Genomic DNA, 72,089 nt, shown 5'->3' with positions numbered 1-72,089 from the left:
TTATTACCTTTGTTTACCCTTTGCCTCATTTTTCACATATGTGTGTAAATATATACACTTATATAATCATATGTAGCACATAGAACAGTGTCAGGCACATCACAGACACTTAAAAAAGATTTGTTGAATAAGTTTATTTTCAAAATATATTGGGAAAAAATATTTCTGTGTCATGGAAGAACCACTTAGAAATTCAAAAATTTGAAGCATTTACCTCTGAAATGCTAAGTGTATATATAGAGGCCTTCAAATATCCAAAGAACTTTCCTATTGAATTCACTTGTAATGTTCTGGTTTGAACTTATTTTGAAAAAAATCACTACTCTTGAGAAGACACAGAGGATACAGCAACTCCTTTCACTGCTTCGAATGTAGTGATGCTGCATCTCTACGTCCTTATGTATACGACACCATCTTCCATCTAAATCTGGGCAATTCTGTCCTTTATTAGATGTTTGTTTCCTTGGATGAGAAGTTCACCCTTCTTGAGATAGGAGCACATCTCGATAATTCATCATAAGTTCCCCCCCCCACCACCTCTGGCAAAGACACTGCCTCTTCAAATTTGGTAAGGTCAATGACAGACATATTCTGTTTCAATCTGAGGGCAACTGCTGAAATAGAGAGACTTGGTTACAATCTGAGTAGCTCATTTTTTAAAATGTATTTAGCAGATTTAATTTTGAGTTGGTAAGAAATATGGTCTTGTTTAAAAATGTATCTGCTTGGGGAAAATTTTTTAACTTCATATATCCATTGCAAACTGTAAATACAGTGTAGCTTATTGTCAAGATTTCAATATGGTATATATGTTTTTCTACACATTTTTATTATACATCCAGGGCTTTCAATGAGACCATCTGGCAACACTCGCTTCCTCTTCCTTCTTTCCATCAGTGCTAAACTGTGCTGCCTCCCATTTCCTGGGCCATGAGCCCCCATAATGTGAGATCTAGGGGCTTGATGTGATGCTGCTGCTGGATTACATTGTGTTTGAACTGTTACCTTCAGTGCTACAACCTGGAAGATGAACTAGGTGAGGGAATTAGCAGCACAAAAATGATATCATGCAGGAAATTATTTTCTGGAGTCTCTCAAATCCACTGAGATAGATGAATGGAGTTAGAAGGCATTTTGCTTTTCAAAAACCCAAACCATATGTGCGTGAAAAAGCCGTGAGAGAAAAGCAGAATTCTGTGGTGTCTAGACGCCCTCCCAAAATAGCGATGATCTGCCGCTCCAGCTGAAATGTACTAGAATAAGGATGGAGGATATGAATTAACTTATTAAACTTCTCTGAGTTACTGAAAGTCATTTCCAAACAATTCTCCTGACAATGTATCTCCACACACGCACAATCTTTAGTGCGGATGGCTTGAAGGGATTTCAGAGGTTAATGACACCAGATGGCAGCGAGCTGTGGAGGCTTTCAATACAGCCCTTAGGAAGGCAGCTAAGAGTTGAAGTAAATTGGCCTTCTGGTTAACAGATGTAGAGTTCAAATGACTGTTACCCGGTTTAAAACAAGAAGAAAAGAAAGGAAGTAACAATGGGGTGGCCCCTGTGATACAGAATCTCTTAGAGTAAATAGTACCGATAATTTGATGTTCCAGTAACATGCTTTACTGAAACAACCTCTTGATGGAAAGGCAACACTTTGAGGAATTACCAAAAATGATAAAATCAATGGTAGCATCAACAGATTAGTTCTTACGAATCATTTGAAGTCATGAGACAACATAAAATGAATTTTGAAAAATAAAAAGATGGCTGAATGAGCCGAGTGTCACCGCATGTGGAGGGTCAACCTCCCACTCCCATCACATCTGAACACGGCGAAGAACACATGCAACAAGTTCTCACTGATTTTCCAAAATACGTTTCTTAATCTTTCCCTCTAAACTCATAGATCATTGACATCCCGAATTCAAACTGATAGAGACAATTGAATGGAACCAACGAGGGCTGTGTCCTCTAGGCACTGAAAGACATGGTGTGTTTGTAATAGGTCTGCATCCGCAGGGCTGCCGCATCGCTCGGGTAGGCTGTGCGGTCACAGCCCACATGGCCATCTGGACAGCCTGTAAATCAAGTGATGAACAAAGGGGAGAGAAATTTCTCCCACCCGGAAGGCACGCTGATACTGGGGTGGTGCTGAGGGGAGTTCAGCTAGAGGAGACAGGCTGCTGCTGAGGCCGGTGGCCCAGAACCGGCTAAGTGACCTCGGTCCTGGGTGATGTGGTCAGTGCACATTGTGCTGGCCTGACCTCTTCACGGGACTCCTTTGCATACCTGCTGATTTCTTTGCCTCATGCTCCCTCCCCACTCCCAGCCCCTTCTGCTCAGCTCGTTCACTCACAGATCTGACCGTAGACTTTGCTGCCCATTGCCCACCCTGCAGCCTACCCTGGGAGAAGCTCTACCCAGTGTGTTCCTGTGGAGCCCTAGGCAGACCTGTCATCACGCTTATCCTATGGATTTTGAACAGTGTCCTTATCTGGATCCCCAGCAAAATTGTAGCTCCATCCGGTCCCAGGCTGTGCTTGCCTTGTTCTCAACTAGTTCTCCAGGAATTAGTACAGTACCCAATACCTACTGTGTGCTCAGGAAACTAATTTTATATTGCTTACATGATGATATTTTACTACATCAAATTAAAATACTGTGACACAGAGGGATGTGTCATATGTTAGCTTCTCTGTACAATATAACTTCTTTCAAAAGTGTCTTGATATGAATAAGAAAAATCATAGATGGTAAGATTACATGTCTCTTTAATTTTTAAAATGCTGCTTTTAGAACCATTAGAATTGTTATTCAACTAAATAAATAAATCACTTCCTTTTCCCATTAATCTCCATGTGGCAAAACACAAAAATGTATGCATTGCATTTATTTTGAAAGTATCGAGAGTGTATGACAAGCTGAGAAGCTTGGACTTCACCCGCTGACTCATCCAACCAGAACATACCCACTTCACGCCAGAGCCGTTCCAGACACGGGGGATACGGTCCAAACGAGACAAAAAGACCTCACGGGGGTGTGGGGCAGGAGGAGATAAACACGTAAACAAACAATCAAAAAGATTTAGGGATGGTGAGTGCTATGGAGAAATTAAGAGGGAGTGAGTGGGAAGAGGGGAACGTGAGAGAACCTACCTCACGTGGTCAGAGAAGGGATCTCTAAGCAAAGTGCATTTGGGCTGAGAAAAAATAGCAACAATAAAGCAGGTATAAGAAAATTTGGGGAAGAATGTCCTGGGGCCAGTCATATAAAGTTTTAAACGACAGAGTTCAAATAACTCAGTTTAAGGAAATGTAACTCTGTTGAGTGCCAGTGATAAGTATCCGCCAGGTTTCTGCCGAGATCCCTCCCCCACATGCACCCCCCCTTCCCCACAGAATCATTGCTTGTCCGTTGTGAAAACAACATCTCATGGTCAGAGAAGCAAGTCCTGGGAATGGGGGAGGTAGGATAAATTTCTTATTTCAAAGGCCATTCTTTATTTCCTATTTAAAAACTAAAGAGTTCTCTTTTCTCCTTCCAACCCTAAGCCAGTCAGGCTTCTTGCCTGCAAACCACTGACACCAACCCCAGCTAATTTAAGATAAAGAGGGTTTGTTGGAATGCTATGAAGATTTTTATTTGCCTGATGGAAATGCTGGAGCATCCGCTTAAAGTGCTGACAGCAGACAAAGGGTCCTAGCAATCCATCTGACAGTGTAACCAAGACTCCAAGAGGAGCTGCGGCTTAGCACACAGCGCTGGGTACTGCTACTACCTCATCCCCACTACTGGCATTACCGTCAGTGACTGCTGGCCCCAGACCGCTGGCTTCTTGACTCATTCCGCCGCCATCACGTTAGTTTCCCATCCTTCCCTCTAGATTCAGATTCCTTGGTGGAGACCAAGGAATCCAGCTGGTCGGGTCTGGCTCTTACGCCTACACCTTGGTTTTCCCGTAGCCAAATGGGGACACTGGTGTCCATCTCGCAGTGCTATTGTAAGGTAAATTAGAGAGTATAGAACAAGACAACAGCTGATATCTATGCTGTGGCTTTTGTTCCCATCTGGAGCCCTTAGGACAGAAGTTTCTCAGGATAAGCAAAGTAGCCACTGATGCCTTTATTCTGACTCCACCTGTGGCTGTTTCCACCACGGGTTTCCATCCCCTCTCACCTTGTCCTTTCGTCGCTCTCTTCCTCCTTCATTTTCTCTTCTGTCTCCTGTGTCATTTTCTTTAACGCATTTCAGGTTTCAGAATTACATTGGTTTTCTTATTAATCTCACTGGCCAATATGCAAATTTCTTTATTAGGCAAAAGAATGTTTCAGGTGTAAGTACCAAGACTTCAGGTCTTCTCTTTCATATTTTTTAAATTACAGCTTTGTTCTGTTGTTGAAGACAAATAGGTATTTTATTCTGTGTTTTCTATGTCCAGGATCACTTAAAAATCTAGAGGTTACCCAGGGTTAATTCCCTAATCAGTGTTTTTCAATCTTGGCACTACTACTATTGGGGGCCAGGTGGTTCCTTGTGGCAGGCTCCATGTCATTCATTAAAGGGTGTTTCGTGGCGTTTCTGACAGCCAGTACCTTTCCTGTCCCCCACCCCAGTGCGACAGACAAAAATGTCCCCCGGAGGGAAGATCGTCCTGGTTGAGAGCATCCGCTGGGCACGGGACCGGGACTTACAGCCGTGCTGCGCTGTCTTCACCACGGGGCTTTTCCCCAAACAGTGTGTAAATGCTGTGCCTCAGCCCGGATGACTCTCACTACTCCCGTGAACAAATGAAGGGTGTTTCTCCAGTCCTCACCGTAGTCTGCGTGGACCTCAAGCTCTCGTGGGCAAGAGTGACTTAGCTTAGACACTGTATATGGATCATGCCCATACAGTTTCTTTCAAGAACATTCATAAACCAACTCATGTGCATCTTTTAATATACGACTTGTAAGCTTGTGGTTATTATATCCTCCTTCATTGTAAAATACCATTGACTGTAGGATTTACCGTAATATCTTCCTTTTTACATGAGAAAACATTGTATTGAATGTTCACAGGTTTTCTTTTTAGCTTACTTAACCACAAACGGTACATATATTTCCATTCCCCTCTATTCCTAGGATTACACTTACACTGTGTCCAGGGAATCCTCCAAACATTAAGGTATGTCGTCGGGGTCATTGTGGGGTCTCGTAAAAATGTGCACTCCTGGTCCTACACACGACGACCCCGAGGATGAGCAGTAGAGCCCAGGGATGCGATCAACTCTAGACAAGCATCGCAGTGAGGTCTGATGCACGTAGTCCACCAACACACACTCGGGAAGATTGGGCTGAGCCTGCTGCACGTTCAGAATATAACGGTTTTTCTAAACCACTCCTGGCCCTTGACCGTCAGGCGTACCACCTCAGTGACGTACCGCTTTTCGTAGGCTTCATCGTGATCTTGAGACATCCTAAATAGTACCGGGGATTCCTTTGAACCTTCTATTTAGCGAAATTTGTAGTTTCGCTTCTAGTAATTAAATGATGTACCACTGGGAGTTAAATAGCTTGCTTTATAAGCCAGCTGAGACCATTCAACAGATGACTGTTTAATGCTATGGCGCCAGACTTCCAAGATGCTTATATTGGGTACTCGAATCTTTACTATCTTAGGAAATTTTCTATCTATTCCCCCAAACTTGGCAATTTCTACTTCCTTTCAATATATCAGGTAGGACAAAACATATGATCTGTATATAAACTAATTTTTATTTCAAGACATTGACATTAAGAACAATCTGACAGTAATCAGACGGGAGGGGGGAGGGGATAATGGGGGGAAGGGTTTTCAGGAACTGCTATAAAGGACACATGGACAAAACCAAGGGGAGGGTGTGGAAGCAAGGGAGGGAGGTGGGTTTGGCTGGAGTTGTGGGGGATTGGTGGGGGGTAAATGCAGACAACTGTAATTGAACAACAATAAAATCTTTTTTTAAAAGATTGAATAATATTAGTTTTTTTAAAGTTTTAAGTGACAGAGATTTGAGTTTAATTTAAAATTCACCAGAGTGTGATGTTACTGATACAAAGTTGGTAATGGACATGACAATGGAGTGATCAATAGCTTGTACACATAGTAAATTTGTCTCTGTCCAGTCACTGACGGATACTTATCAAGTTACTTCCTCCCCGGTGGCTGGAGAATTTTACCTGACTCTGATTATAAGACACACTCAGACCTTAGCAGCAATCAGATATGATGAGAAGTGTTTTACAATAAAAAAGTAATTCTTATAACTAAGATTTTAAGTCTAAGTTTTGCATTATTGATCACTATCCTTTTCAAAAATATTACAATGATTAGACACAGTCATCTGAACAGGGGAATTGTGTCCTAACCAGAATTTTTTAAAACAAGAGATTTTACTATTGCATAAAAAAGAGTAAAGTTTCTGAATAAACAGTTTCTATTACATCACACATACTATTATAAATAAATAAATAGGGTGTTCTTAGTAAATGTGCTTCTTGCTAATTAAAAAAAAAGCATAAGCTAATTCAGCAATGGCACTAACCTCCCTTCCAAGACAAACCACAGAATCAGGGAGAATATACGGAAACAGGTTTATCAGACAGAAAAGTACAGGACTAACTCTGTAAACCAAGTTAACAGTGGAAATTGTTCGGCTCTGTTTAGTTCCAGAAAGGCATGTCCCACAGTGATAACCTTAGAGTATACTCCAAAATCGACTGTTTTTATCCATAATATGTGCCAGTGCCTATTTTATTCGGTAGGTTCTTCTTACTCTATGCAGAGAGTACACAGTATAAAGGAAGATGAAAGGCAGAAGTCTCCTTACTCAGGCTGCTCGTCTTACAAACAATCATTACCTACCCACCAGAACTTTCTGATTAGCATTTTTAGACACCGTAGGTAAGTAGGACAGCATTCACTCTGGGCTAACAGGATGCTAATGGAACACGCCTGAAGACTGTCGAGTAACTGGTGTCTTGGGGTCGTTAGAAGCTCCTCCCCTACACTGAAAGACATTTATTCTGATACGATCAAGTTATAAGAAGGTAGCCTTGTCAAACACAAACAATGCCAAGAAGTCCTTTCTCTTATTTTCCCCTGAGTCTGGCCTCTGAAGTGTTGTGATAAAGTAAGTATGGGGTGCTGCCAAGTTCAAAGGCTCCTGGGATTTAATTTTTTGGACTTGGAAAGCCTTGCTGTGTCTTCAGTGGCTGATTTGTGGAGCTGAGAGCCAAAGTAATCACAGTGAAGCCCCAGCCTCAGCCTCAATGACAGCAGAGAGCATCCACCTAAAAATTACTGTCACCTAACCCTGGCTTGTGTGGTTCAGTGGGTTGAGTGCTGACTCTAAACCAAAGGGTCACTGGTTTGACTCCCAGTCAGGGCACATGCCTGGGTTGTGGGCCAGGTCCCTGGTTGGGGGCATGTGAGAGACAACCACACATTGATGTTTCTCTCCCTCTCTTTCTCCTTCCCTTTCTCTGAAAATAGATAAACAAAATCTTTTTTAAAAATTACCATCATCTAAATGTCAGCTAACAAGAACCAAAACGGTGGCAGTAAAAACTAGAATAAGAAGGAAGAAACAAATGGGGACAAAATTGCTAAGAGAGATTAGACAGAACGTGTCAATTCTCCACATGGAAATACAAAGAAAGGCAAAGTCGAAAACTACTTCTTCCTGTAAAACCTGGGAGTCTGTGAATATAGCAATGCCATTAATAGCACAAGGGAAGTCAGGGGTTCAAGGATGTGTGAGGTTTATGATTTATTAAATTTGAAGGGTCAGTCCAGGTGGAAGTTGTCAGTTGTCTCGTGAGAGAATAGAAACAAAACTCAAGAGATGAATTGGGAATCTGCACAAGGATGTCAGTGGAAACTGAAAGAATAGATGTATTCTTCCAGGGAGAAAGTATAGAGATTAAGGAAGGGATGGTCAAAGATAAAGGTGTCAAAAACACTCAAGTAATAGCAAAGTGGGAGGGAAGACAGGCGTCTGAGAAGGCAGCCAAAATTCTGAAAATGTGTGTGTCCAGGAAGTCCCGTGTTGGAGAAGCAGGTTTCCGGGAAAGGGCTGGTCAGCTGTGTCGCCGCGGGTGGGGGTGGGGGTCTAAGGCAGCTGACTTGGTGACAAAGAGTGAGAAAACGACAGCAGCCCTGGAGAAGTGGAAGGCAAATTTGTAGGAAGATCACTTGGTGACGATCCTTCAGGGGTTGTGTGAGTGACATCTTCTATTTCATTTCCCGCTCAGCCTGAACAGATGGCACCAATAAGAATCTCTTCTTATGAGGGTTTCATCTGGATTTATAACCCAGGCAGCCCCATTTCCTTACCTGCCTCCAGAAGGGCTAGAAGCAAAGCCCCATCTGCGTTCCCACAGGAGCCTCATTAACAAGGTGTCTGAGATGGCCCTGCTCGCAGTTTTATGAAGCAGGTTCATGAATTAGCAGTGTGATGGGGCATACAGTGCATTCTCTCACCTGTACAGACCCAGGTTTCGGGGCTTTATTCTGTAACTGTATCTTAAATAAAATATAATTGCTTTGTGAACTGTCAGATTTCAACAACTTAAAGGAGCTATTAAAAGTAAAATTAATAAAGTTATTTTCATCTCAAATATTTATTGAGATGGTTTATGTGAGAAATGGAAATGTCTTTTTCTTAATTTTTAAATTTAGCAAATCCCAAATGAAACCTTTCATGACCATAAATCTTTCTGTATTACACTGAAGTCCTCTCTTGTCTGTCCCAGAGGAATAGGGTCTGAAATGAACACATTTCATTTTTGTAAAATGCTTCAAATTTACTTTTTGATGTATGGCACCCATCCAGATTTTACGCATAGGCCCTGAATTTTATTACTGCTATTTCGAATACTCTATCATATTTTGCTATGTGTATGATGTGTTAGGAATTAGGGAAGAAATAGGACTCTACTGTTTGATTAATTACAGTCCAGCAGTTATAATTCTGCCTTTGAATGAATCGAAGTAATTTCTTTTATTATAACACAAGTAGTCTTATTACAGACATAATTTTTGATGGCTCGGTAATAATCCTACACTTTTACAGAGTTATGTTCTAGTTGTAAATAATAGAACACTGCATTGAACTAACCCCAGGATTCTCATCGTAACTGAAGTCCGGCGACCAAACCAAGCACGGGAATGTGGGGACGCTCCAAGGACGACCTAGAACCAGGGTTCTGTCTGTGCTCCTTTCTGCTCTTCTACCTCGCAGTCTTCTCTGCGCCCCGGCCTCCTCTGCGCCCCAGGCAACGGCGTAGGAGACGGGCGATCCCGGCCTCCCTGACTTCTGTGTTACAAGGCAGCCATCCAGGGAAAGACTGGCTCTCTCCCGCTCCCTCTCAGTTCCAGCTTCAAAACGGTGAGGCAACGTATCCATAGACTGGCTAGTTTTCTTCAGCTGTCCATTCTTAAATGAAACCACTCTCACCAAGGAGCGGGGGCCAGAGAGAAGACTGGTTTTGCGACCCTACCTATCACTGTGGACTGCGACCTTGGACGTGTTGAATGAAATGAAGCTACAGGGCGGCGTGGTGCCTTGCAAAGTGCTGTCTGTGTGTTACAACAGGCCATTTCACAAAGTTCTGAGGTAGCCTGTTGATTGTGTCGCTTAATTTAACAAAAAATCAGCTAATTTGTTTAGATAAAAACTACAGCCTTAACTATTATTTGGGCCTGTGTAAATAATTTTATTTTTTAAATATTTGATATTTTGGGCATGTGTAGACACACTGGTGTTAGTTTTAGTTGCCAGTGGGGGACTCTGGTGGAAAATTGGGTGAGCAAGAAGATGTATTTTTAAAAACACCAGGCGGCTGGTTTGTGCAGTCACCGATTTGTAAGGGGTGAACGTGAAGGTTTAGAATTCTCCTTGGTTACTGACTCAGCTCCCCTTCTGCTTGCTCTTCTCCAATGCAGACATCAAACAGTGGTCCCTTGAAGCTGGGGTGAGGGGGGCAGGGGACACTGCTAGTCAGTTCTAGTGAACAAGCTAGAAGCAGAAGTCTGTTAGAGCGACCTCTTTGCTTTGCTCTTTCCTCCATGTAAGCCTCGGAGGGCACCTGAGGTGCTTGTCACCCCTGAGGACGGCAAAGCAGGAAAAGAGGGAAAAGTGAGAAACCATGGGCTGCCTATGCCTGGACTTCCTGTTGTACGTGACAGATAAACTCCTGACCTTAATAAGGCCGCTCTGTAGGAACTCACAGCCGACACAACCCAATGGATGTAGCCATCACAACACTAAGAAAGTAGAAAATACTGGAAGTCTGTACCTTGGTACCCAAAGGTCACCAATTTTTACTGCAAATCTTTTACCCCTTTGGGAGGTATAGAATGCTGAATAATGGCCCCTTCAAAGGTGTCCCCATCCTGTCCCAGAGCCTATAAATATGTTATTTGTGAATATAATACCTTACCTGCTAAAGAGAGCTTGCAGGTGTGATTAAGTCAAGGATCTTAACATGGGGAAGTGATCCTTGGTCCAACGTAACTATAAGGGTTCTTTTTTTTTTTTTTATTGTTATTCAATTACAGTTGTATGTCTTTTCTCCCCATCCCTCCACCCCACCCCAGGTGAACCCACCTCCCTCCCCCCTCTCCAACCTCCCCCTTGGTTTTGTCCATGTGTCCTTTATAGTAGTTCCTGTAATCCCTCTACCCACTGTCCCCGCCCCCACCCCCCCACCCCCGCCCTGGCTATTGTTAGATTGTTCTTAACTTCAATGTCTCTGGTTATATTTTGTTTGCTTTTTTCTTCTATTGCTCATGTTCCAGTTAAAGGTGAGATCATATGGTACTTGTCCCTCACTTCCTGGCTTATTTCACTTAGCATAATGCTCTCCAGTTTCATCCATGTTGTTGCAAAGGGTATAAGCTCCTTCTTTCTCTCTGCTGCGTAGAATTCCATTGTGTAAATATACCATAGTTTTTGGATCCACTCGTTTGCTGATGGGCACTTCGGTTGCTTCCAGTACTTGGCTATTGTAAATTGTGCTGCTATGAACATTGGGGTGCACAGATTCTTTTGGATTGGTGTTTCAGTGTTCTTAGGGTATAATCCCAGCAGCGGAATTACTGGGTCAAAGGGCAGTTCCATTTTGAGTTTTCTGAGGAAATTCCATATTGTTTTCCACAGTGGCCTCACCAGTCTGCATTCCCACCAACAATGCACGAGGGTTCCCTTTTCTCCACATCCTCTCCAACATTTGTTTGTGGATTTGTTTATGTTGGCCATCCTGACTGGTGTGAGATGATACCTCATTGTGGTTTTAATTTGCATCTCTCTGATGGCTAGTGATGCTGAGCATCTTTTCATATGTCTCTGGGCCCTCTGTATGTCTTCCTTGTTATAACAGGGAGCTAGAAGCGTCAGAGTAAGAGGGGATGCGAATGGAAGCAGAAGTCTAAGAAAGAAGGTGCTATGCTGCTGGTTTTGAAGGAAGGGACCTTCCTCCCGTGAGCCAAGGAGCCCAGACACCTCTAAAGACCAGAATAGGGTAGAAAATGGATTCTCCCTAATACCTTCAGAAGTCATGAAGCCCTGTGAGCCCATTTTAGACTTCCGACCTACACAGCTGTAAAACAGTAAACTTTTATCATTATGATACTTAGTCTGCATACTTTTTTTTTTTTTTTTTACAGAAGCAATAACAAACTAGCACAGGGCTTCAGTTAACAGCAGTATGAACACATCGGACTCCTGCGGGAGTCCCCAAAGATGCAGACCCCAGCCCCTCACATCCATTCGGGATACTTCAGGGACAGCACGAGGCTGTGTCCTTTCGGGAGGTTATTTGCCTCTCTGGTCTAGCAAGAATGACACTGTAGACTTGAAGGCAAATCTGGTTCCTTTTATCCATAATTGGTTTTTTTGAACTCAGTTTCTCAGAGGTTTTTTGTGACTAGGTTGTATCTACTGAGAGAAAATTTTACACACGTGACATTCAACATAGGACTCTCAGAATATATGATTAATTTTTGCATATCAGCTGTTACCTCATTATCAGATTTACAGAAAGCAGCACCATAATTACAAAGCAGCTATTTTCAGCACACTCTGCCAGGTTATTTCTCTGCCAAATACTGTGCCCTGGGAAACAACACGTGGCACTGTCGAAAGCACGTGGAGCCTCGTGAGCAACCAGTGCAGATAATTGCATCTTTATTACTGACAGTTCCCTGAGGAATTCTGAGTCTCAAGATCTGCTCTGCTCCAGGACTGCAATTCATTCAGGTTTTCGTCCTGAGCCAGTTTTAATTAAACTGTTCTCCTTTTCTCCTCAGCTCCCCATAGCTCATTTTTCCAAACAGGTCATAGTTGTAGAAATCCAGCTGTTGAGTTACTCTGAGACCTCCTCCTATCTGTTGTTTCAAGGAGTCTCCTCTCAGTTTATAAATTCAGCAGTTTAGTTAGCTGAATGAGCATAAAATGTGCCTGCTTCCACAAAAGGAAAACAGAAAAGGGAACAGAAAAAAATAGAAGAAAATACCATTTAGCGTCTCCATTTGCATCTTTTAGAAAATAGAACAGGTACTTGGAAACATTCATGAGCTGACACCATGCTTGTGGCAATAATGCCAGGTGATGGATTTAGGGTAATAAATATAAATGAACTTTTAGCTCTCCGTGCTGAAATTAATCTGCCTTGTGATTGATTAACTGATAAGATATGACACATGATGTTATGACACCTATATGATATGACAGGTGATAGATTTCTGGAAGATTCAACAGGATTCTCCTAACTGGCTATAATTATTCTTTATTTTATGCACAAAGTGAAACAAGTGTTTGTTTGTTACTTATTTATTTCCACTGAGAAGCAATAACGTGTAACTGCATCTCTTGTTAGTTTTCATTACTGGTTTTCAGAGTGATAACTGTTTCAGCTGCACAGGTTCTCCTGCACTGTGCACAAGATAAAAAAAGAAAGAGTTTCTTTGTTCATCCAACGATCTAATAAATATTCATTGAGTGCTTTCTTTGTTCAAAATCCAATACAAGGCAATGCATAGAGTCTAAAATTGTCTGAGAGACTCTACTTTCAGGCAATTTACTGAGTTAGGTTTTACATGGTGACTCTCATTTTTAACCTCAAAGAGCTTAGAGACCCCTCATTGCCGCCCCGTTCCTTGTTACACTGTCTGGGAGAGAAAACTGAGAATAGGGAATCTGAAGGAAATGTGATTAGTTAGGAGGCATCATTTAGTCACGAGGTACTGTAGGGGCAAATATGACAGTAAAATAAAGAGAAAAATAATGTTATAAGATACATTTAAAAACAAAGGCTTGAAAGAACTTAGTGACTGATTGGCCACATAGGTAAATGTGGGAGAAAATATAATTCGTTTCTTTAATCCATTTAAAATATGTGACAATTTAACCGAAAATAAAAACATTGTTTTATAGGTTTTAGAAAAAATATATGTAATATGTAATACATGTGGAAACTATAGCATAAAGTATTGAGTTGAGTGGGGCCACGTGGAAACATATCCTATTGTTAGAACATTGTTGCATAATGTGACGTAGGACAATATTGACTTTATACTTATGCTGTGAAAAATTAAACATATGTACTTCAATTCCTATAAGCAAACAATAAAAATTAATGCAAAGAGGTATAGCTTTAAAGGTCAATAGGTAAATTAAAATGGAATTCCAAAAATTATTCAAATAAGCTATAGGAAAACATAGGGGATGTACAGAAAACAGACAATGAAATGACAAACCGAAATCCAACAATGCCTACATTAAATATTAAAGGAACTCACTGAATAATGGGAATCTTCACCAAATGGTGCAAGAACAACTGGATATCCATATAGAAAATACTGAACTTCATTTCTTATTACATGCATACACAGATAATAATTTAAGGCATACCATAAAACTAAATGTAAAAACTAAAATCATAAAGCTTTTAGAAGATAACACAAATGGGCCACAGAACGGCATATCAACTAAGTAAAATCGGTAAATTATATTCTGTCAAAACCACTGCTTATCAAAAAAAAACCCCACAAACCTCTATTAAGAGGTAAACAGACAACCTATGGACTAGGAGAAAGTATTTGCAAAACAGGCATCTAAGATATATTAAAAAATCATTTCAGTAAGACACACAGCCAATTTAACAAATAGACAAAATATTTGGACAGACAATTCATTAAAACAAAATATATAAATGGTCGATTATCACAAGAAAATGTTATCACTATAATTATTCATCAGAAAAATGCAAATTAAAGCCACAATGAAATGTTATCACATGACCACTAGAATGGCAAAAATTAAGAAGACTGACGAACACCAAATGTTGACGAGGACGTAGCGCAGCTGGAACCGTCATACATGGTGGTGGGAATGTAAATGTCACAACCATTAAAAATTGTCGGCGGTGCTTATGAAATCAACACGTACCCATTCTGTAACCTAGCAATATCACTCCTAGGTATCTACCCAAAAGAAATAAAGATATGTCTACATAAAGACTTGTATAAGAACGCTTGTAACAGCATCCATAATATTGTAAAACTGAAAACAACACAGGTGTCCATCAAAAGGAGAATGGATAAACATAATTTAATATATTCATGGGATATCACTCAGCAATAAGAAGCAACAAAAACTATTGACATAAGCAATAGCGTGTTCAAATTTCAAAATTACACTGAATGAAAGAAACCTTAAACAAAAAAGTACATACTATATGATTCATTTATATGAACTTCTGGAAGATTTAAAAATAATCTGTAGTAGAAAAACTAATCTATGGTGTTCCTTCTGGAAGTGGAGGGGTGCATACTGATGATGGCACAGTGATATGAGTCAACTTTTTGAGATTACATTAATTTTTTATCTTGATAAGATTTGGGGTTACTCAGGGGAATACAGTTTTCAAAGCTCATCAAATGTCACATTTAAGGTTTGTACATTTACCTGTATGTAGAACCAAAGAAAACTGTAAAAAAAAGCATTAAACTAGTTATTGATATGCAAGCTGAAGTCTTTAGGGGGAAGTTTACGAATCTGAAAGTTACTTAGAAGTTAATAAATAGACAAGATTGATTGATGGATGGATAACAGATGAATGTATCTAATAAAACAAGTAAATGTAACAAAATATGGTTCACTGTAACATTTTTGAACTTCTCTGTGTATTTAAAACATTGGAAAACTTCAAAAAGTGAATCAATGTAATTCTCACATTAACAGAATAAGATAAAAAACAACTTAACTCAATAGTTGCTGGAAAAATAAACATTTTGAAAATGCCAAATTTATTTCTTATAAAACTCTTAGAAAACAAGGAATAGAAGGGAACTTTTTAAAACTAAAATAAGTTTCACAAACCCATGCATACACAAACTAGGGCAAAATATATTTAATGGTGATTCTTTCAGAGTTTTGCTTTAGGACAGATAGTGCATAAGACACGGTTTCGCACTGTCACCAGTGTTGTTGAACAGTGCGGGAAGTCCTGGTGAGTTCACTATAACACAACAAAAATAATTTTTATGTCAAAAAATAAAATGCTGTACATGACCTGTGGAATGGAAAAAGAATTGTATTATTTGCAGATCTAATTGCAATATATAAAAGATATATAAACATAAATATAAAATTTATAATGAAACAAATGAAAAATAAATAAAATCAAATAAAATATTTATAATCAAATAAATGGAAAATTTGGATTACATAAAAATTAATAACTTCTTTTCATCAAAAGACTTGAAGAACATGAAGATTGGGGAAGATGCTTGCAAAGCATATAACTAATAAAGGGATTATATGCAGAACAATGAGAATTCTAAAAATCAATTAAAAAAGAGAATAGGCAACCCAATAGAGATATGGGCAAGAGACTTAAACAGGCTTTCACAAAAAACGTTATCCAAATGACCCATAAGCACATGATGACCTCATCAGTCATCAGAAAAATTCAATTAGGATCACATGTGGGATCACTATAAACCCATCAAAATGATAACATTAAGAAGATTGATAATACCAGGTGTTCGCAAGGACAGGGAAAGATAGGACACTCATACACTGCAGGTGGCAGTGTAAACTGGAACAGCCACTTTGGAAGACTATGCCGTATTCTACTACCATTAAAAATACGCCAGCCCAATGACTCAGCACTTCTACTGCTAGATATACACAGTATAAATACCTGCACATGTGAAGACACAGACATATGAGTATATATACGGAGTTTATAGCAGCATTATGTGTAGTTGGCAAAAATTAGAAACACCTCAAATGTTCATCTGTCATGGAATAGATATAATCACGTGGTGGAATAGTATACAGTAATAAAAACAAATTAACCACAGCTACATGCAACAGTAACATGAATGTCACAAATATAATGTTGAGCAAATAAAAAAAACAATATGTAAAAGAATACATCTTGTAGGCATTTATATAGCTTTTAGAAGCAAGCCATTCCTAAGGTCAGGCCCCCTTCTGGAGGCAGCCCGAATCAGATGATTGGCCCAGGCAGGACACTGCCAGGAACCCTCCCAGCTCCGCAGCTCCCCTTTGAATGGGAAGAAGTCGGGATTGTGACTGCTGCCCAGCCCTCCGTCTGCCTCAGTGTTTCTCAAGTCCGCACTGTTGACGGTTTGAGCTGGAGAGTTCTGGCTGGGAGGCCACCCTGTGTGTGTTACAGGATGTGTAGCAGCGTCCTTGGCCTCCACCCACTAGATGCCAGCATATCCCCAAATGCTGCCAAGTGTATTACAACACACAAAATCTGTGTGCTCGAACCATAGCGCAATCCTAGCCTCGTCAACGGCCGCAGGTGTTGATCCTGAGAGCGGTTACTGACAAACTACCAGACACGACCCATTAGGTCAGTGGCATATCCTGATGACTTCTGTTCATTCAATAAATCATTTGCACGTGTGTTTATTTATTGGTAAATTATAGCTGTACTGTGTAAGTATACATTATACAGTATAGAATATAATTATAGACCAAAGCTACAATTTAATGTGAGATAAAAATAGATATAATTAGTAGTTGTAGTATTTTTTTCTGTTCCCCAAAAATATGTTCGTGGCACTTCCTAAAAATCCTAAGCCTATCAGCGGTGTCCAACCCGCAGCCCATGGGCTGCTTGTGGCCCAGGATGACTGTGAATGGGGCACAACACAAAATCATAAATTTACTTAAAACCTGTTTTTTGCTCATCAGTTTTCGTCAGTGTTTGTATATTTAATGTGTGGCCCAAGACAACTCTTCTTGCAGTGTGGCCCAAAGACACCAAAAAGTTGGACACCCCTGCTAGTGAAGACCAGTGCCCTAGAGGTGGGAGGGAGCCGCGAGAGGAATGTAGCTAGAGGGTGTAGTCCTAGTAACCCTCTGAGCCAGGGGGAAAAGGACAAAGTAGTTACAGTGAAAACTTCGGGGGATGATGTGGTGATGGGTAGCGAGACAGACCGTCACCGTATGTCCAGATGGCATAGATCACTGTGGTAGGTGTCAGAGAAAGCAGATTTGTAGCTAAACAAAGAAGTGGACCAGGCGTGTCTGACTCTGCCTGCAAGCTGTTCACTAAAATTCCTTTGAAAAAAAATGCAATGAAAGTTTGAAAATTGGCAAGAGGAGTGAAGAGTGAAGATATGAGGAGACCATGAATCAAAGTTCAAAGGGAACTCCTTTTACTCATATCATTGTTGGATCAAGAGATAAGTTTTTACACCTCACAATACATTCTCTCATCTCTGAATTGAAATTAGTCACCTCATACGTTTAAGTTTTTTAGTATAGCATCATACTATTAGAAATGTATTCTCTTTCTAAACTAAAGAGAAATTATTTCAAATCTATACAGAAATCAACAGATCATTGGAGTAAAAAGCTTCATTTCATTATCGGTCCATTTTAGAAGAAGCAAAAACAAGGCATAGAGTTTTTGAATAATGTAACTAAGAATGCTGAAATTATGGTGTGTGTTGGGGGGGTTCCCCCCGCATTTCCAGGTAAGGCCCAAGTTCTAACCGCCTTGGGACCTTCTCTGGGAAGGCTGCAGAGGGGTGATCCACAAGTCCTCAGGACCCAGTCCCACAAAGAGGGGCTGTGTTGCTTCTCCCCCTGCTGCATACTCCTGTTAAAGCCCCAACCCCAGTACCTCAGAAGTTGTCGTATTTGGAGACAGGACCTTAAGGATTAAGTTAAAACGAGGCCAGTTAGTGTGGGCACTAATCCATCAATCTCACCAGTGTCCTTACAAGAAGAAGAAATTAAGACGCAGAAAGAGGCGCCAGGGGCACACACCCAGAGGGCTGACGCTGAGAAGAGGCAGGAAGAGGGCGGCCACCTGCAAGCCAAGGAGAGAAGCTTCAGAAGAAACCTAACCTGCTGATACCTTGATTTTGGACTTCCAGTGTCCAAAATTTTCTGTTGTTTAAAATCCCTCCTCCACCCACCTCACCATCCGCCAGTGCTGCTGAATTAACACAGACGGGGAGCTGCCTGCCTGTCTACTCTATCAATGTGTGGGACAGGCTCTTCCCTCAAACTCCACGGCAGATGTTTTAAAAATATGATTTTAGAAAAAGAACTCATTGGCATGGACAACAGTGTAGCGATTGCAAGGGAAGGGGATGGGTGGAGTTGGAAGAGAGTGTGGGGAGATGGAAAAGATACAATAAAAATAATGTATGATAATAAAAAAATATAATCTTTTATCAGAGGACAAACTTAAAAGAAATTAAATTAGAACATTTTTAGGTAGTTAAAAAAATTGATGTTTAACTACCTAAGACAAAACAACTACCAAAAAATAATGTTTATTCAAAAAAATTTAAGCAAAACTAAGCCAAATAAAACAGAAATATTATTTAATTTCCAAAGAAATCTTAAAAATCAACCTCATGCCAATGAAGTGTAAACCCTAGATCAAATTGACATGTCTCCAGAAAACTACAACTTGCGAAAACTAACTAAAACATATATACCTTCTCTGTATTATAGCCATTAAACAACATGAATCAACATTTTAAAATCTACCCACAAAGTACAAATGAACTGAAATGGATTAATAAGTGAATTCTAGCGAACATTTGAAGACACATCATAGCAATTTTATAAAAACCCTTCAAGAAAGTAAAAAAGGAAAGAACAAACATTCTCAAACCAAAACTAGTAAGAAAAAGCTAAATGGTATAGCAGGAGGGGAACGTAGCAAGCTACAGGAGAAATGCAAATGATAAATGAACATATTAAAAATGATCCAATTGCACTGGTAAGCTACAATTCAAATTAAAGCCATAATTAGATGCCATTTTTGCTTCTCAAATTTGCAGTTATCTTGTGGGTGTGGTTTTTTTTTTTTTTGTGGATGCTGACTGGTAAGAGAACAAATTGTTACAACTTTTCTGGAGGCAGCAACCAGGGAAATTTGGCAAGATATATCGAAAGCCTTTTAAAAATGTGTATTTTTAATACAGTGATTCTACTTAAAGGAATCTATTTTTTAGTAAATAATCAGAAATGTGGGCAAGTAGGGTGTTTTTTTACAATATGATTGAAAAGAAAAAAGTTTATTAAATTGTTGGTATTCATCTATAAGAATGATTCAATATACTCTAGTGATTCCAGGGTATCCATCAAAAGAATGGTTTGCACCATATGAATACTACATTTTCAAAAGGTATTTAGTGGCATAGAGAAAAGATAATGATGTAATAATATACAAACACAGCTGAGTATATGTAGAAAACACAAAATATTTGGGGTTAGTCTTGGTTCAGCTACTCATCAGTTTGACATATTTGGAGCTTCCTTATTTATAAGCTATAAACTTTCTTTAAGGGCTCTTGTCTGAAATAGATGAGCTTATATATTAAATGTGCCTAGCACTATATTTAATATAGAGTAAGATTTCCATAAAACTTAGATCCTGTCCCCTAACTAATACCTGAATCTTACCTTTGATCTCTGAGATTTGATGTTGCCAGTATTTTCATTATTTTCAATTAAAACTTGGTTCCATAAGGCCCTATCCTTACAAGGTGACTTTAAAATGATAGTTGGCACAGCTGAATATAAAGATACAGGCATAATTAATTAAGGAGGAAATAATTCATTCAAAGAGGACTAAAACATATGTTAATTGAATTGGCAATTATTTGATCTTACTAATTATTTCATTTAAAAGTCAAACCAGTTGTATGTGGAGACAATTAAAGTGGATCAATTTATTTACTGGATAGTAAGTGCCCTAATTATCAATTTGTTCTCTATTAGGAATGTTACACAGGATCAAAAATCCCATGTTGTTGTAAAAGGCAAAATAAGAACATTTTTCATTGACTTATTTTATAAACTGTTCTTACATGTCCTCATTTTATCTAAAACTAGGAATAGTTTCACAGAAGTATTAATAAAATCAATAAATAGTGGTATGTAATCAATATTTGCTGTTGATAAGTTTTTTACTGGTTTTACTGAGTTCATTATAAGGAACCCGAGGGAACACCAGGCTCTGTGCTTCTAAAACATCCGGCTTGTTTAAACGCACAGTCCTGGGCACTTATACACAACATTCTAGACCAAGACAGCTGTTTGCACGGTGGCTTTGGTCTACATCTCAACAATCTGAAGCAACCATTCTTTGTCATGAAACCCTGAATTAACCAAGAAAACATCTCAGTGGCAGGAAAATACATTTTGGTTTTGGGGGCATTATGTCCTATCTCTCTATCACAAAGCTGAAGAATTGAACAATGCTGTTTGACTGCCTGCTCTTTTCAGCTGAATGGAATGGAAAATTACATAAAAATTGAACAAAGAAACTGCCTTGACCTTCTCAATTCCTTGGAAATGGAAGTGTTTATTCAAACATTTACATGATGGCCCTGGCTCAGGGTGCCCTTGATTAATATAAACTGTTTTCCAAGGTGTGAGATAAGCAGCTTGAGGCAGATGCTTCCTTCACTTTGTCTCTGCTAACTTCTCCATCCGGGACAACCTAAAGGTTCTGAAGGAAAAACCTTTTCTGTACGTCCTAACTCCCCTGTACTCCTACACCAGGCACCCAACAGTTCTGGCTTCCGCCCTTGCCTTTTTATGATCCATTCTCCACGGAGCAACAGTGAAACAATTTCTCTCACTTCCTTACCTAAAATTCTCAAGTGGCTGCCTACTGTGCTTGGAATGAAATCTGAACCTTCACCGTAGCCTTCAAGCTCCGGCTTCTGTCTGGCTTCATCTTAGACTCCTCCCAGCTTCCTCACTGGGCTCTCCACAAACTTCCCTTTTGACTGTTGCTCGAACACACTAAGGCCATTCCCACCTTAGGAGCCTTTCTCCTGCTGTTCCTTCCACCTGGAAGGTCACGACCAAAGACTGTCCTGTGTCTGCCTTCTTTTGTTACACTCAGGTCTCAGGTCAAATCATCTCTACAGGAGATTTTCTAACTCCAACCCAAAGTGGAACAACCCTGCTCCCTGGTTACTTTCTCCTAGGTCTGCTTTTTCCCCCCATAGCATTTTTCACTAGCTGACATTATTTCATTCATTTATTTATTTTCTTTTTTTATGTCATTTGTGTATTGTAATGTGTGTTCACCACCCCAAGTCAAGTCCCCTTACATTATCATTTGTACCCCCTTTACTATCTCCTACCTTCCCCCACTGTCCTTTCTCTCTGGTAATCACCACACTGTTGTCAATGAGGTTTGTTTGTTTTTTTGATATATTTATTGATTATGCTATTACAGTTGTCCCTTTTCTGCCCCTTCACTCAACTCCACCCTGCCCACCCCCTCCCTCCCACATTCCCCCCCTATAGTTTATGTCCATGGGTGATGAGGTTTTTTGGGGGTTTTTTTTGCTTAATCCCCTTACATTTTTTACCCAGCCCCCAACCTATTCCCCTCTGACAGCTGTCAGTCTGTTTTCTATGTCTATAAGTCTATTTCTATGTTGCTTGTTTATTTTGTTCATTAGATTCCACGTATATGTAAGATCACATGGTATTTCTCCTTCTCTGATTGGCTTATTTGACATAGCATAAACCCTCTAGGTCCATCCATGCTGTCACAGAAGGTAAGATTGCCTTCTTTTTTATGGCCCAGTAGTATTCCATTGTGTAAATGTACCACAACTTTTTTATCCGCTCATTTACTGATGGGCACTTAGGCTGTTTCCAAATCTTGGCTGTTGTAAATAATGCTGCACCTAACATAGGGGTGCATATTTTCTTTTAAATTGGTATTTGGGGATTCTTAGGATATATTCCCAGAGGTGGGATCTCTGGGTCAAAAGGAAGTTGCATTTTTTATTTTTTGAGGACATTCCATATTGTTTTCCACAGTGGCTGCACCAGTCTGCATTCCCATCAACAGTGCACTAGGGCTCCCTTTTCTGCACAACTTCACCAGCACCTGTTGTTTGTTGATTGACTGATGGTAGCCATTCCGACAGACGTGAGGTGATAGTATTTTCTTGTTTATTGTCTTTTTACTCCTAACTAAAATATCATCTCCATAAAGACGAGTATCGTGTTGATCATATTCAGTGTTGTATCCTTAACCTCTAGGACAGTGACTAGCACAAACTAGCCTGCAGAATTTGTTATATGAGCAAATAAATTTAGCTGTGCAATTCACCAGTTGGAATTTTTTTATCTGCAAGCAACAGGAACTGACTCGAGCCAATTTAGAAGAAAGATGTTTATTGGAAAGATATCAAGCGGCTCACAGAATAGCCAAGAGACATGGAGAAACAGACTTATGGAGTAGCCAGGAACAGAGGCTAGAGAGCCAAGGCCACAACTGAAGTGACACCAAGAAACAGTCCGAGCAGAATAGCGCTGCCCTCAGCCCCGCTTGTCGTGGCCTCTGGACACACCCCACCACTGCTGCCCCACACAGCTGCCCCGGACGCTGGTTGTTGCTCTCTCACCATCAGACTGAACTCTCAGTGCCCCTGTTTCTTTACTTCCTTTTCCCTCCATGCTTACATTTCCTCGTAGCAACTATCTTGGCCACATATCTACAACCCTAGTTGAGGGTTAGTTATGAAAAAAATAGTTTCTGGCCTTTGGGGCTTTTGTGTATGTCTGTCTTGTTACCACAAAATCATAAAAAGTGAAAAGAAAATCATTGCTTATTATACTTTACGATGAGACAGGACCTGGAAAGGCAGTGATCTTGCTATGCCCATGGCAGAACTTTCAATTTATTTGATAATTATATATTGAACATTTTCAATTTTCTCTTATAATAAATATTTCCTGAGTCAATACATAGTTATGGGAAGTTGACCACAATCTCAAGATTGGTTATAATTAATCTTATTAAATATAAAAAGCCCTACAAAATCCTAATGATCTCAGGTATCATAGGTAGCTTTGAAAGGCTGATGAAAAGACATACCTCTGTTACCAGTAGAAATAGGATGCTTCCACAGAGTCACAAGGAAAACATTTCGGGGACCCATGCATAAGAAGATGTGAGCAACTGTGGCAAGGTTTATTGGAAAGAGAACAAAGGACTGTTCCAGGTGCCCATTGTCTCATCCACCACGGATGGCTCAACTCTGCCTCGCTACAGAGTAAGTCCAGCTTCTGGGACCGCAAGCCCGCACTTGTCCTCACCAAGCCCAGGGGAACCAGGGCCCAGACATACAGAACTTCTCTGTGTTTCATTTCCCCATCTGCACATCTGCCACCAAGACTGCTTGGACCGCAACCAGTGCTGCGCTTGGGCCCGCGCTTGGGCCCGCGGTGGTCCACGCAGCCTCAAGGCCTGCACGGCTGCTACGCAGAGAGAGCATGCAAATGAGCAAACGCACAAACAAATAAACCTCCCACCTCGGGCCTTTGTTAAGCTTTGATTATATCTTTTTGGGTTTGGGAAGGACTAAGCTTTCTTTCAAACTAACCAATCTCTTTCCTGGTTCTTCGCAGGATTTCGCTGGGCCCTCCTCCTGCACCATCTGGGCTTCCATTGTGCATGCCTCAGAATTTCGTCACTAACTGGTCCTTCCCCATTCCCCTAACTCTGTAACTTATGAGAAGGAGCCAGCTGTCCCCAGGGATATTGGAAAGGCAATTCTTCCCACCTGCTCAGGGAAACAGAGGGATGTTAATCCGCTTGGTTGGGCAATGCTACTCCCCCCTGCAGTGCCTGGGAGCTCTAGCTTCCTGGTTAATCTGGTTTAATTAGATGTCTGGCCCCATGTGCTCCCTTTCTTTGTCCACAGCTAACTAGCTGTGAGTGCCGACCCCTCCACTGCAAGGCCCAGAGTCCATAACTATGTGATCTCCCCTGTGAGCGCACATTCACAGCTCACACCGGAGATTCGAACTCTAGATCCCGATGCTACACCCACCCCCCAGTGAGTGACTATGTGCAGGTCTCTAAGCCTTGGTTTCTAATTATAAAGTGAGTATATTAATAAAATTACAATGTCCCTCTATTACTGCCTCACGAAGTTCTTCTGAGGATCGTATTGGACTATACATGAGTTTGCCTCAAAAAAGAAATTATGCAAAATACATTTTAAGTATCAAAATTATTGTTGTATAAGCTGCAAGACTGTATTGAAACTGGAGGGCATACCAATCCCCATCATAGGAGCTACCATGTATTTGCCCATGAGCTCCAAACCTGCATGGCCCTCATTCTCTCATTTCATCCTCTGATGCCAATGTGGCAGAATAGAGGCACCTCACCGAGATCTTTACCAAATCTACCAGATCCTCTCAAGGATCCTCCTTTCTTGTCCTCATACTTCATATGGGGAGATTTTGGCTAAACTAACCATACTCTTATCCTCCCTCCTGAAGGGCACAGGGATTTAGATTGATGAGTTTGGGGTAAGAAAGTGACCCTGTTTAAACTAGGAAGTACTGCTAAGTCATTGTTGCCCTACATATCGCGTTGGCCACTTTTCCTGGACTTGAGAATACTTCTGCAGGGAATAAAATTCTTGTTACAATGATTGTTATCTATATTTTATTCATTGTGAAATCTTAGGTTTTAGAAATTTGCTTAGTTCATGCTATGGCTGACTACAAAACATATGAAGTATTGTGTATATTAATTCTAGGCAAATTTATACTTAGAGTATTTTAGCTGTTCTACCTTTAATAATAATCAAAGAAATATAGACTTCTGTACTGTGAGCATTCACTTTAACTTGCTAACATGGTAAAACATGGAAAATGTGATATACAGGGTGGGGCAACATAGGTTTACAGTTGTTTGTATGGAAAAAATACAATAATTAATAAATAATAATACAAGAATGAACTCTGTTTCATGTACTCACAACTGTAAACCTACTTTTGCCCCACCCTGTATGGAGAACAAACACAAGTCGTGGTGCTTACAACACCAGAGAAGCACAGTGGGCAGGTTTTTAAAAGCTCAGCTCCACAGGGAATAGAAAAAAAACCCAGACAAATGTCTCTGCCCTGCTCCGAGCAGCCTTGCCTTTGTGTGCTATTTCCTGGCGGATGAAAAAGCAAAGAGAAGCTCCAGCCTGCTTCGCTCCCCTGGGATTTGAAAGAACAAAAGAAAAGTAAACACTCCTCCGTTTCCAAGACTGACATTTAGGCAAGGATAGCCTGGCTTTTCTCTTCGCTTCTTCTTCCTTTACAGTTCAACAAAAAGATTCGTGGTAAGGTGAAAATCCTTTTTAAAATTGTTTCTGTTTTTAAAGTAAGAGTTTAGTATTTAAAATTTTTTTTATTGTTGTTCAGTTACAGTTGTCCCCCTTCTCCCCTCCCCCATTACTCTCCCTGCCCTGCCCACATCCCCTCCCACATTTAATCCTTCCCGGGTGTCTTGGTCCACAGGTCCTTTATAGCATTCCTTGACCCTTCCCCTTCTTTCCCCATCAGCCCCCTCCCCCCCCATCTGATCACTGTCAGGGTTTAGTACTTTTTGAAAATTACAGCACAACTTATTTTGTTTCTCTCCTTCAAATTGTCTAGTGCAATATTCAATTGTTAAGTCCCAAGCAACTTTTAATTCTTTTGTGATGCAATAGAAATTTAAGTCTTCCAATATTTTCCAAATGCCCTATTATTCTAGGCATCATAGGGAGCACGCTCAGTTAACGCTGGCTGTAAATGACTTCTTCTGTACTGTAAATCCTCTCAAAGCCTTATTCCCAGGACTTCGACTCATCTTATATACCCACCCCAATGCTGTGCCACGACAGTGAGCCATCACTAGGATGGACTCACCGTTTAACAAGGATATCATGCCATGTGTCTGACCTCAGCAATTGCACCGGTTCCTTGGACCCATGAGTGCGAGGTGATTCGGACTCCCCAGTGGATGGCTAGAGTTATGCTGGAGCGCGCAGTCCCAATCCACACTGAGACAGGGGCTTCCATTACCACCTCTCTCTCACAAACGTTCCTCTAAACAGCAAGACATGTGTGGGAGCGACATTCTTGCTCAGCCCCCAAAACACCACCACCAAAATAGTATCTGGCTATCGCATTTGGTATCTTTATTGTCTAAATCCTGGCATGTTCCAGCAGGTACCCCTCTATGAAATCCTTCATTTCTGTGTCTTCCTGGCAGTGGGGATAGGACTCAGGTGGATCAACTAAAGAGAGCAGAATCTTCTTGTTACAGAGCAGGGCAGGGGGTGGTTCATGATAAATTATTACAGAAAGGATTCCCCCTTTCTGTCTCTGGAGGTTCCTTCCCCCACGCCCACCTGCCAGGCTCGAAATGCCCGCCACCAGAGGAAAGCCGTCTCTCAATGCCAGAGACTGGTGAAAAGGAAAGGAATTGTTTATTTAAAAGTTACACAAACTTAAGAGTAATGACCTAATGACTTCAATAAGATACCAAAGTCCTTTAGAATACCCACAGATGCACAGTCCTTCCCTCTCCCTGTGCCCAGTCTGGGGTACCGTGTCTCAGGAAAGGAAGTAGAAGTCCGTGATTCAGGCTCCGGGCACCATCAGCTGTGTGGCTGCTGCAATCTCCAGTTAATCCAAAGCCATGCGGCACCTTCTCATGACCCACCAGCAAGAGTCCTCTCTCCCCTTTCTTCCCGGCAAAGTCTCTCCTGCTGCCTAAGCCGCGTGGCAAAAAGAAGCACTCCAGAACCTCATGGTCCTCTCTACTCTCCTTCAGAACCGCGTGGTACTTCCATTTACTTCAGAACCGCATGGTCTACTCTTTACTTCACCAAAGCTGCCTGATCCTGGCCCTCTTCCTTTCCCCTCAGAACCTCGTGGTACTCTTTTACTTCAGAACCACAGGGACCTTTATCTATCTACTTGCTTCAGAACCTCATGGTTCTCCCATTTACTTCAGAGCCGCATGGTCTCCTCCACTCTATGGCTGCCGGGCCTAGGTTTAAATCCCAGTGCCCATCTTCCTTTGCAGCCCCATTTCTGACTCCTCCTACAGTCAGTTACACCTGCCAGCATCCTCATATTCTTCCAGCTTTACTGGGCTGCCATAGTAAGTCTGGGCAGGTGTGGCCCCATGGCATGGAGCCAATCATCTCCACCCTTTCACTCAGGCCCTGTAACCAGGGGGAGTTGCTTCCCAGTCCTATCTTGGGTGGAAGTCACTCCCATCTCCCTGGCTCAAAGCAGGACCACAGCTATTTAACATATCTATGAAACCAGTTAAAGGTTATAGATATGTTAAATGACTGCCAGGGGTTAGCTACAAAGCTGTTGCTACCCAAAACAGCTCTGAATGGCCCTGTTCCATGTGTCCCATCCCCCCTGGCTCAGGCTTGTGGGGGTGAGGACATCCTACATACATTTTTCTAATATTTCCTGGACACCCCAAGTCCTGGACCCCATTACAAATCCCTTCTTGGGGCCCTCCTCTTGGCTGCACCCTGCTTCATTCTTTGGCAGTTTTTACCAGTTAAATCAACAAATACCTTTGGCTTTAAAATGATCATAGAGCCTGAATTTGATACTCTTAACCCTGGTTGTCCTTACAGCTTATTCTTATGCGTTTGCTCCTAATCCTCCATTATTCCTTTTTAGTATCTTTCTAGGGCTCTTTTCCTCTTTCTTTTACTGTGAATATTGCCCAGGCTTCCATCCTTGACTCTCTACCTTAACACTCTACACTGTGGATTACAAACCCAAGTACTTACAGGGATTTGAGGATAATATAAATAAATAAAGCAGGTTGTATATGAGAAAAATAATGTGGCTCTCTTAATCGTTGATACAGTAAGGAATGCTGTATCAATGCATAAGAACAAGGAAACTAAAAACAATGCATGCACAATCTTAAACGGCAGCTGATGTTCAGTATCAGGGACTTAGAAGGAGTGGCTGCCAAGGAAACAGCTGCTTCTCGACTCCAGTCAATGTCTGCCAGTAGGTAATATGACTATGAGCAAAAGTTTCCTATTTTTCAAAAGAATATGAAAATCCAGACTTTTAATTAAAATCTCCAATATTTAAAATTTTGCTCAAGCATAATGTATCTGCATAGCAGAAATAGCTGGCCAAAGAGAACACACCTACATACCAGATATGGTTAGTGAGTTGCCCATTGGTGGCTTGCTTCTTCACTACACATTAGTAAAGGCAGTGGTTTTCACACTGCAGAGCCTGGCGTATTTTTGGATTAGGTAATCAGGCTAATGGACTGCAAGTAGCATTTATAAATGAGATAGAATTGCATAGACAAAATAGAATTGAAAATAATACAATGTATCACATTATATAAGGATAGGTATTTTCACAGCAGACACACACGCACACGCGTCAGCGTGCGAATGGGTCACCATTAAAAACGCTACTCCTGACTCCAGACAGGTCTGAAAGCACTGCGCAGATGATACTACTCCACTCCTTCACCTTCAATAGAAGTTTAAATGCCAATGATTTTGAAATGTGCATCCGTGTGCTAGATTTTTCTCTTAAATTTAGCCACTTATTTTTGATTATCTGTTGGATATTGTCACTTCCTCCACAGATCCCACAAATGAATAGAAAAGACTGATTTAAATAATGGCCTTTGTAGTCAAATCTCAGTTTGAATCTTAAGATTTTTTAGCCTTTTTTTTTCTCATCCTTAAAATCAGAATAATTGAAGTGTCTGAATAAGGTTGTTGTAAGAATGTGTCCTTACAACAGTGCTTAGCACATAAAAAATAAACAAATATTGCTTGGGCACCAACTATATTCCAGGGATTGTTCTAGGCTCTAGAGATTTATGAGAAAAGTCAGCCCTTCCAATAATAAGACAGTGCTGCTTTTCAGTAGTTTGAGAAAGAATGTGAAAATCAACAAAACATCTTAGTGTTTTACTGGATACATACTGTAATGCTTTCATAATGCAATCTATCAATACCCTTTTCAAACAGCCTCTTTGAAGTTTACTAGCTTATGACCACAAGGAATGACCTTCTTCTGTCTGCTGAGTGTCAGAAGGCCTCCTCTCCCCTTCCGAGTGTCACGAGTCATTCCCTGCCCTTGCTGAGGAAATTTTCAGAGAAGTCTCAGCTGTACTGCGGTATAGAAACAAATCTGTAATTTTTCTATTAAAGAATTTGGGTGTAGTGTTCCCCAAGTCCTGGTGAATAAGATGATGTCTGTCTTATTCCCTTCAGGCTGCTGTGATAAGGCACCATAGACTGGGTGGCTTATGAACAAGAGAAATTTTGTTCACAGTTCTGGAGGATGGGAGTCCAAGATCAAGGTGCCAGCAGATTCAGTGTCTGGTGAGAGCCACTTCCTGGTTCAGACGCAGCCAGTCTTCTCCGTAAGTCCTCACGTAGCAGCTAGGACAAAGGGACTCTCTACAGGAGACAAAGGAGCTCTCTGTGATCTCCTTTAGAAGGGAACTAATTCCATTCACGACGTCTTTGCCTTCATGATCTAATCTACTTCTAAAGGCCCTACCTCCAAATACATCATATTAGGGATTAGGTTTCAACCTATGAATTGGGGGGGCAGGGAGAGGCGGGGTGGGAGACAGACATTCAGTCCATAGAGAAGCTGGCTGACAGTAAACACACAAATAATCTGTGGTAACCTCCCAGTTGGCCTTCCTACATCCTGATCCATCCCCCTTCAAGACATCCTTCTCACGGAAACCACAGACCCCTTCTCAAATGGATTCTGGTCATGCCCCTTCGCTGTCTAACCCTTTAATGACTACCTAGTACCATCTGCAGAAAGTCTGAGCTCCTAGTGGGATTTACCAGGCCCTTTATGATTTTTCTCATCGTCTCTGAAGCACCATCTGCCCTCAAATACTGTCTTCCTGTCAATCAGAATGACTTGCAGTTTCCAATACCTGTAGCAGCCTCTGTCACTTCTGGACTTGTACGTAGGCCACTCTTCCTCCAGCAATGCTTTCTGCTGCCCCCACTTCCCTTACTTCTCACATTTCTTTCCCAAACTTGCACCCTTCAGTTGAGCACACTTTAAAATAGTTTATGTTCTTGACTCTCCACACTTTCTTCAAAGGGGAAGGAAGAAAGGAAGAAGCTCGACATCTAAACAAAAAGATAATTGAAAATCATTGTTCTTTTTACATTGAGGCCAATCTATAAAAAGAAAAAAAATTATTAAATAATTGGAATAAAAATTGAGTAACAAACTGAAATTATTTCAGGTGCAAAATGTTTAATAATAAATGTGTCTTTTTTGTAGGGTGTGTGTGTGTGCATATAACGTGTGTGTTTCAAGTTAAGATTCTCATTAGCAAAAATGCTGCATTCCTTCCATGTGCTTTTTTCTTTTTTTTTAAATTTTTATTGTTATTCAACTACAGTTGTATGCCTTTTCTCCTCATCCCTTCACCCCACCCCGGCTGAACCCCCTTCCCTCCCCCCTTCCATATGCTTTTAACCTCATTACATTTTACTGTTTTATTTTATTTTTATTGTTTTGAAGGATTTTTTAAAAGATTTTATTTATTTATTTTTAGAGAGAGGAGAAAGGAGGGAAATAGAGGGAAACATTAATGTGTGGTTGCTCCTCAAGCGCCCCCTACTGGAGGCTTGTTCTGCAACCTAGGCGTGTGCCCTGACTGGAAATTGAACCAGTGATCCTTTGGTTTGCAAGCCGGCGCTCAATCCACTAAGCCACACCAGCCAGAGCCTACTATTTTTTTTTGTATCCACCATAATATTTTTAATCTGTGTCATATGCCCAATTTTTATTTTTTATAGAAAATATCCTACCCCTAATAAGTATGAGAAAGGGAGAGATGATAGATAGACAGACAGACAGACATGTGTCAGAACAGAGACAGGCACACGTTTCCATGGAAGTATGAAAGAGAGGACTGCTCACAGTGGTCTGGGAGAGGTGGAGACTGGGCGCAGGAACAGAGTTAGAAGGGCTCTGCGAGGAAGAAATTCCCTTTCCCCGAGTGAAATTGTTGGTGGTGGCAGAAATCATCCTGAAAAAACCTAACTCAAAACTTAAGAAAGGCCAAAATTTTTGTCTTCAGTTACAAAAAGCAGTTTTATTGAACATTGTTTTTCTTGAAAAAAATCTCTTACCAGTTGTTAACACTATTTCATGATCACCGAGTTTTATTTCCCTGACATGCATTAAGGTAGCTTTTTCTCCACTTCCTGTCACTTCTACCACTTCTTCTACAAATATTAGCAAGAATATGTGCTTCTGGTAGGAGACACACACATACACACACCCCCTAAAACAAAAAGCCATAAAACCTACAACACATCAAACTTTACAAATTGATGGATTGTATGAGGAACTATAGCAAAATATTAAGATGAACATCACAGTTAAATTTATAACTCTTCAGGCAATATTTAAGCTCATCTTTATAGGTTTTCATGATTCTTCTCTTGCTTACTATATTTGGAAATAAATATGTATATAAACAAAACAAAACACCCTCCAGGAGCCTGTTCCCATTCTCAAAGCTCTGAAATTTGACCTAGACATAGCTATAGAGCCCGAAGGATACAGAAAAATTGTTACCAGTAGTGGCTTTACTTTAAAAGGTACCTACAATGTAGATTATAATGTAATTTTCAAGACTATTTAAGAATTCCTCCCAAGCAACATCATTATTTAATTAACTCAGATGAATAAATATTATCTTTTAGTTGACATCTCATTAATCTGACACAAGCTAGAACACACTGTTTTCTTCACACCAGGTACATATCTTGCTACAGAATGATGAATTTTAGGACATGGGGTGCAATATGGAAATGTAATTGTTCCAGAAGAGACATGCATAACTTGTAATCTTGAAGATTAACTCTGCCTGGGCTCCAGTGCAGCATTTCAGGACAGTTAGTGCCAAAGGAGAGCTGCCGCGTGGCAGGAAAGAAACTGTGCCCGCTGCTGCTCAGCCTGCCCAGGCACAGCCCAGAAGTTGCCGGGATCCCACAGAGCATCTTTCTTTTTCTAAAAGGTAATTTTGTTAAAATACATGCTGCAAATGAAGGTGTGAGTGGAAAAGTCAGCAGTGGAAAGACAGAGGCAAAGAAATGGAGTCTAGAAACTGGTAAACAACTGCTGATAAACGTGAGCATTCATGTAACATCAGGAGTAGTTTTAAGTGCAGAAAAGATTTTCAGAATATTTTATTAAGATCCTTTCATTAAAGTTACAGATGCTGAAATATGCCTCTTTCTTAAGATTTTGTGTTCCTTATTATTCTATTTAAAAATCTAGCAAATATTTACAACCATTTGTTAAAGGAATTTGCATAACACTGGTTGATTCTCACCTATAAACGTGGTAACCTAAACACTTCCAAATGTTGTAAACATCATTTATAAATGTAATATATTCTACTTCCTTTTCAGTTAAAAGTGTCTGATTAACAAACTCTTTCAAATACTTAAGTAGTTCAGATAAATCAAATTAACTTTGTGAATATGATGAAACTTGAGTCCTTTTAATATTCGCATACTGTGTATAACATTAGTAATATTCACCAAAATCAATTATTCAATTACATGTTTGAAGCTTAAATGAAAAGATCATCCACACCCACACACAACACGAAAAGATCATCATTCTAAGATACTATATTTCGGCAAATATATAAAATACTAACTGTGCACAAAATTTGACCTTAATAATATTAGCATATGGTTACTTTAAACATTTTTATACTAATCCTAAATATTTCCATAGTTAAACAATGCTTCTCTATGAGGAGACAACTGCATTCACAGTTAATATAGGTTACTTGACTAATGATTTTTTTTAAGATTATTTTTACAGAGAGGGGAAGGGAGGGAGAAAGAGAGGGAGAGAAACATCAATGTGTGGTTGACTCTTGCACACCGTATGCTGGGGACCTGGCCTGCAACCCAGGCTTGTGCCCTGACTGGGAATCAAACCCGTGACCTTTGGTTCACAGTCCGGTGCTCAATCCACTGAGTCACACCAGCCAGGGCTTGACTAGTGATTTTGACTGGGTTGTAAAATCTGCAATTTCAGGCAAGTCTCACTGCCCACCCTCTAGGTGGTTATTATTTGAGGAGTGACCTTCTCAGCATGCTTACGATTACCCAATGACTAGAGATTTTGCCCAAATATAATTTATAATTTACAAAGTTTCATAAGCCCCCCTTATTACTTCAGAACTTTCCCTGGTCCAAGATACCAATGAAATCTTTATAATCACCTAGCAGGCCCTAGGCAATCTGGACCCAACCCCTCTCCCCATCCCTGCCCACTTCCTCTGCTCTCAAATCTACTACTACTCCTGGCCCCCTTACTCAATCCACACCAGTTATTTTGCTGCTTTTGGTATTTGCCCAATGTGCTCATGCCTCAGGACCTTGCACTGGCTCTTTTTTCTTCTTGAAATAGTCATCTCCTGGATGCCTGCTTCCAGTTGTGTTCAGGTCTTTGCCCAGATGTCACCTTCTCAAAGAGGCCTCTCCGGACCACCTCATTTAAAACTACAACCCTGGCCCCTTCCTACCCTTCCCATCATTCCTTTTATCCTCCACTCAGTTCCTTTCTCTCCTCCCACTCAATCACTCAACACATCTGACGTCATATAAATTGTAGTTATTTACTTGGTTACTGCCTGTTTCTCCAAAGATTTATGAGAGATGGGATTTTTTTCCCCTTTTTGATTCAGCACTGAATCCCCATGGCCAAGAACTGTGCCTAACACAAAGAAGTTTCTCAAAAACATATTTGTCAAGTGAATAAATGAAAGAGCTGACTACGGGCTGCCATAAGGAGTGTCCATGTTGATGTTATTGTTTTTGGAAAGAGAAGCTTTATCCATTTAAAGATGCAAAGTTGTACAAGCCCTTCAGCAACAGCTTCAGCAAGCAATATGCTGGTTTGGAGACAGCCTTTCCTCTCCCTCCGGGCCGGCCTGCCATGGCCTTGGCCAGCTTCCCAACCGACGTGGGTGATAATTATTCATGTTTGAAATTAAAGTTACATTTCTTTTTTTTAAAAATTTTTGTTTCTTAATTTTAAAGAGAGGGAGGGAGAGAGAGAGGGAGAGAGAGAGAGAGAGAAAGACGTTGATTTGTTGTTCCACTTGTCGACCTGTTCATTGGTTGATTCTCGTGTGTGCCCTGACCGGGGATGGAATCTGCAGTCTTGGCGTATTGGGATGTTCTAACCAACTGAGCTCCCTGGCCAGGGCTACATTTTTTAAAAACCGTCCTTAATCAGAATTTTCACTCTTTAAAATAAGCCTTATGCCTTCATTAGTCCAAAACTGACGCTTATACCCCAAGTGCAATTAATTTGGCTTCTTTCCCACAATCTCTTCTTTTCTCATTTGTTCCATTAACCATAAGCAGGGTTGAGAGAGAAATAAATTGTTTTCTCATGATGAAAAGTCTAAACAGAATAATTAGGCCAGTCAACTCCCAGAATGCAAAGGCTAATTTTTCCCCCTGGATAAGCACCACATATCTGAAAACTACAGCAAAACAGTTGTCAAATACTCTGCAAACGTTCCCATGTGGAACTCCCTCTGCGAGTGGTCTGTGGGTTAGTACAGGTCAGAAAGGATTTTGTGAAAAGGCTTATTGTGCAGGAAGGAACTCTGAGGAAAAACCATTCCTCAACTTGCTTTATTGTTATTAGTATAGGAACAGAGGAAAAGAAGAGCTGACTCGGTGACTCTCCTTATTCTGAGTACCTGGTCATCCATCATATTTTACTTATGTTTTTATGGAAAGTACCGAGTTAAGTTTGAGGAGTAGAACCCTTGTCAGTCATCTTCCTGGATCAATACCCATTATGTAGGAGGAAGGATATCCTGTTCTGACTGGTACTACCCCAGGTAAGTCCAATTAAACTCCTTAATAAAGAAGATCCCCAAGTGTCCTATAGACTAAGCCAGCTTTGCCCTTCTGCCATCTTGGTATGGGCTCGGTGAGAAGCCCTACGAAAGTAAATATCTGGGCTCCAAGCAACGCTCAATGGCATCAAGGGGGGAAAAGGCAGAATCGCAGGGTTTCAGAGCCATGCTTCCCTTCTGTTTTACTTAAACGAAAAGGGAAGTATGTACAACCTGAAGGTCTGTGGGTGTCACAGTTGATGACAGAGAGCCCCTCACTCCCATAGCAAAAGACAAACCAAAGAATGTGTTATGACCCTGTGGACTACTCTTTCTACAGTGTATTTGGAGAAAATGGGGACTTTGCTTTTTGAAACCAACCCTAATACTTTTTTGAGATCTTGAAGGTTGGTTGCCACTAAATAAGCAAGAGAATTACATCTGAATGGACTCACTCTTGTTTTGGGGAAACCATTTGAATGGGCCCTGCGGCTTCACTGACGTACGTGACATATAGAGCCACACTTCAGGGGAGAACCTCAAGGTCATTACCTGAATGCAGATGTTCAGAGTGAATTAGCTACTATGTCATCGCTCTTCCTCACTTTCTGCTTTCATATATTGTGGTTCAGGGTCATAGCTCTCTTTTACTTTTACTGAATATGGAGTTTCTGCTTTTGTTTATTATTTTTCTTATTGTGTTAGGGTACTTTATGAGAGAATTAAGTGGCAAATTATGTCATTTTAGGACTGAAAGTGATATGCCATGCATTTTAGATAGTCTTTTCACTACAGCAACTCTACGAGGTGGGTACACGGGGAAGGACACATTTTATAAAGATAAACAGAACCACAGAGGTTTCTGCCTTCTGAGGGAGAGGCACGATTTATCCCTGTTTAGGTAAAACAAATGATTTTGGAATTCTATCCAACTTTTGGTGGAAAAGTTTGGGCTTGCTCAGTGTTGTCTGGATGATTGGGGGCCAGATGCAAAAGTCGCCCAACTGACTATAGTTCACAAAGGTAGGGATCATATTTATTCATTTTGTTTTGTTTTTTGATTGTGATGAGGCTACATTGTATTCTCAGCATAGTGCCTGTTACAGAATGATTCTCAGTACATCCTGGGATAAATGCTCCCACACTTTAACAAACATCAGCTCAGTGGTTGTTTTAGCAGTGAGGGACAGAATGAGGGGCAGAGGGGGGAGAAAGGAGGAGGGCACTGCAAGCTTGAAGGACAGCTAAGTTGTGAAGTCAAATTTCATCTGTGGGTCTGAACTTGTCAGCCCAGCCGACATTCTCACAAAACACACCGATTCTCTTCAGCTGGTTTGGGGTGGAGGTGAGGGGACTGCAGTCTGCAGCTAACCTGCTCTGTGTTCTGCCCCCATTTGTCTCTGGTATACAGCCAGATTTCGGAATCATTAGACCAAACAGCTCTTAAGGTCCTAGTTTCTATGACTCTCTAAATATATAATTATTTTTTTTCCTCAACAGAGGCTATATAATTTTCAAATCAAGTTAGAATACTTGGATTAATTATTCATTCTTTCATGCAACAGAGATTTATTGTGAACTTTTTAATCCACAAACCACCTTCAAATACAGGAGTTCTCATGAGGAGTGAGATGGGGTTTGGTGAATAAATATACCTCTGACGTAAATGAAATTATAATACAACATAGAAAGATAAAATGTTCAAAAAATAATTAAGGGCACATAGGCATTAAATAAACAAAAACTTCAGTTATCTGCCCATCAACACTGCCAGGCATTCAGAAGGTTTACAAAACCGCAATTAAGGGGATATTGACTTTTCATGCCTTCCTCTTCCTGCCTCCCTGTGATATGTGACCTTTTTTCTCTTTCTTCTACATAGCCCCCATTTCTCTTATACTTGTAACTTTTATGTGGAACTTTGTACAAAGTGCTTTTTTGATTCAGATTTATATCAAGTACACGTGCTCTGTGTACAGTAGGGTGTCAATATATAGTTTTCAAATAAACCAATTAACAAGCCGAGGAGAAGGGCAATTAACTTCTCAAAATAGTTTTGGTTTTGTGCCAAAACCAAGAGGTGTCAACAGGGGTTTGTAAGACAGGAGAGAAAAATGGAGCCGAGAAAGGGGAATTGAGAACATGCAGAGCAGGCGCAGTGTTGGAGTGGCAGAGCCCCACTGTAGTGGCACAGCATAAAGCAGCGACCGCACTGGCCGCAGAGAGCTAGCAATCGACTACTGGGAAGGTAAGACGAGAGACAAAAAGTTACGCCAAGATGGTACCTCAACGGCCTTTGAAGACCAAGGCGTAGACCACGTAGAGCACCTGTGGGAAGTGGAAGGTGCGGGCAGAAGAGAGAGAAGGAAGGCAGGAGCCGATGAAAGCTCAGCCCAAACCCCTGAGGACATTTAATGTAGCACTGTTATCAGAAAGGAACCCGCCCCAGCAGGTCTGCCTCCAGCTGGCTGATAGTGTGTGGGCTCTTGACTTCGTGCAGGAAAGTTTTCAAAACAGAAGTCCAGGTGATTTTGAGAGCATTTTTATTAAAGCTGCGGACAGTGAAACAAAGGAAGGGCTTAAAGTAGAAGAAGCAACAGAAGAGGACCTAGGTGGGGCTGCTTTGGTTCCCTAGAAATGTTATGGGAAAGGAGTGAGCCAAGGCGGGGCTGCTATTGGCTCACTGAAAGTCAGAGACAAAGGGCCTTGGAGGCAGGTTTAGGGTTTTGCTGCCCTCTGTTCCCCTGGTTGCAAGTCCCGTGGGAGCCCCCAGAGGTTTGTTGTTGTTTTTTAAGTATGTGCCTGAGAGAAGGGCGTGGGAGCTCTACAAAGAGTGTGTGTCTCCATCCCTTGTTTGGAGGGCTTTTGTCCATCTTCTGCAGGTGGGAATCCTAGGGGAGATCTCAGGAGAAGGTCTTAATAGAATAGTCATTGGTCTTCCAGGTGTGTCCTTCAATATGTTGATTCGCCAATATGAGTGTATAGAGGGGTCAGGGTCATTCTCTGGTCAGTACCACCTTTAAAGAATGTCATCAAACAGGGACTAGGACAGAGGTGGGTCCAACCCAGCATGGTCTGGAATGTATAAGTCATTTGCTCCTAAGTGTCCTTGGTTAGGGGAAATAAGACTTTGTGATTTACTAGCTGGCCTTAAATTGCTCAAATCGTTTGACCTTGTTTAATTATTTTGTCTCAGTTTCCCCATTCCACTTGCCAAGAAATTTCCCTGGCGTTTTACTAACCTGCCTCAGCACTAGGACCAGAGTCTGTGGGCTGGAGGGTGGGGTCTACTAATCACACAGCAGCCAGATGATAAGGTCATTCTGTCCCATACCCACAGGGTTTATGTCTTCCTATAACTATGCCAACATCACAGTGTGATATTACCTCATACTTCTAACGCACACTTGGAGTCAGTCCTTCCAGATCATATGATGTTACATGTACTCATATTAATGAGGCCGGGAAGGAGACAGTCATAGCCAAGATTCATCAACTGATTTGCCCGGAGCTTGATTCTTTATATAAATTACATCATTGTAATCTCATACCAAGCTAATAATATAAATACTGCTATCACTCTTGTTTTACATTTGGAAAGGCAGCCAGTAGTGTGCTGGTAAATGTTTAATAACTAAAAAATCTCTGATTTATAGTGTTTGCCAATTTCTACCATATAAATACTTCCACATTGGCCATTTTCAAACTACTAACATGATGTCATTGAATGCCGAGTTAGGGAGAGTTGCACGTTAGTATATCATTGTGTAGTCCAATACAGTCTGTACATAGTACACTATGGACATAGTAATATAGTATAATATGTACAATAGATGGAAAATAGCTCCAAGGACACAGATAATAGTAAAATAATTAAGAAATGGTGAGTTGGAGTATATATTAACTTTATTTTAAACATAATTCATTTAATTTTAACTTTATATACTTTAATTCTTAATGACTATGTTTAGCAATGAGCTCACAAAGTTCTTGAAAATTTAATGGTCAATTACATGAGCCAGGGTGAGCCGGCCCCAGCACACCTCTGAGCCCACCGTGATTTGGAATGCACTCATAATCCCTAACATTCCCCCCAAACAGTGCATCTTTACCGATCTCGTCCCTTTCAATCAAGAACTGCATCTTGTGTTTTAAACTCTGTTCCTAGGACCTCCAAGTGATCTGGGTAAACAGAGTCCTATGACGGAGACATCTGGGAGAGAGATACACAGGTGAGGCCTGAGAGCCACCAGGGAGCAGACGTCAATGTGAGCATAGTATCCAGTCACAGAAATCCAACCGCTGTCAAGTAAACCCAAACTTAGTTTCAAGACAGATCTTATCCACACAGGGTTGGAATTCATCCTGGACATGGAGTTTTGAACTCACAGGGTAGGATGGGCAAATGATTGCTCTTGACTAATAAAATCGACCTTCAGGTTGCCTCTCCAGCGTCCAGGCCCCTTCTTTATCCATATTTTTGTCATTGAGGGTGGGTCAGCCCATGAGTTTTGGGGATGTTGACTCCAACTGCAAAGAAGGAACATATTCTGAGGGCCTAAGAAAATCGGAGTATTTCTATTCCCTGGCCCCAGATACATGTGTGGGTCAGCAAGACAGCAGGGAGGGTTTGCTGGAGCTTTGGAGTAAATTGTAATTTATTCTTCAGGAAGTGAAAGTATGTCGACCTGGGAGTTGCCTGCAGTCAGGTCAGGGCCACAACAGCACAGCAGCCTTAGCAGGAAGCTGATACAATGGAAGATGAGGCAAGAGGAAAGAAACCAGGTCCCTGGTGATGCAATTGTGCCCCTGCATGAAATCAGCCCTGACACCTACATACTTCTGGTCTTCCAGTTATGTGAGCCAGTAATCATGGTTTAAGCCAGTTTCAATTGCATTTTCTGATACTGCTGACTAAATGCGTTATAACTGATACAACCTTGAAAGTCATCAAGTAGCTGTTCATCGAGAGTAGGACGTGGCTAAACATGTCAGAGCAACAAGAGAAGTGAACAGTCAGAGAAGGCTGGAGTAGCTGATCAAGGTGACACAGATGTCTTTCTTCAGAAATGCCTCTGAAGGAAATGTAGATGTGGCAGATGAGGAAGAGAATAGGCCTCGTCATCTGCAAGGAAGGTGTGACCAGCAGGGTAGGAATGCGCTAGGACTGGCTGAGCACGACCCTACCCTTACCCCGTTTGACAGTTACAGGAATTTATTTTCTGGTGAGCAGAGATTCTATCCGTTGCACCAGCTTGCTGAGCCAGCCGGGGATCTGCTCCTCAATCAGATATGGTGGCTAGAGGAAGTGAATGCCAAGTTGTAAAAATAGCAAGACAGGTAGAGGGAAGTTCTCTCTAATTTGCACCTGGAGGAACACAGGGGAGGCGGAAGCAGGCCAAATCGGTAGTAATCCACCCATCAGGCATAGATTATTACGTGGTCATGAACAACCCCTTTTGAAAAACGTACCTTGAATGTCAAAGGGGATTTTTTTGGCAGGGGTGTGGGGTGGATGGTTGACATTCTGTAAGAAAAACACCTAGAATCCGAGTCAATGTACACACCAAACCAATCAAATCAGAACTGGAGGATACACTCGGACTAGAGACAGGGTTGCTATTCAACAATTCAGCAAACTGGCATTTGTCCCACACTCGGTGGCACCACATTGTCTCATGTGTGAATATGGAAACAGAGCTAATGAAGTTCATTAAGCCTAAAAAACAGGTAGTAAAAACCTGGATCCTAAATGGTAAGCTCCTCAGAGGTATGCCTTCCTCCAGTTGTCAACAAGAAATAAGGGAAACATGTCTGAAACTGCCATTAATAGCTGAACCCGTATCACTATCAGTTTCTGCCCCTAACACGCTGGCAATTCTGCAGGATTTTCTGAAATAATAGTTTATAATTACAGATAGCCCAAGTGTAATTTTAGATGACTCAGCCTCTGCTGACACTATTCAGATTGTGTCCTTTTGATGGGGTTCTTTTTTCATTAAATTTTCTGCTCTGGTATCTCTTCCACTTCTTTCCATCAATCTGAAATTTCTCAGGCAAACCTACATCTGAATCTGATCCATACCTTATTCCTCCACCTCTCCAAGAAAACGGGAATGGGGCAAGAATTCCTATGTGCATGCCGCTGGGTATGTACAAATATCTGGGACCTTGGAGTTTCAAGGTCAAGACCAGGACCTTGGGATAAACCAAAACTACAGCCAAAGATCCCTGAATCATGAAGGTTATTATGAGTTCACCCAAGCCTCTGTGCACATCCAGAAAAGACCACAAACATTTTCTACTCTACAAAAATAATTTTCCTATAAAATGAGAAGAAATTATTGTTAATCTCTTTACTTTATGACCTTCCTCTTTCTAATAGGAATTGAGATAAACTTGTCATCGAATGACCTTTTCAAAGATGCAGGGTGTCTTAATAGAGGGCGCCCAGACCTTGAAGTTAGACAGCAATGGGTATGAATCCAAGTTCATTCACTGACCAGCTCTGTGACTTCCAGCAAGTTACTTAGCCTCTCTTACCCTTTTTTCATCTTTGCTATAAAAAAGGACTACTGATAACTGAATTTTAGGCATGTTATATGCATTAGAAAAAAATCTAAAAAAAAACCCCATATAGCACAGTAGCTGATACAGAGTAGACACTCAACACATTACACTTAACACTATTTTCAAAGCAAATTAGTTGAAATACTTGGAATCCAACCTATGCTTCTAGATGGCTATATGAACCTAAAAGGTTTTTTCCCCCATAGAAGTTTTCTGTAATTGTATACACTGGCTGTGAATCAACTTATGAATCAAGGACAATATATTTAAGTAAATCCTGTTCCAGCTTAAAAACAAATTCTAATAACTTGCCTCAAAAATGGAAACAATCAAGATTCACATTAAGACAAATTCAATAACCACAAAAGCATACAGAGCTAGACAAAAGAAGATAGTACCATTCTTTCTATGAGTGTGTGACTCATTTTCAACTCAAAGATGATGCACAGGAAACAATGCTCACTTACAAACTAGACTCCCCAGAGCCTCCAGGGATGATGGCAACACCCCACTCATTTTTCAGATATTCAAGCTAAACGTTATGTCCTTCCTCACTGGACTCCGTTCCATTTTTGCAGGTGTAACTTTTATAAACAACACTGAGGAGGAGTGCCATTTAGGAGTTTATTCCAAGCCCATTAAGACAACACATTCCTTTAGATTTCTTTTTAACCTTTAGGCTGCAGACTGGCCTCCCACCCATGCTGGAGAAGCGAGGGTGTTGGGCCAGACATATCAGAAAAAGACTGTGGTACTTCAAACGTGTCAGAAGAGGACAGGTGTGCACTTTTCATGAAGCTTTTCCTTTGGCAGCTTTAGCTTTTTTTTTAATAAGAAGCCCGGATGTCATTGGCAAACTGTGGCTCTCCAACTTTGCATCCCGATAGATATAATTTCCACACTGTATCCAGGCAGATAATGCTTCCAATGTGTCACACAGTTGTCCCTGTGTTATCAAGCAGCCGTGTTTTCTCATTTCACTAACAAATGTTCAGACAAACGTACATTGTGGCAAATGCAAGGAAATGGCTGGCCTGTGTTTGAAATGGAAGCCTCCCCCATTCTTTAGAGTGAGGCATTGTTCAGGCCAACGGCGACCCATGGTACCAGCATTACCCTCGCTCCCCAGACTCCTTGAAGACTGCAAAACACTAGAAGAGCTAATATGTTTCAGTGTGTGAGTGATTCTGATTATAGACAATTATTGTGGAGGAACCCACGTGACAATAGTTGTACCACTAATAAAATGGTTTCATTGTAAAATGAAAATACTCAAAGTGGACACCATATCAGGGTGATCGCTTGGTAAGTTATATAAGTGTCCAGTTACTATTTTCTACACCTGAAACTAATATAGTGTGTGTCAACTGTAATTTGGGGAGGACGAGTTTAATTAGCCAAAAATGCTGTATTAAAAGAAATTTCCTTCATCCTGTAACATTTAAACATGGTGATAAAAGAAATTCTATGCTATTCAAGAAAAGAAGTATAAACCAGCAAAAAACAAAAAAAACCCAAAAACTCTCAAATAAAACAAAGACAAAATAGACACCAGTTTTGGCCCCAAATCCTCCTATTACAAAGTAGAATGCTAATAAATATTCATCAAGTAAAAAAATAAATCGATGGAAAAATATATTCTATGGATTTGGATGCCTTTCTACATGGGTAATTGGTTTTCACTCAATCGTAACTCATTCCTTTGAGATGAGAATATGTAGACACAAAGTTATGATAAGCTACCAACATTATTGAGTTAAGAGCAAATTCAAGAACTCTATTTTTCTCCTGTCCCTTCACATAGTTCCTCCACTTTCTGAGAAAAAAAAAAATCCCTCTTCCTGCTGTTTCCACCCCTGAGATATTTATAGGCTGATATCCTCTTTAGTCATCACTGAGCTAAGCTGCAATCTTTCCATCAGTTCCCAGAAGTCATTTTCTCCATATGCTTCATCATGTCATTTACTTCTGACTCCACCCAATGTGCCTACATCCCTTAGACAGAAAAATTTTCCAAGACTGAAATGTAGCCCTTAAAAAAACCAGAGGGAGGTCCACCAACATGGAGACTCTTGATAATAGAACATGTCCTCACATGTGACTCCATAGATGTTTGGCTGTGAAATTCTTTAACTGCCTCTCACTGTGTGGGCAGCTGTGATCTCGAGCAGAGCCCCAGGGGGGCCACTGTAGCCCAGGAGAAAGTGCACTGCTTCAGATGCCAGGCACACCTGGACCCAAATCTTGGCTTCCTGATTCACTATCTTCATGACCTGAGGCAAGTTATTTAGCCTTTATAAATCTTAGTTTCATTGTCAGAAATACTAGCTACCCCATAGGACTCTGGTGAGAAATAAATTAGTTAATCGCTAGAAATGGCCTGTATAAAGTACAACATATAGAGGTCTTTATAGGGTATATCTCTATACACCTGTAATACTATACTTAACACATAGTATGTACCACACTCTCACCAACCTCCAAATCTAAGAGTTGAATATCTCCCTGTCTCTTACCAGAGAGACACCACTCAATTTACCAGGGATTTTTGTCTACCCTTCCTCCATTTCTTATGAACTCATTCATTTCTCTCTCCACTGATCTGAGCTATAATTGAATCAGCTACCACCTGATTGGAACCACCATCATTTCTTACCAGCGCCACTGTAAGAACCTGTCGCAGACTCATCTCCTTGCTTTCATTCCTGCCCCTTATATTCCACGTTTATACCATAGTGATGTCATCTTATCAAGAGGTTAATTAGGCCAGTCTACTTCTCTGTATACAACCCAGCTTAAGTTTCCCAATACACTTAGAAAAAACCCAAAACTCTTTGTAGGGACTACACGGCCTTAGGTGATCTATACCTACCTGTATCTCTGAAGATATCCCCCTCCATTCTTCCATCTCTTGCTCTGCTTTTGGCTACATGGGTCTTTGTATGTTTTTTGAACTCACTAAGCTTACTCTGGTGCCAAGACCTTCGCCCTTGCTGTTCCCTGAGCCTTGGATGTTCTTCCCTCAGACCTTCATAAGGCTGGTTCCTTCTCAGCATTCAGATCTAAGACCAGATATCGCCTCTTCCCAGAAGCCTCCCTAAATCTCCAACTTCTATATTGATTGTCTCTCCTCTGCTCCCCAACATAGGCACTTTCTAGCACATTACTTCATCTTTTTACAGCACTTATCACTATCTGAAATTACCACATTTATTTATTTGCTTACTTGTAGAATATCTAATTCTACATTATGAATTAGATGTGGGGGACATTTGTGTCCCCAACAGAATGTCAGCTCCGTGAAAAAAGGACATCTGTTTACCTTGCTTCTGTCTGTATTGTCGCCATCTGAAGTAGTGCCTGGCAGGTAGTAAGCACTCGATGCATATTTGGTAAACAAGGGAATGGGTGTGTTTAAACCTCCCAGAGGAACTGCGCTTTGTCACACTGTCCATGAACATGAAATCACCGAACAAGATAATGCAGGGTTAGAGTGCCATCACAAAAATTTAATATCCAGCCTCTAGGTTTTGCATGATTGGAAAATTCTGGAGTGTTCCAAAGTGGCTCAGAACACAAAGCATGTTTTAATTCTAGCTTTGCCACTTCCTATCTGTGTGACCTTGGACAAGTTAGTTAACAAATTAAAACTGGTTTCCTCATCTAAAAAAAATAAGAATAATAACACATACATTAGAGGGTTTGTGAGGATTAAATGGAGCTAAGCCTCTAGCCCAGTTCCTGGAACATTGTGCCCACTTAATAAATGGTGGTTATTATCACTGTTGTTATTACAGTAATTAATTCCGGCACTATACTTTTCAAAGGACGTTGACAAACTGGAGCTTATCCAGAGGAGAACGATCTGATGAAGGGTCTGGAAACCACAGCTTGTCTGAAAGGACCGAAAGAGCTCAGGATGTTTACCCTGGAAAAGACACGTTTTAAGAGGAAACATGATAGCATTTTAAAAACACCGAAAAGAACTACCTCGTGTAAAATGGATTAGATTTACTGAGTTCTGTTCTAGAAGATCCAGTTAGAGCCAAGGAGTAAAAATTAATTCTTGAACTATTTATGGTCTCATAATCAAACTTCCCAAACCCAAATAGGATTGAATTCTACTTATTAAGGAATTAAAGCTTGGTTATATACATTTTGATTATGGAAATTATAGAGAATATGAAGGCATTTACAATTACCATAATGAAGACTTTGTATAAATATGAAGTGTGTGTGTCATGTCAATTGCAAAAGAAAGCAGACTCTGAAATACATGCATATATGCTGTGACCCCGGCTCCGCCTATGTGGTAAAAGAGAATACAAGCACAGACATGTATAAATGGCATGTGCTGCTTCATGAAGTGGTGTTTCCCATCATTGGAGCAGAGGCCATGTCCTCTTAGAAGAAATGGCATTGAAAAAGCCATGTGCCAGGAAAAGGGTTGGGCAGGGCACAGCCTTGAAAGATTTGAAAGTGCCATGGGTCTATGACCCTATGAAATATATCATTGAATTGTGGTAATATAAAACACTTGTTGTTTTAAAGGAGTAAAGAGGGCATTAAGCCCCTCAATATCTTTATTTCCTTCCAATTAAAACAATATCTAATCCTAGGAGCTCCAAAGAACTGAGCTCTGTGGTCTAATGGGGACATTGTGGCATCAAGGAGTAGACATTTCTGGCCACTATTTTTCTCCTGCCCCAGTAAAGGCCTGTCAATCTCTCTGAATCTCATTTTCTGAATCCTTCCTTGAAAAGGAGGAAGTTGCATGCTTTCTAGTTCTAAAAGTCTGTGATTCATCTGATTATTTTGTTTGATAAATATGAGCTTGGCCAAGAATTAAAAGCCACCTGAGCTTTGTAAACAAGGAGTTTCCAAGAACACTAATAAAGAAATAACTTCAGGAGAATTTTGGTCCAAAAATCAGGGAGAGTCTTATTTCCATGCCAGGTTCAAAAAGTGATAAATAAATGGTTCCTTTTGTAATCCAATGGATGAAAAGTTGACCTCTCAGAGACAGACATCCATGAGTGGGGTTTTCTAGTAAAGTCTCTGTTTTATAAGTAAGATGACATTAGGTAGTCATCTACATTGTTGGCTCCTTTGTCTGTGATGATAAAGACCCATTCCTGCCCTGTTGTTAAAGTTCCAGGAAGAACTTTCAGACTGTTTTTATTCGAGAAGGGCCAATAGAAAGAGGAGTATAATTTTCAAGCACTGAGGACATTGTCTGATCCTCCCTTGAGGTCATCATCCTTCCTGTTTAACACATCAGATGATTTACAGTGGTGGCAAAAACATGTACTGTTCCTTTCCCACTCGGGGAACTAACAGGTGTGCTTCCTGGTTAGGCATTAGAGATATTATAAAGTAGTGACTCCACAGAACTTCTCAAGACATCCTGTAAAATAACACTTATAAAGAAGACTAGAGAAAAGCCTCGTTCTCTTCACGGTTTTGGCTATAATTCACATAGATTACTGTGTAGGAATGAAACAAAGGACGTCTTGCAGAGTCACGCTCCCTGGGGAGAGCTCTGACTCCAATTTTTCAGCAGAAAAAATTGTAAGGTGGCACAACAGTGGTGAGGAAGCCCCTGGCCATGAGGCCCCGAATGGACCCAGCATCCTCAACACAAAGACTTCAAGCTCACATGGCTGCCAGTTGAATGAAAGATAGCCTTTTATTTCTTCCAGAATTTAGGATTTTTTTATTGCTAATTTTTTTACAATTGAGTTAAAATTCACATAACACAAAATCAACTATTATAAGTGAACAATTCAGGGAATTTAGTACATTCACAGTGTTGTATGACATCACCTCAATCTAGTGTGAGAACATTTTCATCACCCCCCACCCCCCGCCCCTGAACAACTCATGTGTATTAAGCACTTACTCACAATCACCCCTTGCTCCCAGTCTCTGGCAACTAGCTTTCTGCTTTCTGTCTCTATGGGTTTACCTACTTTGAGTATTTCATATAAGCTGAATTATATAGCATGTGACCTTTTAATTTTAGCAAGACAGACTTTTAAATCACTCCCAAGTACATACTTTATGAAGAAGCCACATTTGTATAGGGAAATACATATAAATTCTTAAAGACCAAAAATTCAGTAAGTAAATTTGAAGATCTGGGGTTTTTTCAAGCAAAAAAAAAAAAAAAAGAGAGAGAGAGAGAGATAAAGAAAGAAAAAATGCTTTAGGCCAGTAAATCTTTTTATTGAGAAAAGAAACCTTACCAGTCTTATCATGCAAATAAACTCACTACTGCTAATCAGGAAATTTCAGACCGGCGTTTTAGGGGCCACATGTCTGGAAAAGGTTGAAACTGCAACTAAGTCTTCGTTTGATTTGGTCAGGACAAATGATTCCATTTGGACCTGTTATTTCTTTCTCAACAACATTGTCATATCAACTTACCTAAACAAGTATTTTATTGAGAACTGGCATTTGTAAAATACCTAAAGTGATTTAGGAGCATAAGACAAGCCTATTGTCTTTGTATTATGGGGGAGGAAAAAAATAGTTTTCTCCTGCCTTTCTGAATTTTTCTGGCTGAACTAATAATCATATTAATGTGAGACAGATTAACTGGGAAAAATGACCAAATTTATTACAAATGTACATACAGGGGTTCCTTAAGAATATGGGACCCGAGGAGAGGATAGATTTGGCAGTTGTAACTTATATGCCAACTTGAACTAAGGAAAGGGGAGTTAGTGGCATTATTTTGGGACTTCAAAGGGCAGAAAAGCAATTCACACGCAGACAGAAGAGCAAGTGTTTGGTAAAGGTTTGGTGGGCCATCATTAACAGGGACACGGAGAGGACTTTGATGGAACAGGGCCTTGCTAGGTTCCTCCCTATCACACTTAGTTCACATTAAACTAGAGTTATCTACGATCATAGCTCCCTTCCTGGAGCAGATCTTTTATTTAAACTTTTTAGGCCTTTAGTTAGGGAAAGGTCAAAGGTTCTTTCTTTGTCTATTGTTTCTTAAAAATAACCAGCTTAAAATAATATGCCAAAAGCCATATTTTTTGGTGGCAAACTCTGCTTCCTCTCAGTACTCAAACGACCCACAGTTTGGGAAGAAGGTAGCAGAGAAAGGAGACTGAGAGCCAGACAAGAGAAGCCTTTTTTTTTCCAAGCAAGAGAGAGAAGCGAGGCAAACAAGGGATGCCTGAAGCTTTGAGGCCCTCTCTTGCCCACGTCAAAGAAAGGTTCTTGTATTAGTTAGGATTCTTGACTGCAGGTTCCAGAAATTCAACTAAATTGGCTTAACCCCCAAAGGGAAAAATTTATTATGAGGGAGCAGTGGGGACTCATGACATGGGGTAGTAGAGCAGAACCTAGGCTCAACAAGAAGCTCAGGCATCTCTCTCTCTCATTTGGCTCCTATATCACTTTAGTGCCGATTCATTCTCTGTTCTCTGTTCACGTCGGGGAAGATGGTCATCCCACAGTTCCCAGGCTTCTGTCTCCTCTCTTCTGAAGTGGCCATCTGGCATGGAGGATAAGGTCGTGGGCTCAGAGTCTAAATCCTAATTCTGATATTTACTGGCTGGGTGACATTGGACAAGCCACTGAACCTCTCTAAACTCTCAGTTTTCTCATCAATAATAGCACTACCTTACAAGATTATTAAAAAAAATTGAGAAAACACTTTCAAAGATCAATGTCTTATAAATCTCTAATAAATATTAATGATTTATCATTACTATTATTATCGTTGTTATTTTTAAAGAAGCCAGCCCTAATGGGGTGGGTCTTGGTCACAAATCCAGATTCCTAGGAAAGAGACACTTAATTGGTCTGACTTGAGGCAGGTACTCAACTCTCCTCCATCAGTTACAGCCAGAGATTAAAGTCACAACCAAGAGAGATGGCTACCAGAGACACATTCCTGTGGTGGATGGGGAAGCTCTCTGCTGCAGAACCCCCCAAAAGATGCCAGAAATTAGAGAGAAGAGGTATGGTGAGAAATATCAAGGCCCCTGCTTCACCCAGCAGAACCCAGGCCAAGGGAGGAGAAACGTGTGTCAGCTTCTCGGTCTTAGCCTGAGAGACTCCCTGGGTTGATCTTTAGATCTTGTGCTACTTCTTACTTAATTCAGCTGGTGTTGATTAGTTAACCTCTTGGGCTTTAAAATCATTGTTTACTTTCTTTTTCATCACTTTAGCTTGTTTGGGTTGTTTTTTAATTCTATCTGACCTTTAATTTTAAAATTTACTTTATCTTAACTGTTGTTAGCTCATGGTTTTCTTGCTGCAGAAGAAGTCGTTTATTTAACCCAGTTACAGTCCCCTTTAGTTTTTATTTAACTCTTCTACCTTATTTTTATTCTAAGTTTAATGAGTATTTTAACTGTTTTACTGTCTGTAATTTTTAGTTCTCTGAAATACTGCCAGTAAAAAAAAAAATGTAGATGAAAGAATTCAACTGGCAAGATGGTCCCTTTCCCCTAAGAAGCTGATGGGTGCCCATCTGGTAGGGGCTGCCAGCCCTGAAGCTGATCATCACACAAATCTTACAGCCACCAGTCATAATTTCCCTTTACTCTTCTCCTCTGCTAAGGGTGTTACCTCAGGCTTTTTCTCACCACATTTTGGTTTCCACTCTCCCAGGAGAAAGTGCCTCCCATCAGCAAAGTAAGTAGGCAGCGTGCCCTACTCCTCTGAAGAGCCAAAAGCTTGAAACCCTGCCGAAGAATCGGTGAACAAGGCTGCGCCATTCCAAGTGAAGGGGGGCTTTTCGTCATTGGAGAGCTGCAGAAGGGCCCTGGTGTTACCGGACCACTTCCACCCTGGGGGCTGGCCCCGCCCCAGCGTGGTCCAGGACTTTTGCAGGTCAGGTGACCTCCAAGTTCTTGACTTATAAAGGAAAAATTTCAAGACATGAGTCCAGGTGAAAGTGAGAGTAAATTTATCAAATCTTGTGACAGTAGGCAAAGGAAGTGTCCCTGGAGACAGGACTGCGGGTAAACCTGGGATGAACTGCTGCTGCCCACTGCTCCCCTGGGTGCAAGTCTCATCCGGACCCTTAGGGCTTAAAATGAAAGACGCAAAGTACATGCCTAAGGAAAGGGGGTGCAGGTGTGCTCAAAAAAGAGTATGCACTGGCGTCCTTTGTCTTGAGGATGGTATCTCAGGTCGGGATTTTAGGGCAATATTCAACAGAATATTCATTCGATTTCGGGGTGTGTTGTTTTGTATGCCAAAGTAATAAAATGAGCATTTAATGGCATTCGGGGTCATTCTCTGGTTAGTTTTACCTTTCCCTTGGATTAGTCTGGCTCTGAGTGGTGTTTGTTGTTGTTATCTATCTCCCCAAGGTGACTTAAACATCTGCTCTTAGGTGTCTTTGGTCAGGGAGGACAGAGTCTTGTGATTTATCAGCTGGTTATTAATTGTTCAGTCCTTCTGGCAGGTTGGCCAACAATCTGTCTCAGTTTCCTCACTCCACTTGCCAGGGAATTTTCCTGGTTTCTTACTAACCTGTCCCACTGGGCCCTTTTCTCTTCTCTGGCCACATTTAGTATTTAGTCCTCGGTTGGTCTCTTAGATACTATACACGTGCCGACGACTCCCAAATCTATATCTTCAGAATGTAGCCTCTCTCCTGAACCCCATAAAGCCGACTTTCCACTGGATATCTCAATTTAAATGTTCAGTTGGGATCTCAACCTCAGTGTGCTCAAAACCAAACTACCGATCCTCCTCCCTGCGTTGTCTCTCCCTCAGATAGTGGGAACACCATTCTTACAGTGACCTGGGCCAAAAGTCTAGAGTTCATCTTTTACTAGTTCTTTTCTCTTATATCCCATCTCCAGTCCATCAGCTAATCTTGTTGGTTCTACTTCAAAATTTCATCACCTTTCACTGGGTGTGTAGCCTACATACTGTTCCCTCTCCTTTCATCCCAGCCTCCTAAATTCTTCTCATATATAACAGCTAAAGTGACCCTTTAGAAATATTTGTCAGACCATATTATTCTGCTGAGAGTCCTGCAATGACTCCCGTCTTATTGAGACTAAGAGCCTTAGTCTTGCCTGTGAACTGGAGGATCATTCATGATCTGCTCTACCATCTAAATCTTTATCCCCAGCTAGCTCTCTAACTTCACCCCTTACCATTTTCCCCTGGTTTACTCCATTCTAGCTCTGCTGGCTTCCTTGCTGTTCCTCCAACACCAGTCATGTCCCCACTTATAAGGCCTTTGCTTTCTTCCTTCCTCCTGAATTTTGTCCTACCAGATATATACAATACCTGGTTTAATCCCTCACTTCCTTTGGGTATACGCTTTATCATCTTGTATAAAACAGTGCCCTCTTCATCATTCTATCCTCTTTCCCACCTTATTTTTCTTCAAAGTACTTGTCACCATCTGCCACAATTGGTTATGATCTGCTTCCCTTCACTAAGTGCAAGGTCCACTACAAGAAAAGGTATTCTTTCCAGTTCGCTTGCTGTTATATCCCTAATGTCTAGAATAATGCCTGGCACTAGAAAATGCTCAATAGTTCTTTGAAAACTTATCAAATGATTAAATAAATGGTTTTAACATTTCCGGTATTATAATTCATGCAGCTTTTTCAAACAGTGAATGAGGAGATAAGTTGGGAAAGGGAAAAAGAAAATTTTAAAGGAAGGCATCAACCATTGATTCAACTCCCAACTATTGATTGAACATCAACTATTGATTAAACACAGGCACTGTGTTAGAGGTCTCTTCTTGGTTATTGCTTTTAATCCTAAAATTTGGAAGATAAATGACAACATTTGCTTAGCTCTAGTAGGTTCTCTAAAACCTATGTCCTGTTATCTATTATCTTTTCACTCAAACTGCCGTGCTATTTGCCTGTAATAGACATAGCCTTTAGAAAATAAGTCTGCTAACCTTGATTTTGTATGTTTTCCCCACTCTCTGTAGGAAAACAATGAATGGCAGTTAAAGGTGACCGGCCATATTTATCCTGGTGAATTCAAAATGAAATATGAGCCATTATAAAGGAAACAAAAGATTATGGGTTCCTAGTGAAAGGAGGAAATAACCTCAATACATGGAATCAAAGAAGACCTTAGAAAGAAGGTAACATTTGATCTGGGCCTCAGAGAATTGACAAGCTTCGTAAGCTCAGAAGTCTAATATAAGGCAAACAACAGCACAAGGCAGGGCAGGGAGCTAGTTCTTAAAGGGCATGGTGAGCAAAAGGCTTTGAGTAAAACTGATAGGCAGCCTCTCAAACGGCCCCCAGTGAGCCCCACCTGCTGGTATTCACATAGTTGGGTAACCCCTTCTAATTGAATATGAATGGGACCAGTGACTTACTTCTAGCCAATAGAATATGGCAAAGGTGACAGGGATGTCACTTCCATAATTAGGTTACATAAGATCGAGACTTCTGTTTTGCTAGCAGATTTTCCATATTGCCTTCTTGGCTTGCGTACTTTGATGAAAACATTTTTATGTTGGAGAAGCCATATGGCAAGAAACCGGAGGACTCTTTCTAGCCAAGAGACAGGGAACTGAGGCCCTCAGACCAACAGCCATCCCTAGTCAAGCCAGGGTTCCTGACCCACAGAAACTGAGATAAAATTATGCGTTGTTTTAAGCTACTAAGTTTTGTGGTAATGTGTTACACATAAATAAATAACTAATTCAGTGAGGGACAAATGAAACGTTTGCAATTTCCTCCAAATATTTTTGGTAGCAAATATTATAATTTATAATTCAAGCATTCATTTAATAAATATTCATTAGGACTCTATGTAATTATTGTTGTTATAGTTACTATAAAGCCTGGAAAAGTCAATCAGAGAAGGACTTTACTCTCAAGAAGCCTTGTGCATGTAGGTAACGTGTGTTTACCAACAACTATTAAACAAGGTAGAAAGTACTAAGCCACTGGAAGTAGTGAGAGATGATCCATCACTCAGAGTGGAAGGAACGCTGCACTGGATGTTAAATAGCGGGTTGGGCGCACAGAGATAGGCCATGGACTCTACACAGACAAATACATGGTGGTGACAATTACGGGGTGTGGACAACACACAACAAACAAGTCCTCCTGGCTGTAAAATAGGACACTTTCAGGGTACAGGGACAGAATTGCAAAGTGCCTTTAACACCGGGCGAAAGGCTAATAGTACACTTTTTTCAGCATTTGTTCAAACTCCACTGCCAAAACCAAAACTGTTCCAATTTCATTTATGAAACCTTCCTCATTCCACAGCTACTACCTTCAAATATGGGGCCAAAGGCAAAAACTTGTGCTTTTATTATGTCCCAGTTCATTCAATATTACTTTCCACTGTGACTCTCCGAAATGAATGGCTCAATGCATTTTATGATACAGTTTGAGGCAGCTCTGAGTATCATTGAAATTGAGACATTAATACCATCTGTACGCTATGTATGGATTATTTTGGTCAATGTCTTCATTTGTTTCCAGTATAGAAAAAAAAGTCCTCCAACTATATTTTTCCCCCAAAATGTCACTTAGTTTAAATATTTTAATTTACTCTTTAGAATATGGCAAAGGTTTAGGGTTAGAGGTAGGCCGTGAGGCTGCAAAATATGCATTCATGCCCGCTTTGTACATAGCGCTCGCTTGTAATTTCACCGAAGGCAGGCGAAATGGCACTTGAACAGACCACTCTCACTTGTGTACAATACCAGCATAGAATCACTTTGACTGTCCATCCCAGAGCATCTTGAAATTCATCTTCACGGGGGGCTTCCTCTTCATAATCTCTGCTAGTCACACAATTCTTTGTAGAGGTTCTCGAGTGTTTCGAAATCTTTCTTCTCACCCAGCAGCACATGGCTCATTTTATAGCCTTCCAGATGTTATTTTAGAGGATAATATAAGCTTACCACTTTGCTCACCTTTAACAGTAAAGGTTAATCGGAATCCTCTGTAATTGTATGTTGATATCTATTCAAATGCCTCAAACAACACATAGCCAAGTATTCCCCAGGCTTTCAAAATATTAACAAATAGAGAGTTTGACCTTGTGTCTCTCAATTTTGCACTGTATCTATCCAACCACACAGCATGGGCAATGCCGTGCTGTCCTGGGAGAGCAAGCTGACAAACAATCACATCGCCATCCTCACACTTTCCCAGCTAAAAACGGTTACGATTCAGCGTCACGATTTGATTTTTTTATTGATGATGTTTCAGCAGCCTGGAGAATTAATGGGGTTCAGCAGAGGCCACACTCTTAACCAGAATTTGTAATTGGTGCCTGGGAGGCTGCAGCCATTTCCTTCTAGGGAGGCAGTCTAATTGGTGAGGGTTGCCTGTTTGTGCAAAGTGCAGGGGGCAAGGGGTGTTGAGGTATCCCGAGGGTTTGAAAATTTCCTTGGCTCTTTCCCATTCAGAATAGCTCCATAGATGCAAGAGAGGCAGAGTGCTTCTCGAAAAGAAAGGCTCTTCAAACACAGCATTTGTAACTTACATTTATGATTCTCCAGTTAACGTGCAAAAGAATTTAGTGGTGTCCTCTAAATCCTGAATATATAAAACAAATTTCTTCACTTAAAATTATTTTAAATCTATTCACTTAAAAATATTTTAAATTTTCAAATAATTCCCTTGAGAGTATGTTTAAATAGTAAGTTCTGTGATTCACTTAAAATTACTCCATAATACAATTGACAGTGGAATTCTTTTTAATAATATGTTCCTTTAAAGACTATTATTTAACTTTAACAGTTATAATTTATATCTCTGTATTTAAATTTTGAATATAGTTAATGAAAAGATACTGCATCTGAATGGTTCAGAGACCAGCTTTATATCATTTAATGGATTTGGTGGAGACTAGGTTTAGGAAAGGAGACGAGAGGCTGTTGAATTTGAGATGGACTGTAACTCAAAGAGCTATATGGATTTTTAAAAAATCATTAATGTTCTTTAATTTTTTCAATTTATCAAGCAGATTATTTCATGAAAATCTTACTTTTATAATCTCTTCCTTCTTTAAACACATTTCTATTTCTTTGTTTTTAAGCACACTGCTTAAAGTAAAGAGATTTACTTTTAGACTCTCTGTGATCTTGATTACTGCAATTTTCAACAAATATTTGCTTTTCATTTCTGCCATGGTAGCATAGACCACAATTCTCTTAAATGCTTTCTTATAATTTCCCTGTTTATTAAATTGAAAATTCTCTCACTCAATATTCCACGTAAATCCCTTCTTTTTTCACTTGTTAATCTTCACCCAAATATATGTTTACTGCTTTGAGAGATAGAGGGAGGGAGGAGAGGGAGAAAGAGAGAGAGAGAGAGAAACTTTGATGTGAGAGAGAAATGTCAATTGGTTGCCACCCATATGCGTCCCAAACTGAGAATTAACCCGTATGTGCCATGACCGGGAATCGAACTGCAGCCTTTAGGTGCACAGGACGAAGCTCCAACCAACTGAATCAGCCAGCCAGGGCCCACACAAATCCCTTCTGATGGTTTATGGTTTATCTACTCTTCAACATCAGTGTTCATCTATAATCTACCCTTCTTAAGTTTTTATACATTATTCCACCCAACTCATTACATAATAAGTTAGTATATTTATATTCATTATAAGCACATTAATTTTCTAAGACGAGTCTAATTCAGCAAATCTACATTTACTACTAAATTTAGAATAAAGTTGAGTGGACTGGTCATCAGTAGTCAACATTTCTGTACAAGATTATAAATTCCAGGAAACAATGGCCATATGGTGTTAACTTTTGTATTCTGGGTGCTTAGCAAAGCAAAGCAAAATTCTTTTAGCGAAGCAAAATTCTGGGAAATTCTGTCCCAGAATTTCTGGCACATAGACAGCATTCAATAAGTGTTTGTAGAATTAAGGAATCCTGGGAGGTAAGTACTATTATTTTTCTCATTTGATTAATGACATGACATCATTATTAAGTGGTAAACCTGAGACCCAAACTCAAGTGGAAAACTGTGGAGTTCACATTTCTAATTACTGTGCAATAATGCCTTTCTTAGCAATAAGGTTAGGCATCACCAAATTCCACTCTTAGAATTAGGCTCTGTTAAATTAGGCCCTGAGAGATTAACTTATCCTAGAAGAAAAAAAATTTACATGATTACATGAAGATATTTAAAAATAATATAATGTTCTTACACAATCTCATTGAACCATGGAAAACATAGCCAGAATGTTAGTTAGATGTTGGAAAATTATTAACATACAACTTTTGCCGTAACATTTACTTTTACTCAAATGTCAAGACCTTGTAATTGCATGCTTGCAAAAACATGAATGAATGGAAGCATCCACTCCTAAGGTTATGGAAAGACTGAGATCAATATTATGCTATGACTGCATGTTGTGCTCTTACTGCTTATTTTGCACATCAGAAGAAACATATGAGGCGAGTGCCAAGACAACACAACGGAGATCAGCCTACTCAGCAAATGGCTGGATTCACCTCTGAGATGTTAGTAAGTGGGTCCTAAAATTCCTCTCTAGAAAACCTGTGTGGCTAATTTTTATTTTTAAAAGTTCAAGCCTATCTTTCACATTCTAGGTTAGGTGGCAAATTGTAACAATTCATAGGTACTGGTACTCAAGAGTCAAGTAGAAATTAGTTGCTTTTGAACATCCATGGCTACCAAACCCCTGACATTACTGTGCACAAATGATATATTGGTCAGGAAAGCGCCAGAAGACGTGACATACAAAGTTTGTAGAGATTTAGGAATCAGTGCAGTGAAGACGCACACAACCAGTTACTGTCCCAGTAGGTTCTAAATGGTTTCATGTCAACTTAGTGTGAGAATTGGGTGTCTTCTGAACGGTGAAATTCTAGGGCTCTGACACAGAGCCTCTGGGGCACAAGTGCCCCTGTTGAAGTCCAACCACAGGGCGGGGAGGGTTGTGGGAGTGCATTACTCAGCCCTGGCAATAGTCTTCGTAATTATTAATAACTGTGCAGTTAATGAAGCTTAGTTGAACCAGCTGCCCCCCAAAACATGGATAAAAATTAAACCTTATTTTCTTAAGAGGCAATGAGATGATTTTTAAAGCACATTTTAACCCCATGATGCGTATCAAGTAGAGAAAAACCTCATGGATTTTAACAAACTAATTTGAAAATTAGGTTGCCATACATCTTTTTTTTCTTATGAAAAAATGTCATTTTAAACAAAAAAGTGGAAAGTGTCAAAGTAAATGTTTACCTATTTAAAAAAGCAAACCACATCCAAAGGGCAAAGAATAATTTACATCCAAGTAATATAACTGTATAAAAAGTAGAAGCTAGCATTGATTTAACTTAGTTACTATATTTACTTTATGCAAATTAGTGGAAATTTGCTGTCATTGTTTATTCAGTCTATATACATTAAAATATCTCTGACTTAATATTACTATCATTATTATACCATCAGTCTGTACTTGTAAAATATGTTACTGCTTTTCCAAAATCAAGATTTAGGAATACTTTTAGTTCTTAGTTACTTCAAAATCCATCTCTCAGGTAACACAAATAGTTAAAAAAAAAAATTTCTTTAACTAGGTATGAAGCATTTTCTGAAATTGGAGAAGTGAGACCTGTTTTTGATGACCAGCATTGAAGGTCACTAGAGAAGATCCTGAGGCTGCTCTTCTCCAGAATCAAGGGGACTCTACATGCTACTGAAAGCGCGCTGTGAAATAGTACTGCTGTGAGCTTGTGGAGCTGAGTGTAAACTGGATGGATTGATGCACAAATGCAGAACTAAGTAACTTTTTGAGATTGAGAGCCAGGAATCCCAGCTCTGGAAATGACACTTTCCATACTATTTCTTCTACATAAAGTCTAAAGATGCAGCGGCCACCTCTACACCTAGTGCCTAACATAGTGTCTTATCCAAAATAACCTGTCCAGTTATATTTATTGAATTGCTACACAAGGATTAGGTCTTAGGCTTTTCCAACAGCAGCCCCTGGCCTTTGTTCAATCTTTTAATAAATTTACAAATATTTATCGAGCATATAATTTGATGAAGGAGGTGATAGTTCTTGTGTCCAGATAAACAAAATAGATAAGTCACTGTACTAAAAAGGGAAAATATAACAACTTCTTCACTTTGAACAATCTACCTATCCTACTCCATCTCTCTGTATCCTGCTACTGAAACCACATGTTTTCACAGTGCTTTCCAGGCTGCCGAGTACATGTGTCAGCTCTGCTAGTCATCACAACCCCGTGGAGGATGTTTGCATTTATAGGTTTAGGAATAAAGACAGAAAGCTGCCTACATTTTGAAGCATTGAGCAATGGAGCCAAGACTTGAACTCAGGTTGATGTTACCAGGAATACCCTAAGGTCATCTCTGGGAGCGGCTTTCCAACAGCCGCCCCCCAGCCCCCAATTTTAAACGTTAATGTTGTTCAGAAGCCTCATAGAGCTCTGTGAGTCAAAATTTACCTAAGCTGTTCTTAGAACTATAAATATTGCCTGCCATTTCTTGAAGATAAATGGCTTTTTATTTTAATTTTATGACTGTTTAATATTATATTAGTTTCAGTTGTACACCCTGCCCTTTTCTATAGAGTAGAGGCTAAGCTACTGGTTCTAGAGTCAGACCATCTGATCTCATAGTATTGGCTCTAGGTGTGTGACTTTGGGCATTACTTCTCTGAGCCCATCTCCTTACCTGTAAAAGGGGGTTAATAACGGAGTCTATCTGATAAAGTTATTGTGAGGATTAACTGAAAGGTACATACAGACCATGTAGCGTAGTGCCTAGTGCATATTAAACACTCACTAGGTGTTATTTCTCTTCGTATTTCCTGTTCCCTTTTATTCAGGCTAAATTATGCCACTAAATATATATGATCCAGGAATTGAATCTGACCAAAGAGAAATGAGGCTAACATATACTAAAGTCAATTAATACACAAATACATTTAAAAATTCAGTAATTTTTCCTCAGGTATATTCTTCTGTCTTTCATGTGGCTGATGACTGAGTAAAACTTCTCCAAAGTCCATCAGTAGGCATAGCCCTAGGAAAACTGAACTGGGTAAAACATGTCTTTCCTAGTTTTAGCCTCCAAGTCCCGTGTAGTACCAGTACATTCTCGGAATCTTTCCCCTCTCCATTAGATAGCCGAATTTTTAAGAAGGAGTCTAAAATTTATTTGCATTAAGATAAAAATTCATTCATGCAATAACAAACATGTATGAAATGAATGTTTTTAACTGATTACAGCTTGAAATACTGTGTTTAAAAACATATACTTCAGAATTAAAATAACTTTTCTAAATCATCTCTTCTGATATGATCACATTAAAAGATGAGGAAATTGAGACCCTAAGAACTTTTTATTTTAACAAGATTCAAAGAAATAAAACTTTATTGGTAACTCTTGGCATAAGTCAACAGATTTGTGTAGTATACCAAGGAGGTAACTTCACTAAAATCAATCATCCGACCAGGGGTATCCAACATTTTGGCATCTCTGGACCACACTGGAAGACGAAGAGTTGTCTTGGGCCACACAATAAATACGCAGACACTAACAAAAACCAATGAGCAAAAAAAAGGTCTTAAGTAAATTTATGATTTTGTGTTGGGCCGCATTCACAGCCATCCTGCCGCGGCCCACAACCGCGGGTTAGACACCAGACATCTGTCCCTCGACTCGTAGTTAAAGCAGTTATATCCATAGGTCCAAGGAAAGATAGTTATTTGTGTTGGGAGGGGGGTGCCAACAATTGCTTCCACATGCTTATGGGAGTGTCCCGGGCTTACTTTCTCATTGCTAATATTGTATGCTCCCCATCTCTTTATTTGACTTTCAAACAATTATAAGTAGATTCTTCTATCTTAGTACCCAATTCGAACTGTCTTTAGCCAGTTGGAAGGGGAATAGGAAAACAGATGAAGAACCAGGTGTCAATCTTAGGTGTGAACAGAATGATTGTTAATTTGGAGGATCACCTAACTTCCAGGCTGTATTTCTGGAACACAAAAGAACGGTTAATCAGGGGCAGTGGGGCAGACATCTCTCTCACAGACACGGGAAGAGTAAAGTCTTAACAAAACTACTAACTCTGTAAACCATGTTATGGCCAAAAACAGCACAGGACATTTTCCTTTTTACTGTATGAACATCTCCTTCTCACTGTATCAACCTTTCTTTCACTACCAAGCATGAGCAGTGTAACACAGGCGAATGTCCCAACCAGCTCTGAAAATGAAAATGAAGACAGTCTGCCACAGGAAAAAAGCTATAAACATGAAAAGGTCTTCAATTCACTGAGAAACCCCATCACCTGCCATTTATCACAATGCCGTGTGTATGACCCTCTTCAAACGTACCGTTTTGCTCTGTTCTTGTCTAAATACAGTGAAGTACTAGTCAACAGCTGTCTTCTGAGCACAAAGTGACAACTCCTGCATCTCTGACAATTGACCGCGCCTACTTTGTCCACTTTTCAATCTTTCAACCGCCATGAAAACAATTGTAACAGAATGTTAAATGGATTTTCCCATGGTCTTAGAACTTCAGCAGAGGCCCTACTGCTGAGTGTAATGAGGTCAAAACCAGCTGAGGAGAGATCATTGATTCAGGGCTGAGGCACTGTAAGCCCAGTGTGTGAACCCTGGCACACTCAAAGGTGGAGCCTGGCTCAGCACCTCTACTTTAAGAATGTGCATTGTGGGGATTTCCTTAGAGAGGCTCATCAGTGGGCTGTGCATCCCCCCGCACGACACGCACACAGAGGCGTAGAGGTATGAAGTGCTTCTACTTCCCACCAACCAAGCCAAATGAGGGGGTCTTCAGAGACCCACTGGAGAACTGCACCTGTGCCTCCTAGAAGTTAGGCAACATAGGCTGTCGTATATGGCTCCTGCCTGGAAAAAGTTTAAACATAAAATCTTGACCCTGCGAGCAGAATGAGGAAAAAGAACTATGGGGAAAGCAATTGCACTCCCACCACTGATGGGACAAAAGTGTACGTATCCTGAGGACCAAATATGAATTCCATAGCCAAGCCCACCTGGAAGTTGCAGTGACACCCACAGGGAGAAACTGAGGAGCATGGAGCCCTCGAGCCAGCAGCTGAGGGGGAAACTGTATGTGCGTGGTTGTAGGAGGCATCACCTGTGTCAGGGACTTACAGAGGGACAAGTGTAGGTGGGGCACTCCTAGTAACTCACAAAATCTCACCTTGAGCCAGTACTGTATTTCTGCCATGGTGGCAATAGTCGAGAGCCAAGAGAGCTAGGGAAGACCTTTTCAGTCTCTCTATTTCTAATTTTTAAAAAAGATTTTGTTTATTTATTTATTTATTTAATTTAGAGAGAGGGGAGGGAAGGGAGAAACAAAGGGAGACAAACATCAATGTAAGAGAGAAACATTGATTGGTTGCCTCCCGTACATGACCAAACCCATAACCTAGGCATATGCCCTGACCGGGAATTGAACTGGTGACATTTTGCTTTGTGGGACGATGCCCAGCCACCTGAGCCACACCAGTCAGCAACAGTCTTTGTGTTTCTTTCATCCATCTCCAATCACAGAAATCTGGGGTCAGCCTACTAAATGAAGAAGGAACACAGGAACTGGGGAAAAGAGGAAAAGAGACCATCCAAACCCCCATTTCCAATTCAGAGTTTTAGCCAGAACTGGGATGGGAGGAATGAGATGAGAGATTAAAGTGTATGGATTGAACTGGATTGGACTATTTAATTACCTGGAAATGATACTTATGTGACATGAAAAGCCCATGGCATTGGCCTCTATTTCACCCAAGGGAAGGGAGAATGGTTCAGAAGAATGGGTTTAAAGGGACATGAATGGGAAAGGATGAGGTCACCTTCTGTTTCCTTCCTATCAAGTCCAATTCATTTAATAAAGTGTTACATTGTGTTTATACACACATGCTATAACTAGTACTGAGAGGCTAAAAATTACATTTCTATGAATAAGAATAGCAATGATGCCGTATGTTTACGTTGACAGCTTATATGTGTCAGATTCTGTGCTTAGTATTTTATAAGCATTATCTAATTTGAGCTTAACAACCACATTAAGAAATTCACTAAACCTATTGAAGGGTTAAGGAAACTAGGGCCTAGGTTAAAAAATCTGCCCAAGGTCACACAGCTAGCAAATGGTGAAGCAGGATCTGAATCCAGACAGTGTGTCTCCAAAGCCTAAATTCTTAGTCAGTAGCTTCTCTTACAAACCACTGAACTAAATATCATATAAAATAACACAACAGTTAACTCTTTAAATATCTATGCCCATACCTATTTTATCTTTTTTTAAATATTCAAAATTCTCACGTATTCCACATTTTTACCTAGGGGGCATGAGTGAAGTTCAAGGGCAGCATGGTCCAACAGAACTTTCTGCAACAGTGGAAACGACCTGTATTGTGCCGTCCAATATAATAGTCACTAGCGACGTGTGACTGTTGAGCACTTAAATGTGACTAGTGGAATTGAGAAACTGAATTTTTAAAATCTTGTCTTAATTAATTTGACTTCAAACTTAAAGGGCTAACTGTGGCAAATGTCTACGGTATTGGAAGAGCCAAAGATAACAGTGCAGGCCTATCTTGGCCTGTCTGTCAATTGGCAGAGCTGGGTACAACTTATATCATAGACTACTAATCATGACTCTGGGTTCCTTAAAGGAAAAAGCACTATATCAAGGAGGAGCTACGTGACTCATTTTAGCCAAAAAATCTCCCTACAAAATCTACCTAAAATCTGGGATGATGTCAAAGTTTCAAAGACTCTTTTGGATTAAGGATTTCCAATAAATGTTGGGATGTTCTCACAGAATCCAAGTTGACGTATGTTTTTACACCATCAAATTAATTTTCATTAAACACTTTTCTCAGCATTAAAAAAAATTCCCCAGTGGTTAGATTCAGAGCAAGCTAAAAATGTACTGAACTGTCTGCATATCAAATCATTTTTCCCAACAGCTAGAAGATTAAATTAGTTCTGGGCAACATTTTAAGAAAAACATTCTGAAAATGCTTCAGAAGACAACAATCAGGATAAAGAAGAGTCTGGAAGATGGTCATGTGAGAGAACATGGGATTGTTAGCCAAGAAAAGAAAAGGCACAGAGGTTGTACGGGGGCTGCCTTCCAGCAACTAAGTGATTATCGTGTAGGAAAGGGAGTCCCGTGACTCTGCATTGCTCCACAGGGCAGGATTAAGGCCAAAAGGAAAAATTTAAGGGACATCAGCTGACCTCAGTGCAACCAAGAGTAGGAAGTTGAGCTGTTCAGCAGGAGAATTTGCTGCTTAAAAAGTGATGCACCCCAACCACTAATTATGTTTGAGCAGATTCTAGAAAATATAAATTTCAAAAATTTAAAATTATTGGTAACGTAGAATCCATACATTCCAATGGTATTAATGAGCAGTTGTCATGGGAGCTTTGGGAATGCACAGGCTTGGGTTCGCCATTCCCTTTCATTTAAAAAATAAAAAGAAAATATTTAGTGAATATATGTATATGTTATCATAAAATTTAATTTATGTCCATATGTATTCTATATTTTCTCATCAAAATTTAAGTGCTATTTTTATGTTCCCTACAAAGGACTACAAACTACTTTATAAGATTATATAATTTACTTGAACAGTTCTAAAGACTATTGATGTATACCTTTGAGACCATATGTCTGTTAAAAGGCATATTTGTTGAAATGTGCAGAAAATTCAATCTATACTAGTAAAGTTGTAAATTATGTTTTTACAGGAATCAGAGTTTGCTCCTCAATCTTGTGAAAATCAACCCAAGATATCACTGATATATTTATAGTTAATTCAACCTCTATAAAGGGCTCATTAAATTCTCTGAGAATTAGGAACATAACTATAAGTATCTCTCTTTATAATTTTACAAATGAGAGCCACACTACTCTAACATTAATTTTAAGATATAATGTACAAATCTTATTTTTCCCAACATCTTATTTTTTCACATTTTTGCCAGGAATTCTCTCTTCTCCTTTTTCTATTTACCCAATTCCCATCTATTGTTCAAGACCCTGTGCAAGACTCTTCTTTACCATGAAGCCTTCCCAAATTGCCTCAGCCCACAGTGGAATCTTGTTCTTTTGAAATTATACTATGACCATGTCTGAGTACTCAGTGCTACTCAGCTCTTATCGTATGATTCCTGTAACATCCTTTATCCTTATGTGTATTTCATGTTTGACTCTACTGGCTTACTCCTGCCTAGCATGGTGCCTTTCCTAAAGAGGCACATGGCGAATAACTGATTGAGAAAAGTTGAAAAGTCCATAGATGGAGGAACGGGCCAAATTAGAAAGCACTGCCATCCCAGTTATCTTTACTGTGGAACAAATTACTCCCCAAATTAGTGGCTTAAAACAATCTTGTATTACTCACAAAGATTCTGTTGGTCAGAGTTTTGGAAAAACCCCAGAGGGGCTGGCTTCTGTCTGCTCCACAACGATGATGAGCTCAACTGGGAAGACTCTAAGGCTGGGAGAAACGCCATGGCGAGGGCTGGAATCTTCGGAAGATGTGTGGAATCACATGCCGGGTGTTTAGGTTGGAATGACTAAAAAATTAGGAGTGTGAAACAAAGTATCTATTTGTGGTTTTCCATGTGCTTGACTTCTTCACAGCATGTCAGCCTCGGGGGATCCTGTGGGACACCTTGGATGAGCGTTCCAGCCAACCAGGTGAAAGCTGTGTTCTGATCTAGTCTCTGAAGTCACAGAATGCCATTTACACCATAGTCTATGGGTTGAAACGGTCACAGGCCCATGCGGATAGAAGGGGAGAAAGCATAGATCCCACCTCTTGATGGGAGTAGTGGCAAGGTCACATTATCAACTGGCAAGTGGAAAGAGAAATATGGTTGTAACCATTTAGAAACTATCACCTATAATCTTTAAATTCTTCTGAAAAAAAAAAAAGCCATTTCTGAGCCAGTTCTAGGCTATGAGAGACTACAGTATTTGTACATGCTCAGTGGGGACCAAATGCCCTGGGACTAGGTGGAGTCTACACCAAGGACAACTTGTTAACAACGGCAATCACAGAGCCCGTTTGTTGACAGATACTATGAATACTTGCTATGTGCCCGACAAGCATCATCACATTTTATCCTCAAAACAACTCTTTGAGAAAGAGATTATTATTATTCCATTTTATAAATGAGAAAATTGGGGCACAAAATAGGTATCTTACTGAAGATCTGATATCAGCCAGGACTGTCTGACTCTGGGGTCCAGATTCTCCACCCCGAAGATATACTGCCTTCTTATAAGAAATTATTCATCTGGAAGGGTTCAGAGCCTTTTCAACCCCACAGCTCTTTGTAAATACTTAAATCTATACGAGTGCCATTTTTATCACTGGGTCCTCCCATAGATGTTACATTGTCCCTGGTTGGGTGCAGCTTGCACAAGCCCTTCTGGAAACTTTGCAGAATTATTTCTCAGTCCGTTTCTCTAACCACAACTTGGTCATAGTTGCTCCTGGCATCTGTTTTCATCAGCTCAGAGCATTATTTCTCCCTTTGTTCTGGCCTATCATAGCAGTGTAAAAGCAGCAAGCAAAAACACATCTGCTGAGTTTTTATCCTCTAAGACTAACTTTTGTTCCTGTGTTTGAGTCCCACTTTAGGGCTCATACCCTGCTTTGAAGTCAGTTTCTCACCGCGTGTGTTTGGAGAGGGTTACTTGAATGTGTGAGTCATGGCTTTCTCTGATTTGGGTGCAGAAGGTTTTTATTGCTGCCAGAATGCTTCCCATCTGGCTAAACACAAGTTAGTGAAACCTGAGATACTACAAGGACTAATTAAAGAAAAACTGCCAAACCTATGAGAAAATAGACTTTCCACATAGATTTCCCTATAGCTATACTGACCAATTTGTAGGAAACTAAGAACAAATATTCTATCTAGTGATTAACGGTCTGGATGAAAATTGCACACACACAAAAAAGAGCCATTTAATAAACTAACAGTGGAAGTGCAGTTGTGAACAAGCTGCTCCACATCACTCTCCTTGCGAGTTCAAATATAGCAATGAAACTAAGCAGGTACTCAAATGAAGGGATTTTCCCCTCTTGAAAAGGAATCACGATTCGTCCCTACTCTCTAAATTCTTTTTTGTTGTCTCAGGAGTCTGTCCCCTGTATTTCACAAGAATAGAAAGCCACCAATTGCCTAAAGGCAGGTGGCCTAACTTTGAAAGATGCTAATACTCACTGTTCAGTTCACATATTCCAGACTGTTTAATTAGAACTGGCCTTTATTGTTTAGCATTAGCAGGGGAACAGAACACTGTCTTTCCTTCAGGCTGAGCACTGGGGTATAGGGGTTCTGAACATCAATTTAAAAGCCAAAAAATAAGAGAAAACATTTCCGGAAACAAAACACCTGCTGAGCGTTACATAATGTAAGTACTAAAACCATATTGGAAAGCTGTGGAGGGAAACACCAAGAGCTTTTAGCAAGTACTGGTTCCTACGTAGACTTTAAACGTTCTGTTCTAAGACAGTGTGTGGATATATCAAAGCAGAAGATGTACATCTGGACCAAAAAGCAAATAGCTGGAGTGGGAAAAGAGGAAAAGACAACACTGCATGCAACAGACACTGAACAACAGCCACGAACCAGGAGGGTGGGTTGAACCTCAACAGGATTTCTTCAGAAACTTAATGAGATTATGTGTAGAATACTCATTTCAAGTGATAGACTATAAGACTAAAAAACCTCAAAATAATAGTCTGCCGACCTTCTTATTTTATGCTTTATTTTGTCTGATAAGAGGACAATAGAGGAAAAGTGGATAATTAATAGTATAAATAGAACTAGCTTCAGGTCCCCTCACTCCTGGACCACCCTTCCTATCACACTTCTTGCCGTCTGTATTTTGTAGAGTAGCTTGGAGTATTGTCATATATGCCATTTCATTCTATCCTCAGACAATGTAAGACGTCAGAAAAGGCGTCAGTCCAGTTCAGAGATGAAACATGTACTTAATGCAATTAAGTATAGAAAGTTTAGAGTCCTATGTTGGTTACGTAGGTAATGACATCAACAAAACCAAATCCTAGGCCTCCAGCTTTCTAATCCTGTATTCATTCTACCAGTTAAGATAAAATATCCCAGGTAAACAGAAATACTTTATGTATAACTTTCATGTAATACCTACGCTGGGGCTTAAATGACTGTGCCCACTGAGTATTACCAAGTGCATATACTTGTTACACTATTCTACACAGTGGCACCTTGGAAAATGTTCTTTTATAACAAATCCTTTCGTAAGGCGGCCTATGATAGAAAACAAACAAAACCAGATGCAATTAGCACACAGCAGCGAACTTGCACGGGTGGTAAGAGAGCACCAAGCAACCAACAGCATTCTCAATTATCATTTTGGCCTTGACTATTTTAAGAAAAATGTAGTGACCAAAGTAAGGAAAGGTTTGCTTCCTATATCCCTTCATCTTCAGTCACCACAATTTTTCCTAACTTTTGTTTTCATCCCTTTCTCGTATAAGAAGAGGCAAGGCTTCATTCATTCCTATGCTCATTCACTTGCCCATCCATTCAGAGCCATTTATTGAGTATCTAACCCATAGCAGCATGATGTTAGGCGTGGGGATTCAGTGGGTAACAAGACCTGCCAAGAAGCTCCCAATCTAGTGTAAGACGTTGACAAGTAAGATGCCCTTTACCATACAACTGTGTTAAGAGCTATGATGACAACAGAATGCCTTGGCTGACTATAATCCCCACTGGGGAGGAAAACTGCTAGGAAAGCTCCTGGTGAAAATGACCTGAGATAGGGCAGGGTGGGGAATGGAGGGAAAGAGTATTTGAAGGAGCAACAGGTGTGAAGAGGCAGAAACAAAGAGATTCCTGTTAAAAGAACTGAAACAAGCTGGTGGGAAAAGGACCAGGGAAAATAGTGGCAAAGGTGGAATTGAACCGGGAGGCTGGAGCTACCTCTCACCAAGTGCTGTCACCAATGTCAAGGGCTTGAACTCTATTCTAAGGACAATTAAAGGGTTTATTTAGGGAAGACATGAATAGATATGAGTTTCAGAAAAACCACTCAGGCCAGTTAGGGGACTAGTTCAGTTGTTACTGTAATTCACATAACAGGTAGCAATGGCCTGAAAAAGTGCCCAAACTGTTTAACTAACAGCACACAGACTGTGGTCTCCATCCCACTCTTTGATTTTATGTGATTTATCTCCTGTTTTGGAGGCTTTCTTTCCTGTTAAAAATATAACTGAGCAAATACAGATATTTTAGGAGCCAGAGCTCCTGGATCCCATCAGTCCTGCTCTCCCGAAGATGCCATGCTGGGGCTGGTCTGGCCGACTCACAATCACTCTCTTTCTGGGGCTCCCCCGTCCTGGTCCTTGCCCCAGCCCGGCCACTTCTTTTCAGCTTCTCCTGCATTCAACTTATTTTCTCCTTTCCTTCAGTCTGGAGCTCTCTACACATATTCTTTCCTTCTGGTTATTTTTGTAGTAGATTGTATATTTAAAATATGACTGATAACTTTAAACCAGGACACCATTAGTTTTTAACTAATAGTTTAAACCATTCCATTAGTTTTTAAGGAACTTTATGTAAATATGCCCAATAGAAAATTTAGCATTACATTTTATTTGACATTGATTCCCATGAAATTTAACATATTCAAAGAGTTACATAGTTGTAAAAAAAACTTAGCTCTTTTGATAGAGAAGACTCAGTTTCCGTAAGTAATTCAGACCTAAGAAGACAAAACATACTATTTTTTAGGCGGTTTTCATTAAAGGTAAAGAAAAGACATTGTTTACAATTTCTTATTAAGAGGAGACCAGTAATCAAAGAAATCCTTGTCTTTTTAAAAGAGAGAAAACTAAATTCCTATTTTGTACTAGTATTCTTTTGATATTAAAATTCTTTTTTTCTTTTTAACTTAAATAAATCCATTTCAATATTAGCTTGACCACACATAAAATTCTTTTTTAAGAGTCCTTTTCTTTATTTTCTGTCTTTTAAATTTATTTTTATTAAAATGTTGGGGGTGACATTGGTTAATAAAATTATACAGGTTTCAGGTGTACAATTCTACAATACCTCATCTCTGTATTGTATTGTGGTCACCACTCCAAGTCACCTTCCACCACCATTTATTCCCCTTTACCCTCTTCTACCTCCCCCACCCCCTTCCCTCTGGTGATCACTATACTGTTGTCTTTGTCTGTGAGCCTTTCTTTTTGTTTCTTTGCTTAATCCCTTCACCCTCTCACGCAGCCTCCAACTCCTTACTATTTTGATCTCTGCTTTTTGAAAAGGAAATTTGACATAGAAGTAAATTCTCTTTATTAATAAGAGTTACTAATAATGTTTTTAATGCAATATATTAAAATTGCTCCTTGAACATGTATTGCGAGTTTACCTTTTCCCTTGGGCTCACACGCTCCCTCTGTGCCCCACACACAGTCTCTCTCTGCACCCATACAGTAACAGCCTTGAGCAACACAGCTAGTCTCAGAGCTCTTGCTGGCAAAGGATGTTGTAGAGGGAGTTAAGTATCTGAAGGAGAACCAAGTGGATGAATTTTAAGATTCTGCGCTCTCCACTGGAGTGTTGTTTCCTAAAACCCCATTCGATCACACATTCCGCAAAAGGGCATCATACTTTGAAGATTATGAAAATAAATTTTGTCTTTTAACCAAGCTCACATTCTGTTGCAAAAAGACATGAAAATAATTTTTTATTTTTTGATAATGAAAATGGCTTTTGGCAGTATGACAATGGGAAAAACTGAAGGGTTTGGGGTAATTAATTCATGTCCTGTGTTGTATTAAAGGTTACAGGGTAAAACCAGATGCCAACATAGTTTGACTCATTGATGAAGAAAAACTGAATAAACTGAACTGAGTTCGAAAAAGTTCCATGTGGACTGAACTTTTACCATCCTGAAAGTGGTGTTATTTATGACATAGCATTGCTCTGACATGGGGAAATAAGTGCACTGAATTTAACCACAGGTACTTAATACACTGCAGTGGGTGAGAGTGAAGCTTCCCTGGGAGCAAAAATTGATATTTCAATCATCCTGTGAAGAGGTCAGTCCTAAAACAAGAGTGCAGGGCTTGGGGGAGATAGCTCAGTCCCTGAGGACAGAGGGAACCTTTCCACTTTCTACATTAGGGACTCCTCCTGATGAATCCTGAAGCCTGGTTACCATAGCAATAGTTTCTGTGACTGGGTAGGGAGTAAGCTGTTCCAGGCTACTAGGAGCAAGGACCTGCCCAATGAGGAACTCCAAGAAGAATCTAGAACATAGGCAATAATTTTAAGATGTTCTATACAAGCTGTACTTCCCTTATTTTATACTTGAACATTGCTTAAAAGGCTCAAATTTTGTAAAATGATGAAATTGTACTTCCTGATTTCTGTTTTACTATGGGAAGTTAAGAGTGCACTGGTCCAATGAGGTAGTCCATCTTTTCCCAAGGCCAAGGTGGCACTGGCAGTAGCAATCACATTTGAAGAAAACTGTCCCCAGAGTGATGCTGTCACAGAGGCAGTGCGGCAGCAAAGAGCAGCTGGAGATGGATTCCAGAGCAATCAGCATCCGAGCCAGGGGTTGTGGTTGTCCCGGTGGTGCCTGGGGGACCTGCTGCAAACTCATGCTCCACTAGCAAGCAGTGCGAACAAGCCTGGTGTCTTTTGGAGAATGTGGAGTGAGCATGCATTGTGGTTCGTGAGTCAGACCTCACCCTGTGTACCGTCATCAGAACGCCAGCCACAGATGGTTTCAACCACCATGCAGTCATAAATTGGTTTTGTTCTTATTTGTTGTTTAATTTCTATCCATGGTGGTTATCATTGGTTAAAGATAGGAAGGTAAAGAACACTAATGCTGAAATACAAATTCACATGGAACATAAGAAAGATAATCCTACACATTTCCTTAAGAATTTTCTTTACGACATATACAGGTTGTATTTGACTGACCAAAATATTTATACAGCACATCAAGATGTCTCTGGTTCTACCAAAACCGGTGTTAAATGAAAACATTTTACCAATAATGTAGAGGATTTTTTTTATTTGTTTGTTTAATGGGATTAAAGATTATCCAAAGGATCTATTTCAGAACAAAGGCTGAAAAATAACATAAATTCTTTCCCTCAATTCATCTTTTAGTAACAAAAACA

The 72,089-nt window shown here is 40.3% G+C and overlaps 1 long non-coding RNA gene across 1 annotated transcript; it reads left to right on the top strand.

Moving 5' to 3' along the window:
- Window positions 1-32,183: 32,183 nt before the first annotated feature.
- Window positions 32,184-63,230, top strand: LOC112322130 (uncharacterized). Its single transcript, XR_002976612.3, has 3 exons — window positions 32,184-32,438; window positions 52,813-52,971; window positions 58,426-63,230. It is a non-coding gene; the product is annotated as an uncharacterized lncRNA (long non-coding RNA).
- Window positions 63,231-72,089: the final 8,859 nt, after the last annotated feature.

The sequence above is a fragment of the Desmodus rotundus genome, chromosome 3, assembly GCF_022682495.2.
Source record: "Desmodus rotundus isolate HL8 chromosome 3, HLdesRot8A.1, whole genome shotgun sequence".
In the NCBI taxonomy this organism is placed as follows: domain Eukaryota; kingdom Metazoa; phylum Chordata; class Mammalia; order Chiroptera; family Phyllostomidae; genus Desmodus; species Desmodus rotundus.
This window is presented reverse-complemented; position numbering and strand designations above follow the sequence as displayed.